The 72089-nt window shown below is 38.0% G+C and overlaps 3 protein-coding genes across 3 annotated transcripts in view; 1 reads left to right on the plus strand and 2 right to left on the minus strand.

Moving 5' to 3' along the window:
- Window positions 1–43404: 43404 nt before the first annotated feature.
- Window positions 43405–52417, minus strand: LOC124461185. Its single transcript, XM_047012739.1, has 2 exons — window positions 52198–52417; window positions 43405–44378 (listed from the first exon to the last, which is right to left on the minus strand). Exon 2 carries the CDS (start codon window positions 44342–44344, stop codon window positions 43478–43480), a length of 867 nt encoding a protein of 288 aa, XP_046868695.1. The 5' UTR covers window positions 44345–44378; window positions 52198–52417; the 3' UTR covers window positions 43405–43477.
- LOC124461186 lies at window positions 44488–49656 on the minus strand. The gene is made up of 3 exons (XM_047012741.1): window positions 49479–49656; window positions 46929–48536; window positions 44488–46448 (listed from the first exon to the last, which is right to left on the minus strand). The coding sequence occupies exons 1-3, from the start codon at window positions 49654–49656 to the stop codon at window positions 44488–44490; spliced, it is 3747 nt and encodes a 1248-aa protein (XP_046868697.1).
- An 11751-nt stretch (window positions 52418–64168) lies between the features above and the next one.
- LOC111519614 overlaps window positions 64169–72089 on the plus strand; it is a 19889-nt gene continuing 11968 nt past the window's right edge. The window contains exons 1-2 of the mRNA XM_047012742.1: window positions 64169–64344; window positions 64420–64671. Coding sequence (XP_046868698.1) covers window positions 64213–64344; window positions 64420–64671 — 384 coding nt within the window. The 5' untranslated portion in view covers window positions 64169–64212. The remainder of the gene's footprint in view (window positions 64345–64419; window positions 64672–72089) is intronic.

Here is a 72089-nt window from a genome sequence, read left to right on the forward strand (position 1 = left end):
TTGGAATTGTCGCAAAGCCGGTCACACCTGGCAAAACTGTCTAGAGGAACGCACAATTTTTTGTTACGGTTGCGGCACGGCCAATGTTTACAAGCCTCAATGTCAAGATTGTATAAAAAGGCTAGCGGAAAACCGACCGAAGGGTGCATCCAGACAACGTCAGATGCTCCCGCAATAGTTACATCAAACTCGGAAAACGTTCAACAAAGTATCAACATTGTGAATCACAAAGTAAACGTACGAAAGTCTCAAAAACTCCCACTAAGATTCTTGTCATATCCTGAGCGTTTACAACATTACCTTACTGTTAAAGACAGAATTTTCAGATCTGACCAACCCTTGTCTAAACGCACGTTAAGACTAAGGAAATATTATGATCACGCAAGACAAACCAAGAAACTTTTTGTTGCAACAATTTTTAGAAACGACAACGATAATAGGAGCTATGCAGAAGTCTCATTTCTTACGTTCACAGAATTAGGTTTATTAGATACCGGTGCCAGCATCAGTTGTATAGGCTCGGATTTAGCACAAACAGATTTTTCACATTTTCCCCAATTTGTAAAAACTAAAGGTCAAGTGCGCACAGCGGACGGAAACGGCCAAAATGTGATTGGTATGTTAGAAGTAATAGTACGGTACGGTAGATTGGAAAGAATGTTGAAATTATTTGTAATTCCTACGTTGAAGAAAAGATTAATATTAGGTCATAATTTTTGGATAATTTTCGAACTTGCCCCGTCTATAATTAACTCGATCGAGATTGGTTCTGAAAAAAAGTTAGAGACTGACCCTAGTTCTTATTCTCTCACGTATTCCCAAATTAGACAGCTTGAAGCCGTCAAGCAAATGTTTCCCAATGCAAGTCATCATCTCGGACGTACGTCTTTAATAAAACATCATATCGAGATTGGCGAAGCCAAACCGGTAAAACAACGTTTTTACGCTATTAGTCCCGCTGTTGAAAAATTAGTATACACAGAGATTGATCGTATGATTCAACTAGGAGTTATCGAACCAGCTGTTAGCGCCTGGAGCTCTCCTATTCGACCAGTGATAAAGCCCAATAAAGTGCGACTGTGCTTAGACGCTCGCAAGTTAAATGCAGTCACAATTAAGGATGCTTATCCTTTGCCCAGCATTGACAGTATTTTTTCAAGATTACCCAAGGCAAATATTATTTCCAAAATCGATTTAAAGGATGCCTATTGGCAAATAGAATTAACGGAAGCATCCAAACCTCTTACTGCATTTACAGTACCAGGAAGACCGTTATATCAATTCACAGTTATGCCTTTCGGCCTTTGTAATGCCACATCTACTATGAGTCGTCTAATGGATGAAGTAGTCCCTGCTGACCTTCGCCATTGTGTATTTTGCTATTTAGATGATCTGTGTATAATTTCAGAAGATTTCTCATCTCATCTTTCGGTGTTAGCAAGAATTGCGGAGCAATTTCGGAAAGCTAATCTGTCCATTAACATAGAGAAAAGTCAGTTTTGTGTCGCAAGCATTAGTTATTTAGGATATGTAATAGACAGTAAAGGTATCTGCACCGATCCGTCAAAGATTGAATGTATTAAAAATTGGCCAGCACCTAGGAATTTGAAACAAACTAGAGGATTTCTTGGAGTTTGCGGTTGGTATCGCCGTTTTATACCGAATTTTGCTGATCTCACTTATCCTATAACGGAACTGTTGTCAACAAAAAGAAATTTTGTTTGGACTCCGGAAGCTCAAGCTTCTATGAATAAGTTGAAGGATCTATTAACTTCTGCCCCTATTCTACAAAACCCGGACTTTAATAAGAAATTTTTCTTACATTGTGATGCCAGCGATTATGGTATTGGCGCTGTACTTGTCCAATTATCAGACGCAGAGGAAGAGAAGCCTATTGCTTTCATGTCTAAAAAGTTAAGTCGTGCCCAACGCAATTATAGTGTTACTGAACGCGAATGTTTAGCCGTTATACTGGCTATAGAAAAATTTAGGTGTTATTTGGAATTGCAAGAATTTGAAGTAGTTACTGATCACTCTAGTTTATTGTGGCTAATGCGTCAACAAAATGTTTCTGGGAGATTAGCTCGATGGATTTTTCGCTTACAACAATTTAAGCTTAATATGTCGCATAGAAAAGGAAAAGAACACTTGATTCCTGACGCGTTATCAAGATTGCCCAACCTTTCGATAGAGGCGATAGAAATGGGTCCGATTATAGATCTGGACTCTGAAGCATTTTTGGACGATAGTTATATGTATCTGAAGAAGAAAATCACTGAAAATCCAGACAAATTCCCAGATATCAAAATTGTAAATAAACATTTGTATATTCGAACCGATCATGCCAATGGAGATTCTTATCAAGAGAAGCTTTCTTGGAAACTATGGGTGCCGGATAAACTCAGAGTTGATGTTCTAAAACAAGCTCACGATAGCCACACCTCTTCACATCCAGGTATGCAGAAAACTGTTGACAAGATACGTAGAACTCTTTTTTGGCCTGGTATGGTAAAGGATGTGCGGGACCATATTCGTCAATGTGACACTTGTAAGGAGTCCAAAGCACCAAATTATTCGCTCAGACCACCTATGGGACAGCATATTCCAACTTGTAGACCTTTTCAACGTCTGTATATCGATTTACTTGGTCCTTACCCTCGTAGCAAAAATGGATTTGTCGGTTTATTAATTGTTCTTGACCATTTCAGTAAATATCATTGGTTACAACCTCTGAAAAAGTTTCGCACGGAGGATATACAAGAATTTTTGTTAAAACAGATATTTCATTGTTTTGGAGTACCGGAAATCATCGTTAGTGATAATGGTGTTCAATTTAAGGCAAATTCGTTCAATTCTTTTCTTACTGAACTAGGCATAAAACATCAGTATACCGCTTTATATTCTCCGCAAAGCAACGCAGCTGAGCGTGTTAATCGTTCTCTGTTAGCTGCGATCCGTGCGTATTTAAAAAATCAGGATCAAACGCTTTGGGATCACATTTAACGAGTATATCTTGCGCATTGCGATCCTCGTTGCATCAATCTTTAGGTTGCTCACCCTTTAAAGCTTTGTTCGGACTGGACATGGTTACTCATGGATCAGATTATAAACTTTTAAAGGAATTAAAGTTGTTACAAGAGCCCATAACACCGCTCAATCAGACTGACCAGTTAAACCTTTTGCGACAGGATATAAGACAAAACATTAAGAAAGCATATGATCGAAATGTAGCACAGTATAATCTTCGCAGTAAGTCTGTCTCTTTTAAAGAAGGCCAAGAAGTTTTTCGCAGAAATTTCGCGTTAAGCAAATTCTCTGAAAACTTCAATGCTAAATTAGCCCCTAAATTCATAAAATGTCGAATCAAAAAGAAGCTCGGAAACTGCTTTTATTTGTTAGAAAATATGCAAGGTAGAGAAGTAGGAACATTTCACGCCAAGGATATACGAAACTAATTCCCACTAATATGCTGCCTAACGTTGCATATTATCGGGTGGTGTAGCGTGCGCTAGTTTAAACTTTCAAATTTTTAAACTTAACGTCTTTACGCGCCACTTTGCCAATAGCGATAAATCAATAAATAAAAATATTGGTATCGCTCGATCGATAAACGCATAATATGGGGATAGCGATAAATGATCTATCGTTTTTCTTGAGGTGGCAAAGCGCTTCATTTTTTTTGCTAGGCTTCATTTTCATTTTTAATTCTGAGGAGAAAAGTGTGTAAAAAGGAAAAAACTGTAGTACAAATCTTTGGTTATAAATCATAGCAGGTATGTAGGTTAATTACAATTTTTACCCCGCCGCCATCTGCATCTTACTCTATATCCTAGATTGGAAACCTTACTTTTTCTGGCCAATATTCCTGATAGCTTTCGTTTGGGAAGATTATTTTCTGGAAAACCGGCGAGTTTTCAAATACCCATTTCTGGTGCCGGAGCACGTGCATCCGAATTTTCGGTTGTCGTTGCCTTCTGGAATTGGCATTCGGACTTTGAAAAGACACCGCCAACTAAACACCGGCAGTGCCACAACGTTTCTAAGTTAAGGCTTACGGTGCGGCCAAAGTGTCTCATTTCCCGAAAGGTGTCCTAACCTTCGGTGAACCGGATTTTTGTATGGCAAGGTTTTAAAGGCAGTGGCCTACCTAACCTTCTGACGTTGCTGACCCAGACAAAGTTTGTCTTTTAGCCAAATTCTGGATATTTCTTGCTGTTGCCCTATTTAGCGCATTCCGTGTGACCACCTCGAAAGCTCCTACAAATTTTTTTTGAAATTAACCTCGTTTTGAACGGAATCTTTAAGTCCCGATATCTTCATTTCTGATCTTATTTTTAAATTTTAATTCCTAATCAAGTTAAACAAAAAAAAAAAAAAAAGAAAGAGAATGTGAATAAGTCAAATATTGAATCAAAGTCTCGTTAAGGTTATATTAAATAATTCAAGTCGAGAGTAACGTAAAATAGAGCAAATGTAAAAGCAAAGTGAGTGAACGGAGTTTAATGGTGGTCATAAAGCGCGAAGGAGAAATCATCATATAACACCCTCCCACAGTGCATCGATGGAAGGCCTTTCAGCGAATAAACTATGGGGTAAGTGCCTAGTGTATTAAGTAGTATCAATTCGGCGACTTTCAACCAAGTTTTTGCGAACTATGGAGGATGGTAGTCAATTGATACTCTGACTTGTTGATGTAATTTCTGTTTCAGCGTTTTGTGATCAACCAGATAGTTAAATTAAAAAAAAAATTGATTTCCGTAAATAATGTTTGACTTGAAGAGCAATCAAAAGCAATGAGTGAATTTGTGCGACTTGAAAATTTAAAATAAATTTAAAGAATTTAAAAACAAAAAAAAAAGAAAAAAAAAAAAGTTAAAAGAGTAATTAATAATGTATAACTAGTAAGCTCTCTTTTATACTGCTAGTTTTAGTCCCTCTTATTCAATAGTTTAATTAACTTTGAGTTCCATTGTTTTGCAAGTCTGCAAGTTCAAAATCTCAAAATGTTGAGTCATACTAGATCAGTTGTTTAAAATTAGTCTGTAAATATTTCTTTAAAATTTATTGTGTACAACAAGAAATGCTTCTATCTGAAATTATAATGAATTTGAATATGATTGCTTAAGCTTTATAATTAATTTTCCTAGTGATATGGGTACATGAGTTGATATCTATCAGTATTTTTGGGAATCTTTACAAATGTCAATAAAGATTCATGGTTGGGAGGGTATAGAACTGATAAGGTCCATCTACATCTTGACCTCAGTAACCGCTAGCTTGTGAACAAAAGAATACACCTTCATTTCTTTCGCCTTTTTTTTATTAACATGAATTCCTTGCTGTTTTCGTAAGTATTTTCTGCCAGTCATTCTATTTTCATTTAAAGTTAGTTTCAGTAGAGATCCTAATAAAATTAAATTTTATAATTAAAGGTAGAGATTCAGCAAACAACCCCCCCACCCTACAAGAGCTACGGAACCAGAGGATCGCGATCTGCTGCAATTCACCTACCGCCTTCTTTTGGTTATCGATAGCTTTATCGTCGCTGTGATAGGAGAACCGATTATATAAAATTCATGGCGCGCAACGAGAAACCGAATAGGAAGGTTACAAGATGTATGTTTTGCCGGCTCGAGGTCAAAATGTTGGGTGAATACAACAAAATAATAATAGTTTGTTATTATATTCCTTTCCAAAATATATCGACCATATATAAGACTTAATTATAAGGTAGATACAGACAACTGCGCGCATTTATACAGGCATTTATTAGGGACAAGTCAGTGTGTAGCTCCACGTCACAATGTGCGGATGTGTAAAAAAAAGTAGATGTTTCATGTTGTTCAATTATGTTATGTTAAAGTTAATCACAATTAAATGTTTTTATAGTTACCCTGAAGACAACCACCGATGAGTGGTCGATATATTTTGGAAAGGAATATAATAACAAACTATTATTATTTTGTTTTATTCACCCAACAATTTATGTAATATCTTTCAGGCTGCCTGACAGTTTTGAAGTTTTGAGGCAAACAGATGTATTTGCGGTTAAAAATGTTTTGAGAACAAAACAGCAAAGCATTCTTGAAGTCCTGGAATTTTTTAATATTTCGAATATTGGAGAAATCGAAGCACAGTTTAAAGGAGTTAAGTTGTGTACTTGGGAGAACACCGAGAACACTTTAAAATTCTGGCTGGAAATTCTCGCGTATCGGGATTCCGGCGGAAACCAGCGGTTTCATCACCTGGCAAAAATTGAGCTACAGATCATGTCATTATCGTGGTCTAATGCGGAAGTGGAGCGGGTCTTCAGCAAAATGAACTTGGTTAAATCCAAATTAAGAAATGGCATGAATTTAAGCACGCTGAACTCAATTTTAACCATCAGGTAAAAAGGAAATAAAAAGTATTCATGTTCATTTTTTTACTTAATCCAAATGCCACGTCGACGGTACGTCGGAAGGTCTTCTTTGCGTGTCAGAGGACGTTCCAGCCACATTTGCTTTGAATGTCGACCGTTGATCGACGGATCTTCTTTGCATGCGCGTCAGAGGACGTTCCATCGACAATTGCGTTGAATGTCGATAGTGTTGTCCATACAAAAATAAAATACAAAATTTTCTTTTAATTAATTTATTCATTTTTTAAATTTTTATATTACAGCAATATTTGAAAAATGTAATATATTATATTATATTCATTTATTATTAATTTTTAACTAATTTTCACTTCTATTTTCAAAATTTATTTTTATAAAACTTTATTTGATTTATTTTGAAATGCATGCAAACTTACCTTTATATATTTTGAATAATTTGAATATTTTCACTGTAATTTTTCACAAGTTTCTAACTCCTCACTTTTGTGACAACTATCTTGTACGCAATTCTAAATCAAATGGAAAGAGAAACGAAAATAACAAAGCGACGCGTGCCGAAAACACAGAGTATGCTTGGCGATAACCGACGATGCATGTAAAATTATGTGAAATTTACATATGTTTCACATCAAAAGAACATGCTTATTTAATGATCAATTTATAAGTAACAAGTTATTGACAAATTATGTATATATAAAAATAATATGTATATGGTAATAATGTTCAAATTTTTTCCTCACCCATAAGTAACAAGGGTATGGAAAAGCCGTCATCAAAATAAATATTATTTGATGCTGTATTTTTCCTATTCTTGCCTTTTTTTTGCGTCAATTTTTTTCAAGAAATTGTGTTTGCTCAATGCTTTTCGAAGTGTTCCGACGACGACATTGGATAGTTCGGGCACCGTCGGCTGGTCTTTGCTTGTCGACGCCGGCAGAATTTAATTCGTTTAATTTGTTTGATTTAGCGTTTTTCCTTTTTCTTTCCTTTTTTTTGCGTCAATCTGGCTTTTCTTGCTCGCAAAATTATGGCAGCACTGGATATGAGTGCCGGGCTCTGATATAGAGTCTACAACAGACTGCAATATGAGCGCAAATAACGGCGACGAGTGAAACGAAAATGAGAAAAAAAGTTATAGAGCGCGAGCGCGGGAGCTAGAAATGACAGTAACAAAAACAGCGCAACAAAAACTCAAAGAAATTGCCATACAACAACAAATGAGCGTTGCTTGTGATTTTCAAGAAAGAAAAAAATGAGATTAAGGTGTTGGAGAGAGGAAGAGAAAAAAACACATAGGGCCGGGGCTAACTTAGACCGCGTCAAAGTTTGTATACCCTTGAAACTTTTTTGGTAACTCTTTCCTTACCCTTAGTCATCAACTGAAAAGGGTTTTATCTAAAAAGGCTAATATTTGCGAAAGAACGGCCTACAATCTTAGCATAGGAAATAACTAAGATATTGATCAAAGTCACTGTTTTCCACCGATCGTTCCTATGGGTGCAGTGCTGCCAATTTAGCCATTTTCCCACTAGATCTAGTGGGTTGCAACAAGGAAATGCGGGATAAATTGTGAAATAACGGCTAGCGGGAATTATAGCTAATTTTCAAAAAAAACTATCTTTACTTTATATTTTTGAAACATCTGGTATTTTTACTCTATGATGCCACATTTTCATACGAATAGTATTTTTTCATGTGAATGGCAAAAAACATCGATAGGCCAAACGAGCATTCAATCTTATCGATGTCTGTGAAGTCTACCGAATCGCGTTATATGCCATCACTAAGAGGGTATTTTACAAGTTTTAAAGCGCGAGCGGAAGTTAAAAATGCCAAAAACTTATAAGCAAAAACCGCGTGTTATATGGATGCAAGATCCTGCATTTAAAGATTGGTTGACTTAAGATGCAGGTGATGAGGGCAAATGTTATTGCAAATACTGCAAATCCAGCATTAATGCCAAGCTTTCAGACTTGCACGCACATGCCAAGACTGCGAAACACAAGTCAACTTCATCGGCTTTTGCACAGCCTAACAAACTACCATTTGTTTCTTCAATCTCATTGAAATCTTGCGATCAAGAAGCGGGACTGTGTTTGTATATTGCAACACATTGTTCGACCAAACCTGTGGACCATTTAGGATTGCTGTGCAAAGAGAAGTTTCAGGATGCCAATCTTTTAAAGCTCCATAGGACAAAGTGCACGAGCATAATCAAAAACGTTTTAGCTCCTCACTTCATAGAGCTACTGAGAGAAGACATCGGTGATGCGAAGTATAGTTTATTGATTGATGAGAGTACCGATATAAGTGTGTACAAGACTCTTGGTAAGTAATAATTCTAAATATTCTGAAAAACAATCTTAATCTTAACTACTTTCTGTATAGGTGTTGCCATAAACTATTTTAGTTCAAAACGGAGCGTCATGGTTTCCACATTTTTATCCTTAGTCCCGCTCGAGGCAGGCGACTCAAAAACGATCGTGAAAAGCCTCTGCGAGGAACTTAACAACTTTAAATTAAACCTTGCGAATTTAATCGGAATCGGCATGGACAACGCAAGTGTTATGGTTGGTTCCAATCAAAGTGTTTACACGGAGTTAAAACAAATGGTTCCGTCTTTAGTATTAATTAAATGTGTATGCCATTCACTGCAATTGGCTGTTAGTAATGCCTGCAAAACTGTTCCCGAGGTCTTAGAGTACATTGTTGCTCAAACGTATAATTGGTTTTCCTGCAGCACGAAAAGACAAACTGAGTACAAAAAAATATATCAAATTATAAATTCCGACCAGGTGAAAGAGACATCTTTTTGTATTTTTCGACATTAACAATTGTGTGCGTTTCATTCCATTTAACATGAGTGTATATGTAGTTTGTGTTTTGTACATGTTTGTTTATATATAAATATATGTATATATATTGAATAGGGATTCCCGGAGAGAAGGAAAATAACCCAATCTTCATTCGTTGAATTCAAAATATGAACTGATTTTATTTACTAAAGTACGGAGTTTATATAGGAAATCTTAGGCTCTAGTAGGTAACAATTGTTCTTAAGGAGATCTTATTCTAGTACAACTCACACCCACGCATTCGGGGGTTGAAAAATTATTATTATTTTGGGCACGGCGTCGGCCACTTGACATCCTGCCGTCGTGATCGTTTGGGTTAGTTTACAATTACAAGTGTTTTTCCCACAACGCGTGTGGCTGATTGTAATTCTAGTCATATGCTAGGTTAGTTGTTTGTGCCAAAGTACAGTTGTATTATATTTTCTTTAGTGCATCTGATTTGGTGAAGCCGCTTCAGATGAACACGATGTTTATTCTTAAACATATATTAAGAATATGAATAACATGTATTTCTTTAGGATCCTCTTAAAATACCTCGAGTTTGCGAGACAAGGTGGCTGTCCATTGAAAAAGCAGTTAGTCGAATTCTTGAGCAATGGATTGAACTGAAGCTTCACTTCACCATTGCTGCAACAAATGAAAAATGTTATATGGCGCAGACGTTGCAAAAACTTTATAGTGTTGACGTTATTCATTTGTATCTTCTGTTCTTGCAACCAGTGCTAGCCCAAATGCAGCACATCAACAAAATTTTTCAATCAAGCACTGGAGACTCAAGCAAACTATTAAGTGATCTCGTATATACGATAAATTCATTTAAAAGTAAAATTATTCCCCCTGATGTCGATATTGATATTTTAAAAGAAGACTTCAAACAATTTGTTAAGCATGACTGCTATTTGGGATATGCATTTGAAACAAAGCTAAAAGAGTATAAGGAAAAAATCTCGAATAAATTGGAGGCAGAAATTCGTCTACAATGTGCCAACTTTATAGTAGCATTAATCAACGAGCTAAAACAGAGGTATGTAATTATGAATTAGTTGTATTATTTTGTTTTATTATAATATAAATTGTTTCAGGTTGCCTGATAATTTTGAAATCCTTCAGCAGGTTAACTTGTTTTCTGTAGAAAAAATACTATGTGCACAAAAAGATGAAATTGTAAATATTCTCGTGCACTTCAAGGTGGAGTCCACCGAAATTGATGAAATTTTGATGCAATACTCGAGCATCCACTTAATTAAGTGGTGCAATACAAACGAGACAATACCTTTTTGGGCCGAAGTGATCAAATATCGAGATGGAGCAGGGACAAAACGGTTTTCGGCACTGGCATCATTTGCACTAAACCTTTTATCGCTACCTTGGTCGAACGCAGAGGTGGAAAGAGTTTTTAGTCAAATGAATATAGTTAAAACGAAGCTAAGAAATAATATGGCTAATAGAACTTTGAACGCCATTTTACATATAAGGTATTTTTTCTGTTAAGCGTATATTTTACAAAATTATTAATTACATTAAATTTTTTACTTGTAGATACGGACTACGCCTCCAAGAAAAATGCTGCCACGACTACAAATTACCAGCAGCATATTTAAAAAAGATAGGGACCAATGAAACCTACAAAAACCAAGATGATGTCCTTGATGAAATCTTATAAAATATTGAAATAAACAAAAAAAAATTTATATATATATTCTAACGTTTTTTTTAGCTACGAAGAAACATTTCTAGCTATTTCTAGCTTTTTTCAAAGGCTGATTTAGCGTTTTGATGCAACGAAATGTTGGCAGCACTGTATGGGAGCTATATGATATATTATCAAATTCGTCTGTATGATCTGTATCTAATTCGGCACATTCACTAACAGATATGTTAAACTGACAAATATTTAATTTGAAAGCAATCGCGTTAAAAGTAACGAAGTTATTTAGAAAAGTCACTGTTTTCGACCGATCGTTCCTATGGGAGATATATGATATAGTCACCCGATCTTAATCAAATTTGGTAGAGTTTACAGGTGTAATAAACACACCAATATTAAATTTCACTACAATAGCTCAGAAAACAATGAAGTTATTGATAAAAGTCACTGTTCGTGACTTTGCCATTTGTATGGGAGCTATATGATATGGTGGTCCGATCCGGCTGAATCCGAGATATACAACCTGTGCAGTATATACAAGCCTACATGCAAAATTTCAGCTCTGTAGCTCTTACTGTCAAGGAGGAGTTTGCGCTGATCCAGACGGACGGACATGGCTATTTGAACTTGTCTCGTCGTTCTGATCAAGAATATATATACTTTATATGGTCGGAGATGCTTCCTTTTATGCGTTGCACACTTCTGACCAAAATTAATATATTTTTTTTGTAAGGGTATAAAAACCCAAAAAGGTTATTAGAAAAGCAATAAACAGAAAGTAAAGTTGCTAAAAATTATTAACACAAACATACAAAAACGCAACGAGTGGTACGGTGCAAAGTTAGTTAGTAAGATTTAAAAATATAATTTAAATTTCGATCGCGATGCCGATAAAACAAAAGAAAAAGATATAAAACAGGTAAAAACGCGGGACCTTAAAAAAAATACGACCGTCTTCCTCGAAAGCGTTGATGATTTCCTTAAAAAATCCGTTTTTCCAGTGATGCAGTGCTAAAGGCGAGCAAAATAATAGTAGTATTTACTTTAATTAATTTCATTCTAGGCAAATTGCTTTAAAATAAAGACTAAGTTAATATTAGCCTATTAATATTTAATGGCATGTCCATTGTTCTCCAGTGCGGCTGCGCCTCAACGCGGCATGAAATCTACCAGTTTCTGGCACCTTTCTGGTGTTATGGCCTTTCATGTACGCTTGATAGGAGTCTAAATATGTACCTAATAGTGGTTGGCTTTGCAGCAGAACAAATTTTCCATCGGGTTCTGATCGGCCACTTTACTAAATCTACTCCTGCATTTTCACAACAAGCGTTTGCCACCTTACTTGTATTGTCTTGTTGAAAGACCCAACGAAGTGGCATCTCCTCTTCGGCATATGGTAGCATCACTTCGTTTAATAAGCTTGGTGATGTACTGCGGATTGTACTCCGTGTTTTTTGGTTCAGTGTTGACAAACGTTTTTTTTATTTGGCGCGTTTGCCTGAAATCTAACTTTATTTTTCACTTTTCAACACTGAAATCTCGGGTATCTTAAGTAAATATTTACCGATGGAAATTTAGAGTTAGAGCTTGATTTACCGAATTATAAAGAAATTAAAGTAATTGATAACCCAATGCCTGGCGAAGTAGATGATAATTGGGAAAATGCGGAGATATTGGCGAAAAGCACAATAATTAAAAATTTTGGCGATTCATTTTTAAACTCTGCGGGAGACGAAGCGGTGCTTTTCATTTACGTTCATACATACAACCTCAAACCATCGAGTGAAATGACACTTTCAAAACATTTTATTATTTTTGGTGGATGGTGGATAAGCTGTTGACAGTAGGCGCACTAATGGATGCGAGCAACAAGATCGCACGTTTGCCGCGGTTTCTTCCTTCAAACTATTATGGTGTATTCACTGCGATTGAAACTTTGTCAGACGACACTCTATCATTAGCGTTTGTAAAAATTAAACTGTTAAAAGATGAAGGTACGGCTACAAGTGGTGAAGCCATGAAGGCAGTCGTAAACAACTGAATAATAAGAATCAACAAAATAATCAAGCTCAAATTGCAACATCGGACGACGGTTTCGCAATTAAAAAATATCAAATAAGCTAACTTCGGCTATGCCGAAGTTTATATACTCTTGCAGTCATTGGCAATAATAATTTTGCATTTTGAAATTTCTTTCCCTGCAACTCAATTCATGAATACACAAACAAAACATTATTACTCTTTTTACTACAATTTTGTCTTATACATAAAGTTCATGTAGCGTTGAGTCTGTGTGTGTATGCACGTGCTCTGTTGATTTGACGATGACGTATGTAGTAGGCAGCAACGATTTATATTGACAGTTACTTGTGTTCTATTTATCCGCTCAGACTAAAACCACTAACCATAGAACACATAGATGGGACAAACTCATGATTTTTTGATTGCAAACGCTAGCCTAGTCATGGAACCCCAGAGAACTTCGGGAAAACCCGAACGCTCTCACTCTCAATGAGAGTGAGTAAAATGGGGAGAGGGCAAAGCAGCTACGAAAAAATTTCAGTCTAGCACAGACTACCGAACGACGAAGGCAGGCCTACGTCGCTTGTGATTTCGTTCTGTCTATGTATGTGTACACTCGTCGGTACATGCTCAGGCTTCGTAGTGTGTGTGTGACGTGAAGTTGTACAACATCGCATTTCAATAGCTCGCTCGACCAAAATTTTTCATTTTCGAGAAAACAGCGGCAATGCGAATAGGATATGCCCCTGTGGAAAGAATATCAAGAAATATTGGCATCAGACTCATATGTATCCCGGTGGCTGTGCTGATAGAGTGTTCGCTTGGAAATAGGAATGTCCATGGTTCGATTCCCATTTCGAAACCGACCATAAGCTTTTTTTATATTTTTTAATAAAACTAATTTTATATATTCTATAATAAAAAAGTAAATTAAGCAAAAAATAAAGAAACAAATATGTAAATCAACGAAAACAAAACAAAATTTTAAAATAGAGAAAAACCTTATTTAAGCCAACGATTTTGAGTTGGGAATCGAACCAGGGACATTCCTATTTCCAAGCGAACACTCTATCAGCACAGCCACCGGGATACATATGAGTCTGATGCCAATATTTCTTGATATTCTTTCCACAGTGGCATATCCTACACGCATTGTCGCTGTTTTGTCGAAAATGAAAAATTTTGGTCGAGCGAGCTATTGAAATGCGATGTTGTACAACTTCACGTCACACACACACTACGAAGCCTGAGCATGTACCGACGAGTGTACACATACATAGACAGAACGAAATCACAAGCGACGTAGGCCTGCCTTCGTCGTTCGGTAGTCTGTGCCATGATGAAATAACATAAGGTGGTCCCGTCGGCAAGAGACATACACTTAACGTATGCTTGCAATAAGTGCGAGTGAAAGGAATAGTATTCTGAGTATCTATTGAGGGTGAGCGAGACGGTGATGTGAGTGAGCAAACGTGCACTGAAGTTAAGTGTATACTTCGGTAAGCTTCGGCTTCCGACGAGACCACCTTATGTTATTTCATCATGTGCTAGACTGAAATTTTTTCGTAGCTGCTTTGCCCTCTCCCCATTTTACTCACTCTCATTGAGAGTGAGAGCGTTCGGGTTTTCCCGAAGTTCTCTGGGGTTCCATGACTAGGCTAGCGTTTGCAATCAAAAAATCATGAATTTGTCCCATCTATGTGTTCTATGGTTAGTGCTAAAACTTTGGGATCTGAGGTTTTATATCCAATACTATCATATTTCATGGGAATACTCCAATTTTTATGAAAATATTTCATTTAGAACGATATGATATAGTGTATATATACTTAGTGATATATACTTTATTTTACCCGGGTTATAAAAAGCCGCAAAAATTTCTTCCCGATAGCTCTTAAGATGCCTGAGTAAAACGCATACGCACCGACGGACAGGGCTATATCGACTCAGCTTCTCATGCTGATCAAGATTATATATACCTTATGGGGTCGGAAACGTCTCCTTCTGTGCGTTACAAACATCTGATAAATTTTATAATACCCTCTGCAAGGGTATAAAAATACAAAAACGATCGAATGCAACAACTGAAGTTACGCTGATAATAGTATTAACATTATGTAAATGGTCAAACAAATTTAAGAGAAATTTAAAAAGAGCATTCGAAGAATAATTTCGTCTCACATCCATACTTACGTACATACATATGTATATTAGGGGTGTTCTTAGTTGTATGGGGGAAAAAAATATACTAATATATTTTTAAGTGGCGGGCATTTTTTTTCCTTTTAGTCTAAAATAAATCTCAAAAAAAATTCGGGGCCGATCAGATAATGTTTAATGGGCGCGGAACTCACATAAAGTTTTCAGTGTGATGCTCCCATATAAGCATCATACAAATATCATAAGAGTAAGCGAGATGGCTTGCTAAGAAATAAATAGTTAAATTTTTATTATGACTGACAATACCACTGTTTTACAGTGGGGCATTTTTTTTTTATAAGCTTCAACAACTTGAAGCATTAACAATATAACTCTGTTGTATTCCTGCATATATTTGACTCCCCTTCGGCCATATCATTTACGACAAGAAGATCCCGGCAGTATGTCAAACCTTCCTTAAATTCAAATGTTTGCTTCGAATTCGATGGATCCACATCAAGAAATGTTTGTGGTAGATTAGCTACCAGAGCTATTAAATCTTCGGCAAGCTACCATAAATGATTGCTCATTTTTTTCAACTGTATAGCCGAGGTTCAATTTTTTATATGGTTCAGATCATGGAAAGGAGTTTCAATAGCGTTTTTACACTGAAGCCATGCTTTAATGTACATTTTGACTAAGAAAATGCAAACAAAACACAAACCATTTTCTTCCTTTTGTACATATAGTGGCGGAACGTTAGAATTATTGGACCGCATCCAGACTTTTTTTTCCAATAGAACCGCTGCTCCTGACTAATTGCCTGTATTTGCAGCCGTGTTGTCATAGGACAAGCCATTGACTTGATCAACTATATTCCATTCAACCAGCCTGTCAAAAACTGTCTCAGCAATATCTATGCCAGTTAAAGATTCCACTTTTGGTGCACCTAGGAACTTTGAACCATTGTAGCTAACTAGCACTCCGATGCGTTCAAACTACCACAAAAAGTGATTTAGTCAGTCATAATAATAAAAAATTTGAGTTAAACCCATTAATTAAGAAACATTTCATTCTATTCTTCTTTTCTTTTTATACCATACACCCATAGGGTGAAATGGTATATTAAAGTCGCCAAAATGTATGTAACAGGCAGAAGGAAGCTTTTCCGACCCCATAAAGTATATATATATTCTTGATCGGCATCTAAAGCCGAGTCGATCTAGCCATATCCGTCCGTTAGTCTGTCCGTATGAACACCTAGATCTCGGAGAGCGTAAAAGCTAGAGCCACCAAATTTGTAGTATGTAAAGTGATCAAGTTTATTTCAAATTTTTGCCACGCCCCTTTCTGCCCCCGCAATTTAAAAAAAGCGTTTATCTCAAAACCTATTCTAGCTAGAGACACCATATTTGGTATGTGTTGCGAAATAGCAAAAGCAACATTAAGAACAGAAGAGATGAAAGGTAACGGGACTAGCCGAATATCATCTTCGTGTATACACACCATACTTCATCTGCTTTATCTCACCCCAGTTTAGTTCACTTTAGGCGACAAGAGCGTACAGTTGAAAAGAATTAAATTAAAGAACAAATCATATATATGTATATTCAAACATAAAACCACCGTCTTATTATTTAATATATTATTAACTGCCTGCTACATAATCCAACAGGTTATGGGCCCAGGCATCGACAAATAATAAAGTGTATCGGTTTTATTAAGTGTGTTTATATGTACATATGTATATTAATATATGTACATACATAAGTGCAGGGAAAATATGTATTTATATACACACATGTGTTAAGTACCCTCCAGTACCAAATGTCCCCGGTCGACAATGTCGCCGCATCGTCGACTATACCGCCGTCGGCAGAATTAAATTCTGCCGGCGTCGACAAGCAAAGACCAGCCGACGGTGCCCGAACTATCCAATGTCGTCGTCGAAACACTTCGTCGTTTGAAAAGAATTGAGCAAACACAATTTCTTGAAAAAAATTGACAGAAAAAAAAAGGCAAGAATAGGAAAAATGCAGCATCAAATAATATTTATTTTCATGACGGCTTTTCCATACCCTTGTTACTTATGGATGAGGAAAAAATTTGAACATTATTACCATATATGTACATATTATTTTTATATATATGTACATAATTTGTCAATAACTTGTTACTTATAAATTGATCATTAAATAAGCATGTTCTTTTGATGTGAAACATATGTAAATTTTACATAATTTTACATGCATCGTCGGTTATCGCCAATCATACTCTGTGTTTTCGGCACGCGTCGCTTTGTAATTTTCGTTTCTCTTTGCATTTGATTTAGAATTGCGTACAAGACAGTTGTCAAAGATTACAGTGAGAAAGATTACAGTAAGAAAGATTACAGTGAAAATATTTAAATTATTAAAAATTTATAAAGGTAAGTTTGCATGCATTTCAAAATAAATCAAATGAAGTTTAATGAAAATAAATTGTAACAATAGAAGTGACAAATTTTAATTTTTTATGTTGCAGAGGGTATTATAAAATTGATCAGATGTTTGTAACGCACAGAAGGAGACGTTTTCGACCATATAAAGTATATACATACATATATTCTTGATCAGCATGACAAGACGAGTTGGAATCCGTCTGTCTGTCTGGATCAACAGCTTATTGTAAATAAATAAAATTAGTTAAAAATTAAGAATAAATATATAAATAAATATAAATAAAAAATATAATATAATAAATTGCTGTGAAATAAAAATTTAATAAAAGAATAAATTAAGCAAAAGAACATTTTGTATTTTGTTTTTTATTTTTGTATGGACAACACTATCGACATTCAACGCAATTGTCGATGGAACGTCCTCTGACGCGCATGCAAAGAAAATCCATCGATCAACGGTCGACATTCAAAGCAAATGTCGCTGGAACGTCCTCTGACACGAACGCAAAGTCGACTTTGTCGCTCAGTTGTCCCGATTGTCCTTATTGCTAGGTCATCTAATGTTAAATGTCGCCGCAACTTAAATAAGCGTGTCGCCGCTATGTCCCCCAAGACAGCGGACATGTCCCCGCAAATTCGACGGAGAGTCTCCGCAGACGCGTACTGCAGGGTAGCGATACGTTCATGGAATAGTACTTATGTATGTATATTAATTGATTGATGCATTTGTGAATATGAAGAAAAAAAAATTAGAAAGTTGAAATAAAATAATATTCTCATTATTCACAGAACGAACGAAAGCAGTAAGCAGAAAATAAGTCTCCGTACAGCAAATAACGGAACTTGTCGAATTTCACCATCGAACACCAAGCGTCGAAAACGAGCGAGGAGGAGCACAAAGCAAACAGCAAATTTTGAGTGAAACGAGGGCTTGAGTGTAAATTGGTATTGAGTGAAACTTAGTTGCGAATATGGAAAAAGTACAAAGGAATATAAAACCGTTCGACGGTGACAAATACTCAATTTGGAAGTTTCGGATTAGAGCGCTTCTTGAAGAAAAAGATCTTTTGAGTGTTTTGAATGTTGAAAAGGACAAAATGACAGAAGAGTTAAAAAAGGCTGATAGGCATGCTAAAAATATAATTATTGAATTTCTAAGTGACTCGTTTTTGGTTTTTGCTAACGCTGACAAGAGTGCAAAGGAAGTTTCTGAAAGCTTAGATTCAATATATGAGAGAAAAAGTTTGGCATCACAACTTTCATTGAGGAAACAGTTGTTAGCATTAAAATAAAAAGGAGATTCGTCACTTGTTAATCATTTCCATATATTTGATGATTTAATTACTGAGCTTATTGCATCAGGAGCTAAGATTGATGAAATGGATAAAATTTCTCATCTACTTTTGACTCTTCCGTCTAGCTTTGATGGAGTTATCACAGCCATTGAGACATTGTCAGAGAGTAATCTAACTATAGGTTTTGTTAAAACACGTCTCCTTGACCATGAAATTAAATTGAAATCCATAAGCAAAGATACAAGTATCAAAGTTTTGCAAGCTGTGAATTATAAAGAAAGCAAAGAAAACAAAAAGGTTTTTTCTAAACATAAAGTTAGTTTTAAAAATAAAATAAAGCAGAGACAGAAGTGCTTTCATTGTGGAAAGCCCGGTCATTTGAAAAAAGATTGCTTTATTTTGAAAAGATCAAATGTCGCCACTAATGTCAATGAAAATAAGCAAGCGCAGGTAGCAACAGCTCAAGCAGATCGTGGCTTTGCCTTTAGTTTCATTCATATTAGACTCAGGAGCTTCAGATGACATCATAAAAGATAAGGAATTGTTTGCTGACCATGTTATCTTGGAGAATCCTACAGAAATAGCCATTGCCAAATGCGGAGAATGCATCTATGCAACAGCTAAAGGAGTTGTTCAATTGAGAAGCCAGAGCACTAACATAACATTGGAGGACGTGCTGTTTTGCAAAAATGTGCCACATAATCTCTTGTCAGTTCGGAAAATGCAAAATGCTGGAATGACAGTGGAATTCAATTCTGAAGGTGTAAGGGTCACTAAAAATGGTCAAATGGTATTTGCTGGAGCATGTGAGTATAATATTCCATTTGTTAAATTTAAATTGAATAATATAGCTTATTCATGTAATTCGAATGTAACCAAAAATGCAGAGTATCGCTTGTGGCACGATTGCAGGAGATAAAAAGAAATAATTTGTTTGAAGACATTAATCTACTAAGTAAAGTAGATTTAAATAAAGAATTATGCGAAGCGTGCATTAATGGAAAAATGTCAAGATTGAGATTTGAAAAATTCAAAAATAAAGATCATATTAATAGGCCACTGTTTGTAGTACACTCAGATATTTGTGGTCCGATAACTCCCTGTACAATTGATAATAAAAACTATTATGTGGTTTTTATTGATCAATATACCCATTACTGTGTGACATATTTAATAACATACTAATCAGATTTGTTTTCAGTTTTTAAAGATTTTATTGCCAAAGCAGAAGTCCATTTTAATTTGAAAGTGGTAAATTTGTACATTGACAATGGGCGTGAATATTTGTCTAACGAAATGCGTGAATATTGTTCAGAAAACGGTATCAGCTATCATTTGACAGTGCCTCACACTCCACAATTAAACGGTGTTTCTGAACGAATGATCAGAACTATCACAGAAAAGGCTCGATCTATGGTTAATGGAGCTAAACTCCCGAAAAGTTTCTGGGGAGAAGCAGTTTTAACTGCAACTTATCTAATTAATAGATGTCCAACCAGAGCTTTAAAAGATTTTACGAAAACACCTTATGAAATTTGGCATAATAAAAAGCCTATTTTGAAATATCTGAAAATATTTGGATCAACAGTATACCTACATAACAAAATTAGAAAACGAAAGTTTGATGAAAAATCGACAAAAGATATACTTGTTGGATACGAACCGAATGGGTTTAAATGGTAAAATGTGGAGGCAAGAAAGTTTATGACAGCTAGAGATGTTGTGGTGGATGAAACAAATATGTTTCACTCAAGGTCTGTAGAAGATTGTGTTGTACAATCTGAAGACTCAGTGTTCCAAAATGAAATGAGGGAACAGTGTGATAACTCTTGTTTGGAAGATGGGAATGAAAAACAGGAAGTTGATTTTTAGAATGCAAATTCTGAAAGTATAGAGTCTTGCCTTCCATTGGATGAAATGGAAAATATGGAAACTGTTGATGACAATTCCAAAACTGTTGTACAGCCTTGTGAAAATTCCACAAATCTGGAGAATACCGATCCAGTGGTAATTACTGGTGAGAACAATGAACAATTGAAAAAGATAAACCTAAATGTTCATATAGATTAATGGAAAAATGTTTGATGAATTCCTATACATATTTTAGTAATATTCCACATTGCTTTGAAGAAATTAAGAGTAGAGATGACAAAATTAATTGGGAAAAAGCAGTACAGGATGAACTAGATTCGCATTTTGAAAACAATACATGGTCTTTGGTAAAAAGGCCCAGTAATAAAAATATAATTGATTGCAAATGGGTTTTTAGCATTAAACAGGATGAATTTGGAAACGAACAAAGAATATTGAAACAATGTCTAAGTTTAAATCTTATTTAATAATAAATTTAAAATGAGTGATTTAAAAATATAAGAGATTTTATTGGCATTAAAATAGACAGCAAAGGAGATCAATTACAACTCAATCAATCAGTATACATAAGTAATGTTTTAAGGATATTTAATATGGAAAATTGTAAATTGAAAAAAGTAAATTAAACTATGAAGCCTTAGAATCTAAAGAAACTTTTGATGCTCCATGTCGTAATTTGATCGGTTGTTTGATGTACATTATGTTATGTACTCGGCCAGATTTGAGTACGGCAGTAAGCATATTAAGTAGATATACCAACAACAACAATATAGAACTATGGCAGTGCCTAAAAAGGCTACTAAGGTATCTGAAAGGTACGGTTGAATTAAAATTAAGCTTTACAAAAAGCATTAGTTTTGAAAATGTTGTTGTTGGTTATGCAGATTCTGAGTGGGCAGGTAATGCAACAGATAGACGGAGTACTACTGGTTACTTATTTAAGTTATTTGATAATTGTTTAATTTGCTGGAGTACCATGAAACAAAAATCAGTTGCTGCCTCATCTACTAAAGCAGAATACATGGCTCTATTTGAAAGCGTTAGAGAAGCTTTATGGTTAAAATCCTTAATAAACGAAATAAGGATTGATTTAAATGAGCCAATTAGTATATTTGAAGACAACCAAGGTTGTATAAGTATAGCAAATAACCCAACATGCCACAAGAGAACTAAGCATATAGATATAAAATATCACTTCACTCGTGAGCAAATAGAAAAGAAAATAATTTCCATAAAGTATATTTCAACAGATGAACAGTTGGCTGATGTATGTACTTACGAAACCGCTACCAGCAGCAAGATTCCTGAATCTTCGAGATCAATTGGGACTCACTGAATGAAGTCATCAACAGTTTTTTTTTATTATTAAATATTAAATTAACTTCTGAATTTAAAAATGTTAATTTAAAGTAATCTTTACGTAATTACTAAATAATTGGAACTTGATTTGAATTTAATACGTAAATTGACAAATTCCATTTTGTATATTAACTGAATATTATAGTATTTTAATTTGAACGGTTTGATTAAGTTTTACTGGGTTTTCTTAATCCTTGCAGCGAATGCTGGACCGTGTTTTGTATATTTCCCCAGAGTACGCCTCTTGTCTGATAAGAAATTTTTGTAATTTTGATTTAGTTAATGTTACTTTTGAGGAGGAGTGTTGCGAAATAGCAAAAGCAACATTAAGAACAGAAGAGATGAAAGGTAACGGGACTAGCCGAATATCATCTTCGTGTATACACACCATACTTCATCTGCTTTATCTCACCCCAGTTCAGTTCACTTTAGGCGACAAGAGCGTACAGTTAAAAAGAATTAAATTAAAGAACAAATCATATATATATTCAAACATAAAACCACCGTCTTATTATTTAATATATTATTAACTGCCTACTACATAATCCAACAGTATGTATATTTGCTTAGTAAATGCGCTCATTTTCTTTGTGTAAAGATTCCGCCCCCGTAATTTGAAAAAACACGATTATCTCCCGTAGTTTTCTACCTTGTGCAATCAAATTTGGCACACATAAATTTGATACTAATATCCAGCAAAATACCAAATTTGATCAAAATCGGACAAAAACAGTGGAGTTATGCATATAAACGTTTTTCCATACGGCCGGAGTTGGCCGTTGGTTGGTCGGTGCGCTAGGGTGCTCGTATCCTGGAGTCAGCGAAATACTAACAATAAGATATGCTTGTAAAAAGCATGTGAAAATGCATTTGTTTAATAAATTTGAAATATTTGCTCTACTGGTGTATGGTATACCTAAGTTGGCGAGACGACTTACTTTATTATAATATAACATCAATAGTGTTAACAATGTATTAGCATATTATTTCATAGCATGCCATCTCGCTCAATCTTTGATATTTGTATGGTGCTATGTATGCTTATATGGGAGCATCACACTGAAAACTTTAGGTGAGTATCGCGCCCATTAAAAAGTTGATCAGTTGAGATTCATGGGTGCTAGAGGCGCCATTTTTAGTAAATGGGAATAAATATTAATTTTTAAAAAAATCTCAACTTTAAAACTAAATATTGGGCGATTTCAACAATCGAACAATCGGTTTTATCTAAAAAGTATGTTGTTTATTAATAGCATGTTTCATAAATTTTAATAATTGCTTAAATCGTTATTGAACTAGAAGCGTTTAAAAATACACTAAATATTGACGTTTTTTAACTTTGGTGGAATACAACTAACAAGGGTTAACTAGGATCAATGCCGGACTACATATACTAGGTAGGTGAAGTATTTACCTATCACATATATATGGTCTCAATCTGCGAAAATTTTTGACACCGATGCGTAAGCCATAAAACTGAAGAAAGAGGAAGAACGCATGTACATTTGCCTTTGGCTTGTTTGTAGTTATTTGATAACATTGCGTAATGCTGTTTTTAAAATACTACCTGATGATATATATACCTTTCCACAATGTTAAATTGCCAATTACCTGCTTTGGAAAAGGCAGATAAATGTCATTTAAGTTGAGAAAAAATTGGCTAGTTAATACAACCCAAGTGTAGAAGAACATTTACGGTTAAGTTTGATTTTTTCCTGACAATGATTGATGAAATTGCAGAATAAAGTGTATGGATTTTATTCGGAAGCTAGCGAACACACTTCCTCGGCCAGGAGAAACAACAACTGATAATACACCTCGTGGGGATATACACAGTAGAAAGGAGATTATACAAACTGAATTCTTTCGGAAGCTAGGACTGAAAGTTGACTGCCCAAAGCACGGATATAGAAATACGAATGATGAAAATACTTCAAGACTTTTGAAAATGATAAAATGACATCTTTAATAACAGGTGTGAATCAAGAGATCAAGGTTGGCTGTTATCTTGAAAGTTATAAATTGCAAGGAAATGGTAAATATTGAAAAACTCGCGGAACATACAGTGCTTATTATTTATATATACATATTTATAACCCACCCAGCAGCTTAAACTTTAAAACAATTTTAACAACATTTTGTAGGTTTTTCAAAAATTAATTTTACTGTACTTTATTGTCAGAAGCATGTTCAGTAGAATTTACCGCAATTTGTGTTCTATTTTAAGAAAACTAAAAAAGAACTGTTAACTTTTTCTGTGTGCTCGCATCTTTGCTTGAATTTTTGTGTATCAAAATTATAGACCACACTAGCAAATTTGACTTTATTGAGTGCAGAGCAGATATTTGGATTTACAGACATTGTAATTAAGTGAATTTAGATAATTTTTTAAGAAATGCCGCTTGGAAAAAGAATTTTCGGATTATGAAAAGGGCCGTATTTTTTCACTTTTCGAGTCAGGAGAGTCTATTTCGAGTATTGCACGAAATTTGAAAAGAAGTCGACGTGTAATTAAAAATTATTTGGACAATCCCGAAGAACATGGATCAAGGAAACGAACTGGGCGAAAACCGCTGCTAAGAGAGCGCGATAAACGCAAAATTATTAACAAAGCCAGCAACAGCTCAACCTCTTGTAGAGCTTTGGCCTCACATGTGGGTGGATCTGCATCAGCGATGACTGTTTGGCGAGTACTTAATAACTCAGGAATCATAAAGAGGTCCAAACTGACCAAAGCCCTCATGTTGCTAAGTCGAGGTTACCCGAAGGTTACCCGACTTGACTTTGCCGAAAGACATACTGCGACCGATTGGACAAACGTGCGTTTGAATCATCCTCTTATGGCTAACAGTATATTTTTAAATTTTACCCTAACAGGTCTATTTTCTGATGAGAAGAAGTTCAACCTGGATGGTCCTGATGGGTTTAATTCTTATTGGAATGATTTGAAAAAGGATCGTATGTTTTTTTCAAGGAGAAACTTTGGAGGTGGTTCCGTAATGATTTGGGGAGCATTTTGTTCTTTTGGTACCTTGAAATTGAAGTTTGGAACGAGCCGAATGAACAGTATCGAGTATATTCAAACTCTGGATAGTAGTCTTATTCCATTTTTAAAAGAATTTCGTGAGAAACCAATGGTTTTGAACAGGATAATGCCAGAATCCATGTGAGCAGACGTACAAAGGAGTATTTGGAGGAATGTCATGTTGATGTCCTTGATTGGTCAGATCTCAACCCAATAGAAAATGTCTGGGGTGTTCTTGCAAGACGGGTGTATGCCAATAATCGCCAATTTGAGACAGTTGGAGATCTTAAGAGGCAAATTCGAAATGAATGGCAAAGTCTCGTAAAGGACCTTTTATTAAATTTAGTGGCTTCAATGAGGAAGATAATTTTTGAGTTCACTAAGGCAAATGAAGACCGCACTAAATATTAACATTCGTTTTTCTATCATTCCGCAACGGTTTCGGAATTTTTTGACCAAAACATGAAATTGGGCTATAATTTTGATACAGCAAATGGGGCTTTTTTTTCTTTGTTGTTCCTTCTTTTTAAGAAATCGTTATTAAATCGTTAATTTTAAGTGAAAAAATTGATTTTTATTCAGAATTTAAATATTGAACTACTTATTTTTCAAGATTTTGAAGGTATATGTCATTTGGGAAAAATTTTCAGCCAACGTGTTTTTTTCGTTTAAAAGTGGGTTATAAATATGATAAGCACTGTGATTGTTTGTGATTAAAAAAAAATCGGATTTCATTCCATTTTTAAAGAAAAAACATGTTTGGAAATATTTTCTGACCATGACCTTGAATATTACAGCACCACAGACACCCATCTTGGCAAACATTCATTTTGAAGCTTGAGGAATTCATTATCACACGCTTTTAAAATTTTTTAGTCGCTATATCGGCTAAGAAGCTTTGATTTTTGCAATGTACGACGTGCGACGCCCGAACGAGCTAATGTCGTCGTCGAAACCCAATACGCTGCCGAAAAGAAACTTTGCTTGAATTTATATACAAAGAAAAAATTGGACTCAAATGAGATTGAATTGAGTGAGTGCGTGCCTACCATAAAGTGAATATGTGTGAGTGTGAGTTACTGCGTCTCATAACTCACAGCACCCAATGAAAAGTGTTGAAATGAATGAAGCGTAAAACGGAATGAAAACTTGGCGAAGGCGAAGGCACCCGAATCAACTTATAATACACACACATTTTAGGCATTCATTTCGTCGTATCGCTTAAGAATAATGAATAGTGAAATAAGTACTTATTTCACCATGGAATAATGAAAGTGAATATAAGAAAAGTAAATACCCAAGTAACTTTGTTAAAATTACGTAAAATGAAAAAGCTAAAAATGGTAAATTATAGGTGGATTTATTACCTCTTCATATGTAATGCTCTGTATGTTTGTACCAACATCAAGGCGTTTTGGCATATTTTTTATAATTTTTTCAGTATAATCTTAGCTTATTTTGTCCCATTCTTCCTGAAGTCTTCTTCGGTCTATCCGATTCATAATACGATAGATAAAGACCAGATTTCCAACTCCCTTTGCCTTCCCCCAAATCATCACGTGACCAGCACCGTGTTTTACTGTTGGCCGTAAATTATTTTTCTCCAGCTCTGTGTTGGGATTCCGCCAAACCATTGCCTTGCCGTCACTCCCAAAAAGATTAACCTTGCTTTCGTCTCAGAAAATGACATCGTCCCACCAGATTTGGGGCTTCTTAGCGTATTCCTGGGCAAATATTTTTCGTTTTTTCCTATTACACTCAAAGGCTTCTTGGGAGCAACTCGGCCGTTGTACCCTTCTTTTCTTATCGTACGGCGAATGGTTTCTGCGGAGACGGACTTTTCGTGTTTCTCAAAAAGTTGGGCCTTCAATTCCGGGGCACTGAGTCTAGGATTCCTCTCGTCTTGATAATTTTTTTGGTTGCCCTTTTTGCTTGATTGGCGCAATTCTCCCTTAATTTTTGAATCTCCGGACGAGAGCTATTAAATCTTCGGCAAGCTACCATAAATGACTGCTCATTTTTTTCAACTGTATAGCCGAGGTTCAATTTTTTATATGGTTCAGATCATGGAAAGGAGTTTCAATAGCGTTTTTACACTGAAGCCATGCTTTAATGTACATTTTGACTAAGAAAATGCAAACAAAACACAAACCATTTTCTTCCTTTTGTACATATAGTGGCGGAACGTTAGAATTATTGGACCGCATCCAGACTTTTTTTTCCAATAGAACCGCTGCTCCTGACTAATTGCCTGTATTTGCAGCCGTGTTGTCATAGGACAAGCCATTGACTTGATCAACTATATTCCATTCAACTAGCCTGTCAAAAACTGTCTCAGCAATATTTATGCCAGTTAAAGATTCCACTTTTGGTGCACCTAGGAACTTTGAACCATTGTAGCTAACTAGCACTCCGATGCGTTCAAACTACCACAAAAAGTGATTTAGTCAGTCATAATAATAAAAAATTTGAGTTAAACCCATTAATTAAGAAACATTTGATTCTATTCTTCTTTTCTTTTTATACCATACACCCATAGGGTGAAATGGTATATTAAAGTCGCCGAAATGTATGTAACAGGCAGAAGGAAGCTTTTCCGACCCCATAAAGTATATATATTCTTGATCGGCATCTAAAGCCGAGTCGATCTAGTCATATCCGTCCGTTAGTCTGTCCGTATGAATTATTTTAATTTATTTCTTATCTGATGATCCTGTTCGCAGTTGCTCGACTAGCCAAACTGCCTTTATATACTCGGTCGCAGGCATTTTTTATTTATTAAGCAATATTTTGCCACTTGCCACTTTTACCACTGGTGGGGGAAAACAAGAGTTTATTATTTTGCTACCTTTAGCTGATCTTATCATAAGAATTCAGACTTTAAGGAGCTGATTCATTCTTTGAGTCTCTTACCACTGGCGGGGGAAAACTACAGAGTTCCTTTTTATCGAAGGACCAAAATGAATAGGGATTCCGGGCGAAGGAAAAAATAACCCAATCTTCATTCGTTGAATTCAAAATATGAACTGATTTTATTTACAAAAGTGTTGTGTATATATGTAAATGAACTCTTAGACTCAAGGCGACAATTGTTCTTAATAATACTTATTTTAATTGCCCACGTTTTCGGGGGTTGTTTATATTTCATGCTTAGCGTTGGCCACTTGATACCGCGCCGCTGTTGTAATCTTAAGAGTTTTTACAGGGTGTGGATGCATGTTTTGTTTGGTTTTAAGCAATAATTGTCATATGAATGACTTATTTTTGTGTTATGTTTTTGTTTCGTTTTGTATATTTCTTGGTGCATCTGATTTGGTGAAGCCATTTCAGATGAACACGATGTTTAATCTTAAACATTCTGCAAAGGGCCACCAAATGCGACGATTTGGATTCTTCTATTTTCATTAAGTTGTCTTAAACAAATTATTATTATTAATATTACCATTAGTAAGATAACTATTGTTAGAGAAGCATAACCAGCTACATGTTGGACTGACTTCCTATTCTTTCCTATTCTGCCGTATGGTTTACTAAATAGGCTTCTACTGAATTTTATATTATATTTGGCAAATTACTAATATCGCCCAATGCTTAACAATTTCTGTTTCGGGATATCTACCCACTCCTGATGTGTATTACTGTGTTGACTTATAGCCTTTTTATATGGTGTAAACTTAAAAGTCCTACTACTCCTACTTTTCGGTATAAGCCAATGAGGCTTTTGCTCCACTGTTTTGATGTTTCGCTGATAGCTAAAATTTGAGCGGTTATTCTGTCTAAATGTTGTCCCTTTATGGGCATTTTGCAATACCTGCCCTTTCTGTAATACAGACTCGGACAATTTTTTAACGGAACCTTTGTTGACATTATTTTTTAAATTATCATTATTTAATTGCACCATTGCCATCTGAATATTCTTATTTTGTACTGGCTCTGGGATATTTACTTTTTCTTCCCCAGTTTTTAGTTTACCTCCAATGTAAGGTCCTGCCGGAGGCCATTAATTTATTTCTTGAGTTTTGTTGTTGAGTTTGTTTGGCATTGTATTTTTTTTATTTTGACATTTACCTTTCTTGTTCTCCCAACGTTGTTTAAAACCTGTGACATCTATTGTTGTTGCCACTACAGATTTATTCTGAAATGATTTGGTGCATCCCGAGACGATCCAACCAAATTGAGTATTTTGACCTAGCAGCCCATCAATTTTTGTAACTCCCCCTTTTAAGATTTGGGTATAAACGTTTGCCCCCATTATTATATCAACCTTTCCAGGTTCATTAAAAGAAGGATCAGCTAGCACGTAAGTTTGCCATTTTGACATATCCACGTTTGCTATTTTTAATGGAAGAGCTTCCATTAACTTTGGCAACACAATTGCCTCTACCTTAAGATGTCTTTTCCAGGGATTTCGCGTCTTTAAACCTATATTTACCTTATATTTTGATTTTTTGGCTTTTCTTGAGGACACGCCACTTATTTCCTGTATTTTGTTTAATTTTAGGTAATTTTAATATTTGAGCGGCCTCTTCGGACAAAATGGTGCTCTGTGAACCACAATCAATAAGGGCTCTTAGAGTCTTATATCCCCCATTTACATTTTTTACTTGTATTACAGCTGTGGCCAACAGTGTTGGTTGTGCCGTTACACAAGTATTAATACTCTCCTGTTTTTCTTCAAAATGGAGTAAGGTATGGTGTCCCTTACTGCACAATGAACAGACCATTTCATTAGTGCACACTTTATTGCTTGAATGGTTCAAGCATCTTGTACAAAGCTGTACTTTTTTGGCCATTTCAAACCTTTCAATAGGTGTTAAACCTAGAAACTTATAGCACCGATGTGCTTTATGCCCGGCAACTTTGCAAATCCGACATTTATCTTCGAATACCACTTTATTTGACCCACTTTGTAGCTGTTTTTTCTCTTCTTTGCTCATGGCACTTAGCGAACAATATCTTTGCTCCAAGTATTACATGACATCAGATAGCAGTTGGATCAGCCTTGTTTTTTTAATCTGACTCTCATACAATTGTAGAGTCTCTCTGTCAAATTTCCTTAGCAAGAGTTGTGCGAATATAACGTCAACTTCATCGGACAAATTTGCTTTTATTTTAATTAAGTGTATTGACTCATTAACTATGTCAATCACTCCCTTAACATTTTTTGCGGATTCATTGTTGATCATCGGTAAATCAACGATCCGCTTTAGTTGCTCGGAAAATACCCTCCGATTATTCTCGTACCGCTTGGTTAACAGTTCCCAAGCGGCACTATAATTGTCAGCTGAACCTGACAATAGATGAGCTACCATGCTCCTTGCTTCGCCCTTTAACGCGGATTTTAAATAATTGAAAGAGCCAGACTTAAATCCTCTCTTTTTTCAATTAATTCCGTGAATAATTCCACAAACAGATCCCATTCTCTAGGTTCTCCAGAATATGTGGGTACCTGTATTTTTGGCAACACCGGTAGTTCGCCTCTCACGGTAACATTCTCAACTTTTAAATTTTTCTGAACGTTCATTTTCATTTTTAACACTGATACTGAATTCTGGACATCGAATTCTAAATCGTTCATAGCATTTTTAAATTTTGCATCTTTTGTCAAACCACGGTACGTCTGTACTTTCTCCCATAAATAATTGATCTTTGTGAGGAACATTATAGGCAAGTATAATGTCCCACACAACAAACAAGCTACAACAAACAAGCCACAACAAACAAGCTACAATAAACGGTCAGATACAAACGCAGCCAAGACACAAACCAAAGATAGGATATAAGACCAAGCACAGAATTGGTTGTATAAAAATAAAATCGGCTATAGATGTACAAATAGAACAAGGCCGGTCAAACATGGCCGATCGAACCCCACGCAACCATTGGCATTGACATTGGCCTCATAAGATAAATCAAGAGCACAGAGAGGCAAATATAGAGATGCATGCATTAGCGTACTGGGCTTATGAGTATACGCTGAATAAGCATACACGCACGTCACACGTACACTATGCGTGAGTGACAGCTAGGGAGAATACCGGTGGCCAATAGGGTACTCTCTGCCTACGTCACGCTCATGAGAACGAAAGCAGTTAGATTGCGAGCAGCAAAAATCTTGTGAGCGAAAGAGAACAAAAGTGTGGGCTAAGCAAGCCCGTGAGACGGGTGCGGGGCATGCATGCATTATATGAAACGATAATGGTTTGTGGATTGGCTAGGGGAATATGCGAACCGAAGGGGGAGGGATTGAGCAATGGGGAAGCCCGCTATCTAATAGATACGTATGCGTATGAAAGTGCATTGCATGGGAAATTAAACGATGTTGTATATTAAATTAATCAGGCTAATTATTATTAAATTATAGACTAAGTTTAATGAATATATATATATGTATGCATAATATTAATATGGAAATAATATGAGCAAAGTATGGGTATGACAAGCGGATTGAGGAGAGCGACGGGCGACGGCAGCGCCGCCAGAAAAGGGAAAGCAGAGAGAGTCAACGGGATACGATGGGCGGCCAATAGAAAGGCGACGCCAATACGTGAAGGTGATGGAAGCACATAGATGCAAGGGAGCTAGACAAGGACAAGGAAATGAATGGGCGCTCAGCCACAAAGAAAGTGGACACATATGCGTCAGGAATACGGGATTTCACCACGCATAGCAACAAGTGAATGCGTGGGTGAAAGCAGAGGGCCGATGGAAATGTACCAGCTGTATAGCGGTACTACACCAATCCATTCCTGAGGCCGTGGGAGCTGCCTATATAAAGGCAACGCCCATCAAGCAAAAATCATCAAGTCTACAAGTCGTGATCAACCAAGGGAGTTTTTAAGGCCTTACGAGTAACCTTAAAAGCTCAGACTAGTGAAATAAAACAAGTGAAAGGATCAAGCAAAGTCAGAATAATTTGAGACGGCCTTACGAGTAACCTCTCAAATTATCCTGCAACCAGCAAGTCCTTGGAATAGGACTAAAACACCGTGCCCAGGCAAGAATCAAGAAAGGTCAAACTGCTCCAGGACGATTCCCAGCATATTGGAAGGTACAAGGATATATCCTGTTACCGAAATTCCAGGATCTATATATCGTGACGAACACCAATTGCTGCGAGAATTCCGCCCTACAACAAACGGCCACAGGATCTATCCTTGTGGCTACGAGCACGCAAAGACCATCTTAGAAACGCAGTCAGAGGCACTGAGGTGACAATAACATCCCAAAAAGATCAGAATACGCCAGTAGCGTGAAAGTAAAGCCAGAGGATATATCCTACGGCAAATTAACGAGCCGGTATTATTCTGAAAGGGGAGACATCAGACAGGATAATCACATTACAAGTCCGAAGCAGGAACCAGAGGAGACACAAGGAACGAGAGGCGGACCAGGATCGAGCGTCGAGGGACCCCAATCATAAGCGGCACTGCCCAAGTTCGGGACTCCTCTAAAGAAACTTGTCATATCCAACCAAGCCCATAAACAATCATAAATAAACATACCACCAAAACAAATCATTAAACAAACCTGTTCTAATTTCACCGGGGCACAAAATAAATTTTGTTGTGCCGAACCTAGCCCAAGAGATATTGTAAATATCCCGAAGGACGAAAAAAGGATCGTTACATCTTATTAACACATATTATGCATGTCTCTGTTGAATTATCTATAGTGCGTAAATCTTTGGTTACCCATTTAAATATTCCTGGAGCTGTCGGGCTCTATCCATAAATATCTCCTGGTTAACATTGGCGTTTTCATTACCGCGCGCCTCTACTTTGCTATTATCCAACTTTTCGAACATCGATACATCTGCTTCACTGTTTTTCGAATCACCAGTGCCCTGCCTGCTTGACTCTCCTTTGGCTATTATTCTGGCTGCCATATCTAAACCTTCCTCATACTTTCCATCTGTGAAATAGTAGTGTTCGGTTACTCCACTCTGTACCATTTGGCTATGGTAACTAATCCATAGCTTCTGTATCTCACTTACTTCGTTAAGAATCTTGCTAGTAAACTTACTAGCATCTAACTCTTCTAGCTTCTTTATCCTTTTATGCAACTCGTGTTGCTTCGCTAACAATTTTTCAGTTTTTGTGGGGAACATTTTTGTCTTATTCATATATTAGGATACCGGTATAAGTATATAAGTATAAGTATATATAATAATAAAAAAATACTTATAACTATTTTAATTTATATCTTATCTGATGATCCTGTCGTTGACATCGTTCGCCAAGTAGAGTTGTCTGCCGCAGTAGCGATAGTTTGCTTGCCTTTTTGTTTTATATTATGTCTCGCCTTAGGTCGCCTTCTTTGTCTTTCGCAACTATCTTGTTGCCTTACTGCTTCTTTTGCAACTGTGTCGTTGCTTGCTGATGCTTTTTGTGGCCTACTTGCAACTATATTTGTGTAAACATAAACACAAATTTGTATTTTTATATTGTTTTTTTTTTTTCACTTTCGATATCTGGGCTTCGAATACGCCACAAGCCAACTCCGAACTTAAATATTTTTTTTTTACCGCCCCCGAAATTATTGCAGTTGCTCGACTAGCCAAAACTGCCTTTATTTACTCGGTCGCACGCACTTTTTATTTATTAAGCAATATTTTGCTTTTATATTATACTCTGTCTCTTACCACTGGTGGGGGAAAACAAGAGTTTTTTTTTATTTTGCTACCTTTAACTGATCTTAGCATTTACACTTGCATAAGAATCCAGACTTGAAGGAGCTGATTCAATCTCTGAGTCTCTTACCACTGGTGAAGGAAAAAATAACCCAATCTTCATTTGTTGAATTCAAAATATGAACTGATTTTATTTACAAAAGTACGGAGTTTATATAGGAAATCTAAAGCTCTAGGAGGTAACAATTGTTCTTAAGGAGATCTAATTCTAGTACGACTCATACCCACGTATTCGGGGTTTGAAAGAGTGTTATTATTTTGGGCACGGCGTCGGCCACTTGACATCCTGCCCTTGTGATCGTTTGGGTTAGTTTACAATTACAAGTGTTTTTCCCACAACGCGTGTGGCTGATTGTAATTCTAGTCATATGCTAGTTTAGTTGTTTGTGCCAAAGTACAGTTGTATTATATTTTCTTTAGTGCATCTGATTTGGTGAAGCCGCTTCATATGAACACGATGTTTACTCTTAAACAACAACAATTACCCATTAAATATTATCCAGAAGAAGCATTGGCGCTTTATATTGATAGCGATTACACGAAAAACTCATAAAAGCTATTGCAAGCAGGCACAAAAGCGCGAAAAGCTAATATTTTTCCAACATATGATGTTTTGCGATCGGCGAAAAAAATGTGCTATCCGAATTGCATCAGAATGGAAGAAAGTTGGGCTGAAGTTCCTTTACAAGAAATGCTAGACCACACCATTACGAGAATTGTTGGTGCGCATCCCGAAGTTTTTAGCCTCGGATAATGGCGATAAATATAAGTCTTTGAGCCTCATTTCTAAATGGGGTTGCGATGGGACTTCGGGACACGCGACATATCGGCAGAGCTTCAGTAATTCGGAGCTTAAGATGGCAGATGAGCACATATTTTTCATATGCACAGTAAAAGCGTTACTGGCGAAAGGCGCTAAGTTCGCAATCCCAGTGGAGAAGAGAAAATTCGCTCTCTTTAAATATATAGCAGACGGAGAGGAGCTAGTGCAGACTCTTAAAGACAAAGAGAAACAAGAGGAAGCACGCACAAAATTCTCTTTATTAATAAAAGACCACAAAACATCTAAAAAAAGAAGAAGCAGTTGATCGTGCAATACTTGACACAGTGGAACAAACAAGGAAATTTCTTAGACAGAATGATGACATATTAATTTTAACTTCAGATAAAGGGAATAAGACGGTTGCAATGGATAAGACTGAGTATGAGAAAATGGATAGTATACTTAACGATTTAAATACATATAGAACTTTAAGGAAGGGCCCAACCACTAGACAACAGACCAATAACAACGAATTGGTGGAAAAATTATACAAACATGAACTTATTTCACGGACCGAACGAAATAAGCTTATAACAAACACATCAATTCCACCAAGAATATATGGATTACCTGAAATTCATAAAGAAGGTATGCCATTGAGAACAATGTGCTCATCAATTGGTTCTCCATCATACGGACTATGCAAATACATAGTCAACATATTAAAAAATATAACGGCAGACTCAACATACAACGTAGAGAACGCCTCAGAATTTAAGACAAGGATTAAAGGATGAAAGATTGATATCATTTGACGTAGTCTCACTTTTTCCCAGTATTCCAATAGAATTGGCACTTGACACTATTAGGAAAAAGTGGACAAAAATAAAATAGTATATAAAATACCGTGCAACGGGACCAATGAAGAAAACTGTGATAAAATGTATATAGGGACAACCAAATCGAGGCTAAAAACTAAACTATCACAACATAAATCTGACTATAAACTTCGTAAACACTCCAATGTACAAAAAACGGCACTCATGGCCCACTGTGCCCCAAATTTTGACGAAGTAAACATAATAGACCAAGAACAACATTACAACAAACGATACACTTTGGAGATGCTGCACATAATAAATACCCCGACAAATATAAGAGTTAATTATAAGGTATGTTACGAGTCACATTATCGCAGTAATCCAAACTACGCCCATGTAGGGCCCCTTTTCATTTTTACTTTTTATTTTGATACGCCCATGGAGGGCATATTAAATATTCCAACATCAAAACTAACTGTAGTTTTTTTTTTTCTAGCTACTGTCTTGATGTGGCTGCAGCGTCGACGCGTCGCGGGGAGAACAACCTCCCGACAGCGGACGCTGCACTGTATGCCGACACTGATGTCATTTCAGCTTTTTTCCAGCCAGATCTGGCTGTTTTGAAACTTAAATTGCGGGAATTCTAGCTTTTTTAGCAAATTCAAATATATATTTTTTAAATTTTACTTTTTCTCAATTTGGTGAGTTGTTTCTATCGCATTTGACGATGGTTTTGAGAAAGAAATCAAAGCATTGAACCTAAAATCCTTAGAAGAAAAAAATCTAAGAGAATGCTGCACGGGTTTTGTAGTTGAGCTGGTCAAACAGTTGAAGCAAAGGTAAATATTTAATTATTTTTATTTAATTGTTATAAATACAATTTTGTCAATTTTAGATTGCCGGATAACTTTAATATATTAAAACAGTTTGATGCTTTTTCTGTTGAAAACATCTTGAAAATCAAAAACAAAAGCATCACTCCGATCCTGGAGTATTTTAATACTCCCAATATTGACCAAATTGAACGTAAGTACTATGAAGTTAGGCAAGTACAATGGGAAAATGTCGACGACACGGTTAAGTTCTGGAATGAATGAAGTAAAATACCGGGATTCTGGCGGAAACTGCAGATTTCATGAAGTGGCTTTAGTTGCTCTTCAAATATTGTCACTGCCTTGGTCGAATGCCGAAGTGGAAAGGGTTTTTAGCCAAGTGAATTTGGTTAAATCCAAAATCCGAAACAGGATGAGCGTTGATACGTTAAAAAGCTTTTTTTCGATGTTTTTTGCCGGAGATTCAGCTTTTTTTAGCTGTTTTCTTGAGTCGATTTAGCTGTTTTGGCCTAACAAAAAATGACATCACTGCATGCCGACGCTAAAGAGACCATGAGAAAATCAAAAGTGAAAGAGAGAGACGGCGATCGTGACGCGTGCCAAAGCACAAAACGCTTTCGTATGTTTTCACCGTTAGGACATAAGTAGGCAGAGCAAGGGTGGGTTTGTACAGAGAGCTAGAATTAGGAGTAAATCACTTCGCCTTGACTACGAGAGTGTAAAGTTTAATAAGTGAAACCAACAGCAGGAGTAAAGAAACATAGTGCCATAAAAAAATCATCAAGTGGAATACAAGGAGTAGCAGGTGAGCCCATGTCCTAAGATCCTTTTTGCTTGATTGCGGTAGGGACCCAAAATTACAAAAGATGTTTAGAATTAGTTAGTTATCAATAAACTCTGTACTATCTGATCAGCGGATTTCGGCAGGATGAGTTATTCTCCTGCAGACGAAGTCAGTCGCTGATCTCCAGGCTCAGTAACTCAAGGTGAAGAGGCAACGGATCTTGGCCAAGCGGGCTTCGCTTGGCTGACAAGATCAGTCGTTGCAGTTCCTCTTCACCATCCCTTTCTAATAACCCCACTAACATTTCCTTTCACGCTTTCCTTTCCCAGCCCAAGAGGCAACGGATCTTGGCCAAGCGGGCTTCGCTTGGCAGACAAGATCAGTCGTTGCTGCTCCTCTTGGATTCTCCTCCTACCCCTTTCCCTTTCCTTTCCTCCCCTTCATGTGGTCTCAGTCTCATATCATAATACTCTTCAAGGTCTCCAGATCAAATAAATGTTCTGTAGACGGGACTCTGGAGACTGAGAACTGTACCCCAGCCAGAGCTTCCTTACAGGTAGATACAGACAACTGAGCGCATTTATACAGGCATTTATTAGGGACAAGTCAGTGTGTATCTTCACGTCATAGTGTGCGGACGTGTAAAAATAAGTAGATGTTGCATGTTGTTAAATTATGTTATGTTAAAGTAAATCACAATTAAATGTTTTTATAGTTGCCGTGAAGACGACCACCGATGAGTGGTCGAAATATATCGGAGAAGAAAATAAAAACAAACTGTTTTTTATTTTGTTTTATTCACCCAACAATTTTACCTCGAGCCGGCAAAATATACATCTAATAATAATAATGGTTAAAATAATAGTTTATAATAGTTAAAAGAATAGTTTATAATAGTTACAAATGCAGACAATAAAATTGTTAAAAACATGTAAAGAAAAAAAAAAAGCGTAACAAAAATTTTTAAGTTGCAAAAAGTTATTAAATATTGTGCCTTGAAGGGTCCAAATAATATAAAAATTACCATTATTGCAAAATTGTTTTTATTTTTTGAGTATTTAATTTCGTTACGCTAGATCAGCCAAGTCACCCACTGTGCATTGTCTGGGACTACCTGCACTTTGCCAATGTTGCTATAAGAACCCACCACTACATTGACGACACGTTGCATGCTATCTATGGCACCTCCTACAGAAATCCTACCTACATGGCTGCAGATGGGATGTTCTTGAACGACACGTTGCCATCAGAGATGCAACAGGCGTATGAATTGGAAGTGAGCAACATAATGAAGCTACTTGGGCTATTAAGTAGCTTTTATGAAAGAAACGGAATCAATCAGGACATATTATCTAAAGAATGCAACAGTAACATGCTTGAAATGATTGGTCATTTTGTCCGATTCGCGGGTGAACAATATTTAAATGTAATAAGGCCCAAAGCACTAACTATTAACCAAAGGAGACAGGGGCTTAAACAGTTGGCTTTTATTATATTTAAGAGCCACTCTGTTTTCAAATAGTGAAAAGCCAACCTATTTTTCTCTCTTACTTTTGTCCGTAAAAAAAAACTTTCTCATTTTCACTTTCTTTTTGCGTCCTGAATCGTTTTTACGCTCTTTCCAAACTTACAGCTATCGCGGCCACATCGTTGTTTCTCAAAAAATATTGAAATATTGTGTAAAATGGACCAAAATAATGTTAAATGGATGGTAAGTAAAATATATATTTATTATTATATTTTTAATAATAAAAATTAAAAAACGGTATTTGATTAATTTAATTAATCAAATGTTTTTTTACTTCCAAATTTACTTCAGTCAACACGTGGCATTTTAATGCGTGTGTGTGCATGTTGAGTGAAGTGAATTCTCTACTACAAATCTGCCGCAGCGCTGCCGTTTCACATACACCGTAAATCAGAGCCCGGCACTCATATCCCCCGGGGGACGAACTCGTTCGGCACCTCTTATAAGTGTAAGCCGAACGGCTGCCGAAGTCCTCACAGAAAAAAATCAAAAATATAAGGGTGGATTTAGACTAGGGATGGCAAAAAAAATAAATTAATCGATTATTGTATCATATGATTATTTTTTTCCTTGCGATTATTAATCCAAGCAGAAAACAGTAGCGCTGTGCAACTGTATGCAATTTTGGGTATACCGATCTCATTTCCTCCCAGGCGTCAATGACGTTGCGCTTTAGCTCCAAAACAGGAGAGTTGAGGAAAAAGCTCAGCTCGTCTTGGACATCGGTATACTCCGCTTCTTTTTTGCGGCGTTTATGTGCCAACGATTTATGGTGGGCCCATAAGTCGAACTCCACTTCACTACTAACTGAGCCATCACTAACACTGTCTTGGCTTTCATTTGCATGGCCTATAGTCGCCATTTCTCTCCGTATATTTTTCATTACTGAAGCCAAGGCAAGAGCATCTTGAAAATGGATTCTCTTGAAGCGGGGGTCCAGCAAAGTTGATGCAGCCAACAAAAACGACTGTTCCATTCCTCCAAAACGACGATCAAATTGAGCCAGTAAATTTGTTTTCAGTTTATTGCCAGTGGTTGTATTGCAGATCACCTTCATTATTTGTTGGCGTCCACAATGAGCAATCGGTATGACCAGGCTCAATGTAGCATATTTTTCACTACTTATTTGAGTGGTCATAGCCTCTACTGGCTTAAGCAATGAAATTATTTCAACTATTTCGTTTTTTCCTTGGTTGAAATCATTTCTGGAGATTCCGCTAAGTTTAATACTACTTGGCCAATGTAGTGTATTAATTTTAAAAAACGCTCCAGCATATAAAATGTTGAGTTCCATCTAGTTTTGACATCTTAAATTACTTTTAATGCTTTTCCTTCTGGGACGCCAGCAGATTGTTGTAGCTTTAGCAAATTCTCCTTCGATTTTGTACTGCGTTCGAACCAAACTACAATACTCCGGCACCTCCTCAATCACCTCCGTTGCTTGTGGAAACTCCAGTGCGTTCACACACACTAAGTTTAAAGTGTGCGCGAAGCAAGGGATGTGGCGCGATCTTCCAAAGCTGTCATGCATTGATTTAACAATATTTGCACCATTATCTGTTACCACTGCCGTAATTTGGTCTTTTCCAATGGAAAAGCTCTCCAACGAAGCCATGAACACGTTAGAGATGTGATCTGCGGTGTGGGCTTCTGGTAATTTAAAAACTCCAACTGTGGCACTGATTTGCTTATTTTCAAATAAGCCATGTAGAGTAATTCCAATTACGCTGGTCAAATTTTTATCAGTCCATATGTCTGTGGTTAATGACAATCCCGACATTTGACCCACCATTTTTTTAAACTTGGCAACTTCTACGTCATACATTTTAATTATTTCCGATTTAATAGAGGGGAAAAACCTTTTTCATCATTTTTAAAAATCCTGATCCTAAAATTAAATTTAGTATTACTGAATTTACAATATTAGTTATGATATTCAATTCATTATTACCTTCAACCATAGAAAATGGATAATTATCCGTGATAATAAATTCCATTATAATCTTAGTTATTTCGTCGTGCTTAGAGCCCCCTAATGCAAAGCTATTTACGTTTGCAAATGTTGTTTGGATTTTTGGTTGCGTTTGCACAGGCTTTGGATCTTGCGCTGTTGACGTAGACGCAACCACCTCCTCTTCATCTTCAGATATTTATCAAATATTTACGTTTATTATAAATAAAAGCTGAAATACTAACCTTGAGGTGCGCAAACTCTTTGGCGTGTTTCAGTTTTAAATGCTGCAACATATTTGTTGTATTTTGGCAGTATTTTAATTACTTCCCATACAAATTGCATTTCACTTCTTTGTTATTGACTTTGTTGTAGTAATTCCACACTTTACTTTGCGTCGGCGCCATTTTTTTCGCTTTTAATTCGTAATGAAATAGTTTGCTGTATGAGCTTGGCTTGTAAAATTCGCGCTGAAATTCACTCACCTAAGCGATTATTTGATCGAATAATCGATTATTGAATAGATTAATCAAATGTCATTAATCGATTATATTTGCTGCACTCGTTTTCTTGATTTGAGGCAGAATTTGATGAAGTTTCATTTTGCGCAGTGTAAAGCAACATACGCACACATCCAACTAAACTTTTTTAGCGCTCTCTTTGTGCCCAAACAAAATTTAGTCCACATGTCAAAAGTACCTACACTTAAAAAATATGTTTGTTGACAACTGAACAAAAATTTTTTTTCTCGATCGAAAATTTGTATTTGATGTGCAATGCGTTATTCGCTATCAAATTCCTTTAAAACTGGTTATAATCCATTAAATAATAATTTTACATTACCTTTATGACATAATTATAATGCATTTAAAAATTTCTCGAAATATTTTAATCTAATTATTTTAGCTAAACAGTTTTTTTAGTGTAAAACACAAACACAAATGCAAAGCCTCAATTTCGATTGTATGTATGCCTACCCCTGATTTAAACTAACAATAAGATGTATCGATACATATCGAGGTTTTTTCAAAAGACTCAAAGTATCGAGGTACGCAAACCAGCTCCAGCTCTACTGCTTGCGTCGAAATGTTGTGGAAAACTAAATCCATGGTGAAATAAGTACTTACTTAAAATAATAATAAGTACTTATTTCACCATGACTAAATCCACTCAAATCATATGAGTCATATGCTCTTGATTTTTTTGTGTGAGCACTTCGGCAGCCGTTCGGCTTACATGCATAAGAGACGCCGAACGTGTTCGTTCCCCGGGGAATAGGGGTGCCGGTCCCTGACCCAATCGTACTTCATCATGATCTGTATTATCTCTTCTACTTGGTGCATGTTCAAGATCGTAGTCTTGTTTTGTTAGTGAAATATTTTGCTCTCTTATCTAAAAATTTTAAGTCATTGATAAGCTGGAAGAATTTTACCAATCGAAAATGTAAAAAGCCAAATATTACACTTTTGCACTGCAAGTATTTTTAAACAAATATTTTTATGCATTTTTTAATATTTTAAAAACGGGGTACAGCTTTTTAAAGTTGTCTATGCGGTTTGGCATACTTTGCGTGTAGCGTCGCACATATTTCATGTATTTCACAACTCAATCATGCCATTTGGAGGCGCCGCATATTTTGCAAGCTCCATAGGTTATTTATGATATTCATTGCTATGGCCACTTCATGGTTTGAAAGTTTTGGTTTTGGTAACTGTCTGAAACTGTCTGCTGAAATATGCATTTTTCAGAAGCAAGACCTATTGATGCCAAAGACTCCTCCCAAATTTTCTTGCATAATTTTTAAGTATTGCTCCTTACGTATTATTCCATCAGCATGTACCGACGAGTGTACACATACATAGACAGAACGAAATCACAAGCGACATGGTCCTGCCTTCGTCGTTCTGTAGTCTGTGCTAGATCACATTATTTTCGTAACTGCTTGGCCCTCTCCCCAATTTACGCTCTCATTGAGAGTACGAACGTTCGGGGTTTTGCCGAAGTTCTCTGGGGTTCCATGACTAGGCTAGCGTTTGCAATCAAAAAATCATGCGTTTGTCCCATCTACATATGTGTTATATGGTTAGTGATTATACTTATGTACGTTTGTTCAAAATTGGGTAAATATTCTTTTGCGGAAATTCGAATTTATAGTTAAGTGTTTCTACTATACCCGCCCTGTTTCTATGAGGATAAATGAAAAAAAAAATACCTACTGTAGAAAAGTGCACATCGAAAATGGGGGATAAGGACCTTCCACCCACACGTTTTGTCGCAGTCAAGACAAAACAGTCTACCAAATATTTGACCCTTTTTCTAAACAAGTTTAAAACATTCAGGTAACTATCTACTTAGGTAACAATACTTTCGAATAATTGGTCAGTATTTATGCAAAAAATTACCCGATGCGCAAAAGTGCACGTGCATGATTAAAAATTTCGATACCCACAATAGGTAAAAGGTATAAAACTTATTACCCTGAAGACAATGCTATATTATCATTGCATATTTTATTTTGCGGTTTAGTCAATCTTAAAAAATAGAGCGTGCAACACCAAATAGTCTCTATCTAATGTGGATGAAATAGTGAACAAGGTACTTCTAATATAAAGTGAACAACAAATGTTGTCAATACAAAGCGAATAAAACGTATGTAATATAAAGTGAATGAAACTTATATGTAAAGTGAATAAAAAGCCTATGTAATATAAAGAGGATAAAAACTATATTTGATAAGAAGTGTATTCGTAGGGGGGTTGAATTTCCTAAGTAGGCAGCTAAATGAATTTTTTCCTTAAAATGTCTTCCTTCAAGAAATTGGGCACTGCAGCAATCTCACTTCAATGTTCTTTTTTATTCACTTGTAAGTTTGACACTAAAACTAGCTTAATTAAGAGCAGGGCACCAAGCCCCGCTTGGAGCGAAGTGTGGGGAGTTCTTTCGTGGGGAGAGCGATGGGCACCATCGGGAGAGCGGCGCGAGGTGAAAGCTTCCGCCTCCTTTAACCCTTGTGTTGCCCGGTTGGGCATAAACATGCTCCCCCCCTTGCAGGAGTGCAAGACCCAGGCAGTTTAATGGCACGCTCCGGACAGGGTCCAGCCAAAAACTGTGCGCATCGCAATCGGCCGCCCGCCAACCCCAGGTAGACTCCCTTCTAGCATGACCTCCGTGATCACATCCGCGCCCAGGACCAGAGACACTGACGACGGTCGGTAGAACGTCTCATCCGCCAGGACGATGCCCTCAAACTTTTTGGCGATCTGTGGGTCCACCGGAGCGCTTGGAGTGCGGCAGCACAAGCCATCGACCACCTTCAGGATCGCCTCCAATCGCCATCCTTCACTGATTGGGGACCGGATCACTGCTGCCACCGCTTTCTCTGCCCCTATATTGACGGCTGTCAACTTGAAGGCCGTGGCCAATGACGTCGCCATCGACGATACCGCAGAACAAGGGTCCACCAGGGCCTTCACGTCGAAGGTTTTTCCCTCCGTCTCAATGCGCACCATCGCCGTGGGCATCAGATGCGGATTGCGGTGCTGCAGCAGTGTGGTCAAGGTCAGTTTCGGATCGGAGGCTGGCGTTGGCGCGACCCTTCGTCTGGAGGACTCGGGGGTGACTCGGCGTACGACGGAGCTTGGAGTGCGTCGACGTGGCTGTTCATGGAAGTGAAGCAGCGTGTGGTGATCCTCCTCACAGATTCGGCACTTATCACCGCTTAAGCAGCTTCCTCCGGAATGTTGGTGGGCCAGGCAATTGGCGCAGTACTTATTCGCCAGCACTGCCCTCATCCTCTTCTCCACGTTCAGCCGCAGGAAGCGACGGCATCGCTTCAGAGGATGGATTCCGCGACAGACTCGGCAACGGAAGGACTCAGTTCCTCGCGAACATCTGCGCTCCTCTTTCGATGCCTGTACTGAACGCGGTCTCGGAGCCATGGAAACGGGATCTAGGTTGACGAATATCAGGAAGCTGCCGGGACAAATAATGAAGAAAGCGGATTAATGTAGGACGATAAAACACATATTACTACTGGCAGCTCGGCCCTTCTTCCTTGGGAGGAAGGACCAAGTGCTGGACGCTACTGTAGTTTTACGTAATGGGTTTGAATTCTTTCTTCTGGAGGAAGAAAGATCAACTTTGCGACGGGACGCTTCACAATACCGCGAGCGGTAAGCAGTTCGACGACGCGGACATTGCCGTCACTGCCAGGGTGTGTCTGGTGGATTCGCCCGAGACGCCATTCATTAAATGGAAGATTGTCGTCTTTGAGTACCACCAGATCGCCCACTTCAAGATTTTTAGAAGGGAATCGCCACTTATTGCGCTTATGTAGCTCCTTCAGATACTCGTCTTTCCATCGGGTGCAGAAATGCTGACTCACGGCCTTCAGACGCTGCCACCGGTTAATGATAGACGGTACCTGATCCTTGATTTCAGGTTCCGTCACGGATAGCAATGGACCGCCAACTAGGAAATGGCCTGGGGTCAAAGCTAAAGAGTCGGTGGGGTCTTCAGACATAGGAGAAATCGGCCGCGAGTTCAAACACGCCTCTACCTTAGCCAGCAGCGTAGAGAACTCTTCAAAAGTATACCTTTGGTTGGAAGTGGCCTTGTAGAACAGAGTTTTAAAACTCTTAACTCCAGCCTCCCACAACCCTCCCATGTGTGGTGCCCCGGGAGGGATGAAATGCCAGGACAGATTCTGATGGCTGTAGTGGGATAATATTTTCTGCTGGGTAGCATTTAGGAAATCTTTTTCAAGCACTCTGGATGCACCTACGAAGTTTTTCCCGTTGTCGGACTGCACTTGCTGGGGACACCCTCGCCTCGATACAAAGCGAGCGAATGCTGCCAGAAATGCTTCGGTACTCAAATCCGAAGTTGCCTCAAGGTGAATGGCTTTGGTGGAAAAGCAAACAAAGACACACACATATCCCTTTGATATGCGGCAAGCGCGGCCGGTGAAACTCTTGATGTCGAAAGGACCTGCAAAATCTATACCGGTGGTCGTGAAAGGACGTGCGAAAGTAGTTCGCTGGGCCGGAAGGGTGCCCATTAGCTGTGATTGCAGCCTTCTTTTATAAATCACACAGACTTTGCATGAATTGACCACCGATTTTACTAGATTCCGCAGTCTTGGAATCCAGTATCTCTGTCGGATGAGACGGACTACCAGTTGGCTGCCCCCATGGAGAGAGATCTGATGCGTGAAAAGCACCAACAGCCGGGACAACGGTCTTACTACTGGCAACAGAATGGGGTTACGCTCATCGTAACTAAGGGCCGCTGCTTGTTGCACGCGCCCACATGCTCGGATCACACCTGATGCGTCAATGAAAGGATTCAAATTGAGAATGGTGCTAGACGTGGGCAGAGATTTCTTCTGCTGTAGACACCGATGTTCCGTCGGAAAGTAATCACGCTGAGTGACTCGGATCAACGCCTGGAGTACTTGATTGATCTCGCTAGAGGTCACCTCCCCGGAGTAATCGTTTGGCAGTTTACGACACCTTCTGCCGAAACGGATCACATATGCTATCACTCGTAAGGCACGTGCCAGATTGGAAAAACGAGATAATATCTCGTTGGCTGGCTTAGCGATCGCGACGTGGACCTTCACTACCCGCTTCTCCAAGGCAGTGTCTAGTGGGAGTGGTGTCGCTCGCTGCCAGGACTCTTGTGGTTCCCGTAGCCATGGTGGGCCGTGCCACCACAAATCCTTGTGTACCAATTCCTGCGCACTCAGGCCGCGGCTAGGGAGATCTGCTGGGTTGTCCTCTGAACGAACGTGATTCCATGGGGCGTCATTTGTTGCCGTCACAATCTTTGCTACCCGATTTGCGACAAACGTTGTCCATGTGCAGGGTGGCTTATTTAACCACGACAGTACGACGGTGGAATCTGACCAATAAAAAGCCTCCGCATTATCAACTGGAAGTTGCGGAAGAACTGCAGCTGCCAGTTCCGCTAAAAGTGTAGCTCCGCATAATTCAAGGCGGGGCAATGAAACCGTTTTAACCGGGGCGACTCTAGATTTCGCTGCAAGAAGGCAGCATGATATGCCTTGGTCATTGCTAACGCGCACGTAAATTGCGGCACCATAAGCCCGCTGTGACGCATCGCAAAAACAATGGAATTGGATGTCGGAATTTGGGTCATGAAGAACCCATCGTGGAATTCGGATCTGGTCAAGGAAGGAGTAGCTCTTTGTAAAATCCTGCCACCTGTGATGGAGTTCACTGGGCAATTGATCATCCCACCCTAGCTCTTGTAACCAGAGCTCTTGCATAAACACCTTGGCTTGAATCACAAAGGGAGCCAGCCAGCCAGCGGGATCGAATAGCTTGGCGATCTGCCCGAGGACTTCTCGCTTAGTATAAGCTGACTTGACATCTTGGGGTGAGATGACAAAATAAAACTCATCCGTAGTCGCTTTCCATCGGATTCCCAGTGTTTTCGCTGTGCTGGCCTCTTCGATGTCGAGGAAATCAGCATTCAGTAAATGACTCTTTGGAATACAACTGAGCACGCTCTTCACATTCGATGTCCACTTGCGCAAGGGAAAGCCAGCTGAACCAAGAGCGTCTTGAAGTTCATTGACCATTGCGATTGCCGTTGTTTCATTATGAGCCCCTGCCAGGACATCATCGACATACATATAGGACTTGATAATATCGCTAGCCAAAGGAAATTTGGATTGTACATCACTTGCGAGTTGCTGAAGTACTCGGATGGCTAAGAACGGAGCACAGTTAATGCCAAACGTGACGGTATTCAGCTCGTAATCACCAAGTTGCCCCTCTTTATTTCGGAACAGGATCCTCTGAAATGGCGTGTGGATTTGATCGACCATAATTTGGCGGTACATTTTTGTGATGTCGGCATTGAAAACTACTCGGAAAAAACGCCACTTGAGAATCTGAGTAGTGAGATCGGACTGAAGTACCGGACCAGGGTAAAGTATGTCGTTGAGACTTACTCCGTTGGTGGACTTGCTAGAGGCGTTAAAAACTACCCGTACCTTTGTTGTGGTGCTGTCGGGCTTGAAAACCGCATGGTGTGGCAAATAAAAATTGTTATTAGTGCCGTCAAATGGAACCTGACGCATGTGGCCCAAGTCCAAATATTCTTGGATGACGGCGTCATACTCAGTTTTTGCCGGAATATTTTTAAGGAGTCGGCTTTCGTTTTTTAGGAACTGAGCCAATGCCCCTGGTCTGGAATGACCAAGGTTGATGTTGGTTGGATCTCGAAACGGAAGTGAGACCGTATATCTCCCCGCAACATCTCTTCTTGTGGTCTTCTGGAAATTGACCTCGCAAACAGAGTCAGAATCTTCTACCGGTTTGCCCGGTAGATCCTCCACCTCCCAAAACCTTGTGAGAAGAGTTTCAAGTCCCTCCTCTCTGCTAACTGCGACCCTCGTGGTGAACGCGGCACATGAACTGACGGGGACCCCTTGCAACGGGCCTGAAATGACCCAACCGAATCTCGTCTCTTGAGCCATTAAAGATCCGCACACTTCGGTCTGGATGCCGGAAAGAGTCACCGCTGGTATTACATCAATGCCAAGGAGTAGATCGATCTTTGCCTTTAATCTGAAGGAGGGGTCGGCTAGAGGAATATTGGGCATTCCTTCCAGTGTGGCTTGGGCTATCGTACATGACGGCAAATCATCAGCAACTTGGGACAAGACAAACGCTTCTATCTCGATCTGGACTGGAGGTCCATGCGATGACCGAATGCTTATGTGACAGACCTTCAAGGTTCTATTGACCTTTCCGTTAATGCCTGTCACTTCGGCCCTGACAGTTTGGAATGGTAACTTCATGAGTCGGAACATTCTTTCGGATATGAAATTGGCTTCAGAAGCCGGGTCTAATAGCGCCCGTGAAGCATAAGTAGTGCCCTTGTGCCAAAGGTCCACGATCGCTGTACCTAGCAACTTATCTCGTGAGGACCTTGCCTCAGAGGTAAAGTAAGTCCGGACAATATTGTGCGAACTGGGCTGAGCTGGGACCGACGTTGGATTATTCTCCGGTCGGGCGTCCTTGTGCAAGAGCGTATTGTGACGCCCCTTGCACGTGAAGCAATTGTGCTGACTCGGACAATCTTTTACTTGATGTCCTCTTGCGAAACAGTTCAGACAAAGGGACTTTTTCTTTATGTATGCCACCCTCTCTGGCACCGTCATCTGAAGGAAGCGGGGACATCGACGCACCGGGTGATTCTCCTTCATACAGAGATCACAGGATTTTGGTTTGGTGGTCACCTTGGCTTCAAATGTATTAGCCTTTCGGGTGGCTGGAATCGGATTTCGTGGAGGTTTCGATGTGGGAACCGAAATAGCCATTGCAGTTGTATTTTCCACCGCTTCGAGCGTACGGAACCGCTCAGTGAGGAAATCGTCCATCATTTGCCACTCTGGAATGGCAGTCTTGTCTCCCAGAGATTGCTCCCATAATGAAAGGGTATTCTTTGGCAATTTGATGGAACAGAAAAATACGAACATGCCTCCCCAAGTGGTTACTGGCAGGCCACAGTGCTCAAAAGCGCGAATGGATGCCTGCAGAGCATTCTGATGATCCTGTAATGCTTTTCCGGACTCATGGGAAATTTGAGGCAGGTCAAGAAGTGCTCGGAATTGGCTGTTCACGATAAGTCGCTTATTTTCGAAACGCTGTTTAAGTGCATTCCATGCCGTTTCAAAACCATCATTTGTAAGCGGGAATTTTGCTACAATGAGGTTGGCTTCACCCCTCGTTTTCGCTAGGAGATGGTACAGCTTTTCAACAGGGGAAATTCGCGAATCGCTTATGTAGATGGCTGTAAACAAGTCACGGAACGTGGGCCATTTTAAATAATCTCCCGTAAAGACTTCTGTGTCAATGGGTGGCAATCGACAGCCTCGTTCTGCTGGTGCAGAGGTAGGCGCATGACGGTTCGGAGGAGTCGGAGCAGACCTTTCATGGATAAGCTCGTTTAATCGAGCCGTGCATCGCTCGTAAACTTGATAGCATTTGTCATATTTAGCTTGGATGGCTAAATCTTCAGAGTTATCGTCTTTACCATCTATGAGTGCCTCGCATTTCTCATATTCCTGCTCGACCTTCTCCCACAACGCTTGAACTCGATCACGACGGACTTGGAGCGTAAATACGCTGACCTCGGACAGTGACGTGACGTGGTTGTCGACTTCAAACTGACTTAGTTTATCGCAAATGGAACCAAACTTCTTCAAAGCCATGGTGGAAGCAGCTAAAACCCTTTTGGTCTCGGACCGAGTGACTCTTGGGGCGGTTACCAAAATCTGTGGAAGTGGTACCAATGATTTGACCTCTTTTTGGCTTGCTCGTCGTGGCTCTGACGTGGCTTGCTGAAAGGTCGTGCTCGATGGTGCGGACTTGAGAGTTAGTGGACTAGAGAGGGTCTGAAATGCTCGGGAAGGAGGAGTAGTAGGGCTGGTACTCCTCTGGCGCTGACCTGGAGCAGCAATTGAGGATTTGCTCGGGGCTGCAGTGTTCTCAGCTGCTTTCTCGTCTTTTGACGGGCTCGTGCTCATAACCCCAGAGAGTGGCGGTTATAAAGTGGTGAGCTGGCTTGGCACGGCTTGAAAATTAGCCAAAAAGACGAACTGGAACGTTTGGGAAAAACTGGAACACTACCAAACCACTTGAAGAACGGCTTTGAAACGCCTTGAAATAGATTGAAAAAAAAACCAGAAAACGAGCTGGTACGTTTGGAATGACTTGGAACACTGCCAAAAAACCCTAGGAACGGCTTGGAACACCTTGGAATTCAAATATAACTACAAAGATGCGACTTGGAGCGGGTGGAAACACTTTGGAATTGAAATCGAACCAAAGATAAGACTTGAAACGCTTGGAAACACTTTGTAATTGGAATCTAACTCCAAAGATACGACTTGGAACGTGTGGGAATACTTTGGAATTGCAATATAACTCCAAAGATGCGACTTGGAACGTGTGGGAATACTTTGGAATTGCAATAGAACCAAAGATACGACTTGAAACGCTTGGAAACACTTTGGAATTGGAATCTAACTCCAAAGATACGACTTGGAACACGTGGGAATACTTTGGAATTGAAATATAACTCCAAAAAAATACGACTTGGAACACGTGGGAATATTTTGGACTTGAAATGTAACTCCAAAAATACGACTTGGAATACGTGGGAATACTTTGGAATTGAAATATAACTCCAAAAATACGACTTGGAACACGTGGGAATATTTTGGACTTGAAATGTAACTCCAAAAATACGACTTGGAATACGTGGGAATATTTTGGACTTGAAATGTAACTCCAAAAATACGACTTGGAGCACGTGGGAATATTTTGGAATTGAAATATAACTCCAAAAAATACGACTTGGAACGCGTGGGAATAGAATAAACAAAAACGCGGAACACAAATTTTTACCAATTAAATATTATTCGATTTTTTCCTCAACGTGACCCTTCAACCTATATACCCCACAAAGTGCCTGCCAACCTAGGGTATACAGCACAGCTACTTTTGGTCGTTTGCTTTGTGCCGGTCTTTGGCACATGAGCTTGCAGCTGTGCTGGTATACTGCAGTTAAGCGGTACTTATGTATGCTCGTATGTATGTATGTATATAGGCTGCAAGGGATAGCGGGATTTGTTCGCGGTGGTGGAAAAATATATTTGTGTGCGAAAAAATTAGAAATTTTGTGGAATGTATGTATGTATGGATATGTATATGGGAATCAATATGTAAAATTTTATGTATGGAAAAAATATGTATATGTATATGGATATGAATATATATATGTAAAATTTTATGTATGGAAAAATATGTATATATATGTATGTGTATGGATATGTATATATATATGTAAAATTTTATGTATGGAAAAATATGTATATATATGTATGTGTATGGATATGTAAAATGTTGGAGTATATATATATGTATTTAAAAATTTCTTTTTCTCTTTTTTCTTTTTTTTTAAATATGAAAATATGGAATGGCGATATGCAGAGGTGTGAATGGATCGGATTTCTTTATATAAATTAATGTTTTTTTTTTTTTTTTTTAATATGATTTCTTTTGCTGTGTCTAACCGATATGCCCCCAACTTTATAGGGTGTCTGGTCACCAGAAATGTCTAAGTGTGGCTTTTATATGTGAGAGGGTGGTTCACTTTCGTTTTTTTTTTTTTAAAAATCTTTATTATTTGTATTGAAAATTTTCTTCTCTTCGTTGAAAACCACCTTTCACTGCGCGCACACTTTTCCCAGGAGTGGACTGTATTTGCACAAAACCTTTATTTTTGGATTTAATGTAGCACTGGATATGTTTGTAATTTTTGTCACATTCACACACTCTGCTTGCATATACATATATATCTTATATGTAGGAGATCACTTTTTTCGTAGGTTTGATTCACTGCATACATACATATGTGTTAATATTTTTTTGAAATTGCGAAAAAATATATATTGGAAATAGGCAAATAAAATATGGCGCCTTATATACTTGGCCTATATATGCCAAAGTGCGAGGAAAAAACTTGAAGTGGGCGAACCAATATGGCGCCTTATGTACTGGACACATATATATGTATGAAAATTTGGGGACCAAAATTTTCTCTCCTTTGAGGAGGAAAAATTTGCGCGAAAGTAATTTTTACTTGGATTAGGAGAATCAATGGCAACAATTATATGTATGTGAGTATGGGTACGGATGCTGGAGGCATGTACATGTACTCATATACCTATAATTTGCAAAAAAATTACTTAGCTTGAAATATGGATGAAATTCCACCGATGCTAGTGGTTCGAGAGGATCTTAGTATCCGGCTCGAAGGACCAAATGTATTCGTAGGGGGGTTGAATTTCCTAAGTAGGCAGCTAAATGAATTTTTTCCTTAAAATGTCTTCCTTCAAGAAATTGGGCACTGCAGCAATCTCACTTCAATGTTCTTTTTTATTCACTTGTAAGTTTGACACTAAAACTAGCTTAATTAAGAGCAGGGCACCAAGCCCCGCTTGGAGCGAAGTGTGGGGAGTTCTTTCGTGGGGAGAGCGATGGGCACCATCGGGAGAGCGGCGCGAGGTGAAAGCTTCCGCCTCCTTTAACCCTTGTGTTGCCCGGTTGGGCATAAACAAGAAGTGAATACAAGTGTTTAATAAAAAGAAAAAAATATTGGTAACAAAATTTTAAAAAGTTAGTTAGTTCAAAGTTATATTAGTTAGTTCAAATTATATTCTATTATTATTATTGTTTTTAATCGTTGTTTAGCCTTTAATATGCGAAGCGGATCTTCCTCATTACAAGACACTCGGCGACGGGCACCGCGGAACCAAAGTCGTGCCCATTATCAGCCTAACACTCCTGAAATGTATAATCGCCATGCTCAATACATGGTTGCTGTCCGTCGAGCCAATGTAGAACAGCAGGCAATCGAACCGCATTTCGACGCTCAGAATCATTCTGAAAGGCGTCGCAGCCTGCGAGTGAGTCTTGCACAACGCCTTCGAAATACGGAATCGCGTCGCCAATCTTGTCTCGATCCGGAATATAGTCCTGCATAACAAAAAATCCAGACGGCTGGACATAGTCAAGCTCGCTTGGATCCGGAGTACAGCTTAGCCAAACAGGCTCGGAACACCGAAACGCATCGACAAGCTCGTCAGGATCCAGGCTACGCTGCCGAGGAACAAGAGCGAAGCACAGACGGACATCGCTAAGCGAGATCAACAAATTCGGGAATGGCAGAGGGGCGCCTAATTACATTCAGAGAAAATTCTCAAATTCGATTGGAGGCATCTGGGAGGCAATCACAAAGGAATATTGCACCAAGATCAGAACAATCGCAAGAAGAACGGTATGAAGCCAGAGCAAGAGAACGCCAGCAAAGAAGAGGATCCGCAATTACAGTACACAAAAGGAAAATCAAGCAAGGACCATCGGAATGCTGCATATGAGGGGGGTCATAGGTCCCACACAAGGTCCATGGTTTGCACAAATTATCTATATCACTTAAGTTTCCAAATTTAGATGTAGGCAACGCATTTTTTCTGTCAGCTAAAATCCCTTGTCCGTCCGAAAAATATTTATTTTGCTTAAAATGCCACAAAGCCGTTTCTTATGGCGAAATTCCCGCCATTTGTCTTGGTAATGGTTTTCAATTTTCCGATATTCCTGAATGCCTCCAAGATTTAAATGCGCTGAAGAGCGCTTTGTTTCGCCGAGAATTCCTTTCATGCGAATTATGTCCCTCTGCTATGAGAGTCAATGCGGCGTTGGAGGTGCTGTGGTAAATCGTCCCATATCCTGATATTGTTACAGCCCTTCCTCGCACATATGACAATACCCATACTATCCAAATCCACTTAAAACGCAAGCTCGAGTGTAACCACAATTTTATGACAGAAACCATCCGTCCTGCCAACATTTTAAATGCTGTACAGTTTTTAGTAAATACCGATCTTTGGAGAAAACATGGCATTACTGTGTCTGTAGATTGGCTTCCTCAATTTAACAATGCCGGGAAAAATATAGACGTAGTCGTTCCTTATGTTGCAGACGTAGCCGATAGGTCAGTTGTCGATCAACTTCTTTTTCCCTTTTAGATAATTTAAATGTTCCAATGTAGATGAAGAAGAAAATCTAAATCCGGGTTGACACGAGACTTTGTTGGACAACAATGCACTAGAGCAGAACGCAATTACTAGCCGTATGGCATTGGCTCCCGGTGAAGGCCGTTGTCGAGTGGACTTAACATTGGACGAACACGCAGAAGTATTGTCCTTTCCTAAAATTTCATGTGCCCAGATTTTCAAAGCCAAAACTACATATGTTTGTCCGAAAAGCTCGTTCCCAAATCCATTATTACGATCGCCGTTACGCTAGAGTCCCCAAAGTTCTTTATATGTACAAGCGATACGAGCTTGAGCGAATTGAGAATTCGATATCCATTTGTCTAAGAAAAAAAGCTGGTCCAAATGTAATAGCAGCAAATATGCGTGATGATTTATATGTGGATAGTTTAGTTCAGCATGACGATGGATATCAAATTCCTAAAAGTTTGCGCATGATTAGACACTTTGGATTGCCTATATTTTTATAACATTATCTGCTGCTGAAACCAAAAGGACTGAACTATTGGTAATGAAACTTTTGGATAACAATATTATTAATAAGGAGGAAGCGGCAAACATTTCAAGTTCTGAGTTCCCAGTTACATGTCCTAGATATTTTTATAAGAGACTGCGAGAATTGACATAACAATTTAAATCTGACAATTCGAAGAATTTAAAAGGTCGCACTATTATTGCAGAATAGAGTTCCAACACTGAGGGTCACGCCACTCCTATGGCATGTACTAGTTTACTAGACCACCAAAAATAAACAATGGCGTTTCCACTAATATTGAACAGATGGTGAATTTTATCGATAAATTTACCACCACAAATGAAGACGATCCTGAGCTACATGAAATGATTTGGTTCCAGCGCCACAGACACAGTGCATCATGTCTAAGGGAACTTGGGGGTCAAGAATTTTGTCGGTTTAATATGCCGTACCCACTAATGCCTCAAACTGAAATATTGTTTCCATTAGAAGATGAAGAGTCAATTATCGATCAATATAAAAACCTTTTCAAAAAATTTAGGAATACCGAATGCTCAGCACAGAGCAAGAAGCCATTAGATTTAATGATTTTGAGAAATTTTTGGCCGACCTTGATACCACATATCAGGAGTATAAGCTTGCTAAATGCTTATAAGAGAGATATTTTGGGGCTACACCGCGCAAACATGGATATTCAATTTATCCTAGACGCCTATGCCTGTTGTAGTTATATAATAAACTACGTAAACAAATCAAACAGCGGCATCTTTCAATTGCTTCATGAAGCCATGGCTGACATAAGTCACGGAAATATCTCTGTTAAAAGAAAGCTGCAACATCTCGGTAACAAATTCATAAATGGGACAGAAATATCAGCACAGGAAGCTGCGTACAATGGGGTTGCATATATCTGAGGCAGACAGTGCAGAAATTTTTATTAATTCATCCCAGCCAGATAAACGAGTTCGGGTGGTAAAATTTAGAAGAATGCTGGAGGAACTTCCCGATGACTCGACTGAAATCTATGTGCCCAGTTTGATTGACCGATATGCTTAGAGACACGTCTGCTTGACTCAAATATCCTTGACAGACTATGCAGCCTTTTACGATTTCAAAGAATCAACAAAACGGGCAGCAGAAAATGAAAATTACGAAGAAGTTAAAGAAGTCGGTGGCGATGAAGAAAGAACTGAAGCACGTCCAAATCAAGCTGCGCTTAAAGCCAAAAATCTGTCGATGGCGGCGCTTTAGCTTGAATACTTCACCAGCCGACTATTTCAGAGAGCACCTAATGCTTTTCTTGCCTTGGCGATGTGAGCAGACTGAACTCATTAGAAATGACAAAGAACATACATTCCGGGTTTACAACACCCTGATCAAGGAAAACAAATTAAAATATGATGTGTTCGATGTCCTAGACTTGAAAGCCGTTCTTGCGGAATTGCAACAAAATACCGAAGGAGAAAATAATTCTGAAAAAGTATCAGCTAGCCAATTTCTAGAATCTAAATGATGAGTTCAGGGCTCTAGCTGTACCCAATGTTGATAGAAATTTAAATCTGTTGCAGGATGAAAATATTGAAATCAAAGCAGAAGGAGAAAGCGGAATTAATATGTGTAATTAAGATACCTCCTTTAGAATCAAATAGTAATCTTTATTCTTTTGTACGCTCGCCTAACTTTAAGTAAAGTGAGTACTATGTTCATGTCATGCAGAAGGTGCCGACCAAGAAAATATTCTATGGGTATGTAGATGGCCGTGCTGGGGTTGGTAAAAGTCGATCGATTTCTACAATTTACCAATCAGTAACTTGGCGAGCGGCTAAATTACCTGGTGCCACCGACTCTGTAAAAGTTCTTCTATGCGCCCCTACTGGAAACGCTGATTTTGGTATTGGAGGATAAAACGCTTCATTCCCTATTCTTTTTACCTATCAACCAATCATATGGGTCCTTAAGACAACTGGGACACGATGCATTTAATACTATGGATTGCGAACTGATTGACCTCCAACTTATTATAATTGATGAAATTTCATTGGTCGAGCTAAAATGCTATCATACTTAGATCAAAGATTCCGCCAAGTATTAAAAAAGGAGACTTAAAACAGCTGTCACCAGTTGGAGACAGTTGGATCTTTTCTAAAAGGTCGTCCAATCCATACAGTGTTCTAGCTGGAACAAACCTGTGTGATAATTTCAAATTTTTCGAGCTTACAGAAATAATGCGGCAGCGCGGGGATCGCGATTTTGCTGTTGCATTAAATAATATGTCCGAAGCCAATATGACAGAATCAGACATTGAGCTCTTTAAACAAAGAGTTGTCTTCTCAAATGACGTTCCTTCCGATGCCATACACTTAATTTGCTTAAACGGTGAAGTCAGTAACTATAATACTAGGAAACTTGCCCAAATAAATACTGAGGAATTTTTTTCAACTGCAATTATTAAAGCGACAAATAACTAACGACACTAATAAGCAAAATAGATTAAGGCAAGCGCAAAGTATGAAGCAGTCTAAAACTCAAGGTCTTCCCTACTCCTTACATTTAAAAACACAGGCAAAGCGCATAGTTACTGTAAATGTCGATTCAAGTGACGGTCCTGTAAATGGTGCGACTGGGCAAATTATTCAGATTGATCAAAGCAATAGAAATATCTCGGGTTTTCCAAAGTGGACGATCATGCCTCAATCGATCGGAAGCAATTTCCAGTTGTCCCTGCTGAGGCTGGCTATAATAAAAGCCAGGCCGCCACATATAGCAAAGTCGCAGTGCATATACAAAGAAACATTAGACGAACGCTTTACGTGGCCTTTAGTAGAGCAACTAGCGCATCGGGCTAGATTTAAAGCAAATGTTAAAATGAGCTTGTAAAGCTTCGATGAGAAAAGGCTTTGCATACGCATTATGAATGCTTCATAAACCGTTCGGCATCTGTCACAATGTACTACCACAATGTTTAATCTCTTCGAGCACACTTCGAAAACATAGTCAATTATTTGCTCTGCAGACTTCTTATGCTTAGTCGAATCTTGGACTCTTCCAACTGAAGGGTATTCTCTTGAAGATTTCGGCGTCATACGAAGAATTGATGGCAATCGAGCTGATAGTATTTCAAAGAATGAAACAATTTTTTTGGCAAAACTTAGTATTTTGCGAAAAAATTTCGATTGCGGTCACGTACTATAACACGTAATTTATAATTGTAATTGTTTAAAGGAATTCACAACTCCCCATAACAAGGTTTCGTAATAAAATTATGAAGGATGTGGTTAAAGTTCGAGCTCTTCAGAAAATTTTAATGTGTTAGAATTAGGGGGGATTTCAATATTTGCCGATTTCATAGAGCAGATCAGTTGGAAGGCCGTCTTAATGATAGGGTTTTAGTTTCTATTTTGAATTTACCAAAAACCACGGCTGGTACGCCCAAAGTTAGCCCTGGCCCTCTGGGTATATCTAACATTGGTTACACAGGCCAACATTTTTGCGGCAATAAAAAAGTGTTTTAAATTTAATGGGTCTCTTATAGTAGTTTTTGGTCTCTGATCGCGGCCCTGTACTTATTAAGTACGATTTAAAAGCAATTTTTGCAATATCAAATAGGCGTTTTTTGTTATAACGCATTACCTTACACTTTGGATATGAATTGGACTTCTTTTGGGTAAGAATTTGCATATTTATAATTTTAAAAAATTATTGGAACCTTTTGCATCTAACAAATTGTTTATTAGTAATGTCTTCAACAGGATATTCGTAAATCTGTTAAAAATATAGTAAAACTATTTTCTATAGTATACTTTTGGGTGACTGACTTCCAGCCCCAGATTCCTTGATCTCACAAAATCTGGATGTGATGGGCAAAATCCGAGTATACAATTAGGATTAGCGAACCTAAATTAGTTTAGAACACCTCTCAAGTTAACGTCACCATAAGTCTAATACGAAATAAAAATTGTAACAAATGAGTCAAAGTTTCCAAATCGAAAAGTTCAATGAGCATAATAATGATGTATGGAGTATAAAGATGCGTATACTACTAATCCATCATGAACTGTGGAAATAGCTTGTATTATATTATAAGTAAATACTTCTCAACTGAACTACGTAAAAAATTGTAAGACCTCAAAAGAAGCATAGGATGTACTACGCAAGGTACACGTGCCTACCAGGCCAATCCAAAAAGTGTTGCTTTATAAGAAACTTTTGAACCTGAAATTAGAGGCAAGCAGTGTAATTCTACAATACATAAATTTAATTGTGAAACTAATAAGTAAGCTGACTGAAGTTGGTATGGTAAGTGATGAATTAAAAGTTATAATTTGGACGAAATAATAGATAAACAACTCGGGACCGGCATTAATTTAAACCATTTTTCGGCTGATACCAACTTTAATACATGTAATCAATCTAAAATATGCTCGCGGCCATATGCTCAAAGCTCCAATTGTGTATCACAATTGTTAGAATTAATACACACAGCCTATATGTCGAAACGTGTTTTCGTTCATTTTATGAAATTAAAGAATGAAGCATTAGAAAAATGTCAAATATTCAAAAACTTAGCCGAGTATCAGACAGAAAATAAGATAAAAGCCATACGTAGTGATAACGGCGGTGAATATGTTAACAAGATATTTTGATATTTGTCTCAAAGCTCACGGCATAAAACGACAACTAACCGTACCGTATACCCCCCACAAAACGGCGTGGCGGAAAGAGCGAATCGCACCCTTGCAAGGCCTTGTAGAAATGGCACGATCAATGATGGTTCAATCAAATGCTGCAGAATCTTTATAAGCGAAGGCAATAGCGACTGCCGCATGTTTATGCAACAGATCTACTTCGCAAGCGCTAAAAGGCACCACACCACTTGAAATTTGGAGTGGGCCTTCGGTGTCTCACCTTCGTATATTTGGGTCCAGTGCTTACGCGCTAGATAAAAAGCACCATCATAAATTTCGGCCTGGCGTAAAACTGTACGTCTTTGTTGGATATTTACTAACTGCAATGGCCTATCGACTTTGACAGAGATAAAGAGGAAGTCATCGAGCGGTGTGACGTAAAATTTGTTGAAGCTGAAGTTCCCAAAACTGAGTGTTATACAAATGAAACAAGTACTAACAATTTTACTTCATTTGTTATAGACAATCATAATAAAAACGATTTGACCCATGAAGATGATTTGTTCCCAAATGAAACACAAGTTTTGGCAACCGAGAAACAAATGAAGTAAGTATGTTGTATGTTGTCGACTTAGGTGTACCATACACCAGTAAAGCAAATATTTCAAATTTACTAAACAATCAAATTCAGATTTACTATCTCGCTCACTTATGCATACGAGCACCCTAGCGCTCGTGGTGGCCCTGGTGGCTTATAGTCTCCGAGATCTACGCGTTCATACGGACGAACGGACGGACAGACGGACATGGCTAGATCGACTCGGCTGTTGATCCTGATCAAGAATATACTTTATAGGGTCGGAAAAGCTTCCGTCTGTCTGTTACATACATTTCATTTTATTCCATTTCACCAGGCCCGACGAGAGGGGGGTGGTAAAGGTGGGATTCCCACCGGGCCCGAAGTTTTTAGCGGGGCCCGGTTTTTGATCGAAATTTTCAAATTTGGGAAAAGTTTAATATGTACCTTTACAACTTTATCTGAACCGTAAAAGAATGTCACTTGTGGCCCGATTTACTCAATGCCATTAGTGCGAAGAAATTGAACAGACTTTTCCCAAACGTTTGCATTGCTCTGCGTATATTTTGCACAATTCCAGTATCTGTTGCGAGTGGTGAGCGGTCGTTCAGTGTTTTGGCAAGAATAAAAAACTTTCATCGGTCCTGCTCGACCCAAACTAGAGTGTCAAGTCTAGCTACCGAGAATCGGACTTTGAAGAGCTCATCAACTCATTTGCATCAGTCAAAGCAAGGAAAGCCCACTTCTGAATATTTTTTTATATGGCATCGTTAAATTTTCAAAATAATATTACATTCTTCATATAAAAAGCCCGTAGCTTACTACCACCGGGCCCTGATATCTTCTCGACGGCCCTGCATTTCACCCTATATATAAAAACTTACCGCCAGAAGAACCAGCTCAAGATTCGTCTTAAGAAGAAGAAGTCAACATGGATGAGCAAATTTCTAACGAAAACGAGCAGTACATGATGTTCAACGACTCTGCAGCTTCCAACGCCGTGAACGCCGTGGACCTGGAATGCCAAGTCTTATTCGCATCGGGCAGCCAGGTAGTTCCACAAAAACAATACAACATGCTTCAAAATATGGTTGCCTATCATGATATCGAAACGCCCGTTCAAGCAAGTTTTACAAAGCAAACATTCGTTTGAGTGGGAGTAGTCTATGAAGCGGGAGTATGATGCGCTCATTGTTAACAAATCCAACCATTGGTCAACCTACCACCTGGAGAGAAAGCCATCGGTTTCATGTAGGTGTTTCGAGTTAAGAGATAATCAGGGCAACATAACTAATTTTAAGTCGAGCGACGTTTTCGCCAGTTGTACGATGCGGAAACATTAGACTTGTTTTAGCTGTTGCTGCAGAAAATGGGTTGTACTTACATCAGGTAGATGTTTTAAATGCCTATTAATACAATAATTTGACTGAAGCAGTGTATATGAGGCAGCCAGAACATTTTGGTAAAAATCATCCACAACGTTTTAATAAATTACAAAAAACCTTATATAGCTTTAAGCAGTCGCGTTGGGCTTGGAATAGCACACCTAATGAAATATTACAGAATTTAGGATTTGAGCCATGTTTATATAAAAAGATTGATAAAAGTTCGTACAGTTTAATAGCTGTTTATGTAGATGACCTATTGCCTGTTAAGAAAACAACGATATTGCTCATTTGATATTAAAGATTCGCCTAAGCTAAATAATTTCCTTAGTATAGAAATTCAGCCAAGGAGAAGTTGGTTCCATTTCCATTTGTCAGAAGCAATATATAAAGTCTTTGCTAGCAAAGTATAATATGATAACAGATATAACTGATATATTTACTAAAAACTTAACTTAACTTAAACTTATCTATAACCTTTCCACTCTTTTTCCTATGTACTTAATCTTAATAAAACATTTGTCGTGTAGACATTATTTGGTCGCGTGTTCTTACTTTACAATGTCACTGCGCAGTAATTTTTATTCCTAACAGGCACTAGTAAGTCGGTGTGCGTTGATGCAAAAGCGAATATGTCAGAGATGTTTCAAATAGCATCGGAGAATCGCGCGGAAATGGGACCTTCAGTAATAAGAACGCTAATGTTACCAAAGAGAAATATAAGGGGAATTTCCGTCAGCCCCAGGTATATTTGGATATGGTTACTAAAGATTTATTCACTATAGACAATATAACAGGCAATATGTAAATTGGCAAAGCAAAGCAACAAGGACAAGAAGTCAATGGGCGCAGATTTAAATTATTTAAAATCAGCGTTAAATGGAGAAGCCAGAAGCATGGTCACCTATTGTCAGCTGGCAATTATAATGCTGCTTGGGAATTGTTAACCAAGCGGTATTAGAATAATCGGAGGATATTTTCTTAACAATTAGGTCGGGTCGTAGATTCATCGATGATTAGCAATGAATCCGCAAATAGTGTGAAGGGCGTTATTGCCAGTGTTAATAAATCAATGCTCTTAATCAGAATTAAAGCAAATTTGTCCGATGAAATTGACGATATATTTGCCCAACTCATACTTAGGAAATTTGATGAGAGGCTCTGCAATTATATGAGAGGCAGATATAAAAACGAGGCAAATTCAAATCCAATCCCATGTCATGGAATACTTGGAACAAAGATATTGTTCGAAGACACTCGGCCGATTTGCAAAGTTACTCGGCACGAAGCACATCAGTACTAAAAGTTTAAAGGTTTGACACCTATGGAATGGTATGAAACGGCCAAAAAAGTACATATATAGAATAATATATATTCTATGCTAGATTAAAAACTGAGCTAGAAGGAAAAAAATTCGTAAGCGGTAAGGCAGAAGTAGCTTTAAGGGGGATTTGGCCAAATAAATTAAAACCACCTTACCTTTGCAATTTTTTTGTTATGCTTTTATATCTAAATCAGAGACCGGCACTCATATCCCCTGGGGGACGAACACGTTCGGCACCTCGTATGCGTGTAACCGAACGGCTGCCGAAGTCCTCACACAGAGCATGAGGATTGATTTAGTTGCCCTCAGCGTTTCGACGCGAGCACATCTATGTCGCTTTGCTCGATCGCTACACATGAAAAAATTAATGCCTTCATTCTTTTTATGTAACTGGCAACTTTTGCAAAAATATTATAATATAATCATATTATGCAAATATTTCACTAACATCATCGAATCTTCGAGCATTGTAGGTAAAAAGGGTGCAATTTCATAGCATTCTACTTGCAATTGCGGTTTCTTGCACTTGTCGTTGTTTAGAAATGCATACGATAAAAAAAGAAAATGGGAAGTGGGACAAAAAATCTATCTTTAGCAAAACTAGGTAAAAAGGGTTAACACGCTACCTAAAAGTCAAGATTTTCGCGAATCCGTGGTCCACTTTTTAGTCGTAATTGACCCTTCAATTTGTATGAAAGGGTTTGCTATCGCATTTATAATTTTTTTGCTTTCATCACATGCAATTTGCGCAGTGTATAGCAACTTTCGCACACAAGCAAGTGCACACATACTACTACATCTTTTCAGCGCTCTCTTTGTGCCGGGCCCTGATCTAAATATCAAAGAAGCTAACTTCGGATGTCCGTCAAGTTACCGACACTGTTAAACTCGAGTTAGCGACGGTCCTCTGTTAACCCTCTGTTAAGTTTTCTGCATTTTTATTTTTGAATTTTTCAGCTATTTTTCAACTTTTTTTTTAAACAAATAAATATTAAATTATTAAGAATAGATGAAATTTTTGTTTTAATTCAGTTTTGGGGGTTTTTGAGCATTCCATGTATTGACAATTTCTCCTCGAAAAAGTCCTTTTTTCGCTTTCGTGTATATCCTTTCCAAAAACATGGCTCAATGAAGATTGAATGCCAGATTATCCCCCAGTTATTCATCTATATACCCAACAAGTTTTATTATATGGTTTCATACAGTTTTCGGGAAAATTGCATTTTTATGAATCAACCATGATTTTCACCATACAAAATGTGCCAAAAAATAGATAGATTTCAACGGGCAAAAACTAGCTTCAAACAACACGGCTCAATAAAGATTGAATGCCAGAATCCTTGAAGGACTTTCTAGAGTAGGTTGGGAAAGCCTCAGTACCCAATAGCATAACGTTTTCGAGAAAAATTCATAAATGTAAGGATACCTCGGTAAAAACCTCCAAGATTGAATGCCAGAATCATGGGAGTTCTTTTTGCAATATGTTTGTCTTAGTCCCAATACCCAATAGCGGAACGTTTTCTAGAAAATTGTCAAAAGGTGAGGGTACCTTTTGCCGGCGAAATGGTTGCTGCGTGTAGTGTTGTGAAACGTTGTACATCCTATTATATGGCGCCATACAAAATTCAAATAAAATCTTGTCAATTTATTGGCCAAAAGCAAGAAATTATGGGACTGGTTCAATATCAAGATCATGGCGAAATATTTGGACAACTTTTAAAATTACTTTTAATTAAAAATTCCAATTCGACTCAAAGAGTTCGATGACCACTCAAAATATCGATAGCCAAAGTATCGATAATAAATGGCTTCCGATGAATTGCAAGCATGGAGTGTGGCAGCTCTTCACACATCCGAAGACAACCACGAAGATGAACTTTATTTTCAAAAGCTGCGTGAGTATTTTTGTTTTTTTTTTTGTGTTTTAAGTTCATTTTTTAATTTAAACATTGTTTTATTTTGTTTTTCAGGACGTGACCATCATCGGCCAGGGCCAGGGCCAGGGCCAGCCACAGAGGGAGCAACAACACGATCCTCGAAAGACGAAGAAGGTGCCAGGCCGCTCGATTCACAAGGTCGGGCCCGTTCGGCCGTCACGAGTCTTTTTCCCACGTTTGCCAAAAGCAGCGAAGAAGGAGGGACCGGCACCGGCATCACCGCCACCACCCGAACCATCAGAGCCACCATCGGAGCCACGATCGGAGGCACCAATGGCGCCAACTGTGGAGATAACAAAGAAAATAAAATCTACCAAGATATAAAAATTTATATATATCTATGTGTTTTTTACATTTTTTTTTAGGTGGTAGAAGAGGAGGGTAGAAGCTGGCGTCAGCTAGCTTTTACCGGGAAAAATAGGCGTCATTGCCTATGTATGTAGGCACATATGTATGTGCATATATATATGTACATACGTACAAGTGTGTACATGCATTTACTTACTTACATATGTATGTGTAGGTGACATATACATATATTTAAAAAAAAAAAAATTACTACGACATGGCTGTGATTTGAACCCATTTCTTTATTTTCCAAATTACTCAATTTTTTCAAAGCAGTTTTTTTCAAAATAAGAATACATATGTATGTATATGGATAAATAAATCAGAGCAACAATAAAACAGCTTCATATACATGATGCAATCTGCTCTGTACGACGGCGAAATTCAAATGGCCTACGCTTTATCGAACATCGCATCAAGAAGTCTCGGTTCCGCTGCATTTCGTGAATTCGCTCTCTCAAACTGTGCACAGCGTTTTCTCTCGCTTTGCTCGATGTCACGGCAGCTCAGTTTTGAGCAGCCTATTCGCTTGCCGTGCCCACTGGCGCCGCTGACCGAAGTATCATCACTCGGTCATCACTCTTCTGAGCGCAACCAATCATAGAAGAGATCTACTGACCAATCAGATTCTTTCTACGAACGAAAAAAATGTAATTTCAATGAAATTATGGCGGCGGACACAGTACTGTATAAGACTCAAAATAGATTTAGTTCCAGAGTTGTGCCATGGCATGGCATAATCATTACTTTTTTATTAACACTGAAATGGATTGATGCTAATGAAATTGTCATTTTGATAAAATACAAAAAGTAATAAAATTCGGAAAAGATAAATCTATATTTATATAAATGTTGTGTGAGTTCCTACAATCGCTATGCGTTCAGAAACTACAGAACTGATTGGGTTCAAATTTTGATACACTGTGTAATATAAGTATAATCATATGTTAAGTAGAAGTAATAAAACTTACCACCTGTTTTTAACTCTTTTCCACACCATCTTGAGGTAGAGTTCGTGGCGCGCATTCTTTTAAGTGGTTCCCCAGAAGGCCTAATCCACTATTCTATCTATTGAGCAAGCAATGAATTTATTATTATTTTAGGTATGCCATTTGCAAATAGAAAAGGCTAATATTCCCCCACCCAAATCAAAAAAGAATGACCCCCACCCATTGCTTTGTATGTTCATTGCTCACATAGCTTGCAAATTAAATCGGACAAAATACTAGGTATAGGTCTTTTAAGCACTTTGTGCAAAGAAACCTTTTGCATCTAATGCAACTATCATATTGGAATCCAGATGCCCAGATGCACTTGAGCAATGCAAGCAGGTATTTAGTACTGCATCACTGCAGTTGACTAACTTTTTAAAAACATCTTTTCTGAATTCACTTGGGGATGTTAAATTTGTAAATGCTGTGTCTTGTATATATCATATTGCATATTGCAAAATAAAGCCCCCACAATTAAAAGAATTCCTTTGGATATCATGAAAGACCGCAGCATGTCTATATTCCCCAAGTAAATGGAAATAATGTCTAATAAACCTTGCGGCTTGAGAAGTGTGACCAAAAGGATCCAAAAAGGTGAATTCCAATTTATTTTTGTTAATAAATAGGATGTAGAAATGGGCCTCATAGCAATGGGGAACAATTATTAGTTTCTGCGAGCTTTTTAATGCTTCTTTTATAAAAATGCTATTTTGAAATAGATTATTTCTGTTTTGGCATGGAATATTAATGATACTGCTATCGTTGTGATCGAAAATGATCGAAGTCAAAACAGCTTCAACAATGAAATTGGATAGCCAAGAGTTACCCAACAAGGTGACAATATCGTCCAATTCAATATTGTACAGGAAACCTTGAATAATAAAAAACTGCAAACCAAAATTCTTTTAGTTAAGTTGTACTGTAAAATGAAGTGAGCTGAAGTGAGTTGTAGATGCTCGAATAGAGTTTTGCATTGCAAAATGTAAAACTTTACACCTTTAGCAATGAAACTATTCAGATTTGAATGCCTTAAGATTATTGCCTTATATTCTTTTTGGATTCCAAACGGATTTTGCGAATGGGAATGCCGAAATTAAACTGTGAAACAGCAGAACGAATTATATTTTCTGTAGCTACTGAACCTTCACCATCATTTTCAATATGTGATTCCTTTTATTGGTACTATCACTAAAAATCCCCACCAAATTTGTCCAAAACGGAGCAAAGACAACATATTTCTTTAAATTGACTTGTGCCATATTGGAATTATGAAATATATTATTCATAATGTCTGTGAAACGTTTTCTCAACCTGCTGTTGCCAGCAACAGGCTTGAGGCTTTCCTCATATTTATTTTTTTCCAACAACTTTATTTTCATGGTCGGATAAATCAACATATAGCGCTCGTTCATTCATAAAATATTTGATGGAATTGCGAACCATCTCATTTGAATTGCGGAACAAAAGAATTGTTACCAAATGTTGGAACCGTTTCTCAAAGTCCCCAATTCGGGATGTACTATAACCCACCCCCAGGGCATTTCTTAAAAATTTCCTAAGTAGTACATTTTGCAAGCCAATGGTGCCATCTATATCAGCACACACTATTTTAGCATAATGGCTTGTGCAAAATTGTACTAATAACGCCGGAAATGTTTTGCTTTCGTTATATAAAAACTGATAGCACATTTCGTTGTACTCTGTGAAAGTACAACAGCAGTTTTCTTTAAGAACTGCTGAAATAATAGCAAAACATACATCCGTTATGATGCGTTTCCAGATTGGCGTGTGCAATTTCCTTAAGAGAGGTTTTTATTCACTCAACAAGGGGTCTATATAATAGGCTGAGTGATTTGAAAGAACGGCATGTGCCATTCCATACGTTACATACATGTCAGTAATGTGTGCTACGATAGAGTAAAGAAATATCCTCTTTTTGGCTACTACTAGGGGTCTTATAACACATCCCGTGGCGTCTATGTGTAACGTATGGAAATTGAAGTTTTCTTGGAAGAATCGTATATGTTCAACATTCCATAGAAATACTTCCAATTTTGCAGATAAATGTTTCGTGTAGGAATACCCATTTTTGAACATTATATATGCATCAATAAATGGATCTTTATCCAAATCATTCCTAGCATTACATTTGGACTTAAAGTTGCGGTAGTAAGCTAGATTTTTATTAATCATTTGCTTATTACCAACAAGGTTCCTATCATTGCTTGCAACTTTGAGCAAATTTTCCCTGTGCTCAAAATGCTGTGAGGTGTCTAAGTGCTTTCTGCTCAAGAAAGCGATTAATGCCCCTGCATTGGTGAGTCTTTTAAAAATTTATTGTGTGACAAATTTCTAAACTTTTGGAATACACATCAATATAACCCTCAAAATTACCATTAAATCTAAGCTTTACTCAAGACGTATCATTGCAGTAAGCATATACAAAGAACATGCTATTTGCCAAAAGGTTATTGAAGTCCTGCATTTTCATATTACAGATGTAATTGCGATAACCATTTTTACAGTCGCGTAAGAGAGATGGCTGTTCAACCATTTTTACATCTATATTTAAACTTGTATTTCCTATTCTACAATCTTTGCCGTAAGCACTTTAATTTGCTTTTGATTAGACTTTCGTCTGGGGGTTGTGAAGACAATTGTAACTCTGATGGGTCGAAACAAGGAATATTGGGTTGGGTTATGTTAAAACTACTATTCATTAACTTTTCAAAGTTTTCCTCAATTTTAACTTCAGAACATACTTCTGCTGAGTTTAGTATTTCGTAATTTTTGCTTAACAACATTCGATTTAAGCATTTTTTTACAAGTGAACGCCATTCACAACTTGAGCCTTTTACTTTAAAGACTCTTTGAGTTTCATTGAGCCTTTCATTTGGTAAATTAGCAATTTGTAAATATTGTTCATCCCCCAATTCGATGCTATAATCGATAAACCCATTAGAAATGGCTTTTTCTAGCACAATTCTAATGCCCCGAACTTGGTTTCTGAAAATGAATGGAAAGGGAGAAAAAAATAGTAAGTCGACTGTGGAAGTTAAATTAAAGGAAATAAAATAACTTAAACTAATGGAATAAAGTAAGTAAGTCGGCTCACCGACTTACAAATAGGGGTCCGATCCGTTTGAATCCGCGATATATAACAAATCGAAAAAGGGTGATAAATTATTGCCAAGGACTGCAAGGGTATTTAAACTTCGGCATAGCCAAAGTTAGCTTCTTTGATATTTTTATACCCTTGCAAAAAGGCTATATTGATTTTGGTCAGAAGTATATATATTCTTGAGCAGCATAACGAGACGAGTTCATATAGCCATGTCCGTCCGTATGGATCAACGCAAACTCCTCCTAGACCGTTAGAGTTACAGAGTTGAAATTTCGCATGTAGGCTTGTATATCTGCAGGGGTTGTATATATCGGATTCAGCCGGATCGGACCACTATATCATATAGCTCCCATACAAACGGCAAAGTCAGTGACTTTTCTAAATAACTTCGTTATTTTCTGAGCTATTATGGTGAAACTTAATATTAGAAAGTTTATTACGCCTATAAGCGACTGTGCCAAATTTAATCAAAATCGGGTGACGATATCATTCAGCTCCCATAGGAACAATCGGTCAAAAAGAGTGACTTTGATCAATATCTTAGTTATTTCCTATGCTAAGATTGTAGGCAGTTCTTTCAAAAACTTTAGCCTTTTTAGAAAAAACATTTTTCCACTTTGATGGGTAAGCAAAGAGTTACCAAAAAAGTTGCAAGGGTATTCAAACCTTGACGGGGTCGAAGTTAGCCCCGGCCAACTGGTTAATATTAATCTATATATATAAAAGAAAGCGTGTTAGTTACGCCACTTATAACTCGAGATCTGCTGAACCAATTTTTATGGTTTTTGATTTGTTGTATTTGTCTCCACCCCGAATAGGACAATACATTTTAAAAACAATAAATAATTGCCGGAAAACTCCTTAAAACAGCCAATGTCTTTTCCCCATACAAACGTTTTCTAACAGTCAATTTAAATAAAGTCAACTGTTGTTTTAATGTCATTGTAGTGCTCTGTAATATAGAATGTGAAATTCGAATATCGTGTTTTGTGCAGTGTTTAGTAACCCATATTATCAAACGGAGCCCATTAGCAATCTAATGATTATGCCACGTCCTAGAAGATTTAATCTTTCCCGGCGGAGCCATAATGCAATCAGGCAATTAGTTGTTTCCAAATGACATCATTTGGGGCAGACATTATGGAAGACGGAGGATTTAATGTGACATTTAAGGTATTTATTTTTGTACTTACATAGAATGTAGTTAAAGAATCACTTACTTTATCTATTGGTATGTATTATATTTGCTAATACTGAACTCTACTCTCCCACAGAAAAATTGTTTATAACCCAGTTAATACTGTCTGGTTTTTATTTTGTAGATACAAGAGGAGATTCACCATCGAATTGGATCATTACTACCTTTCGAAAATACACAGAATACATTTTTACAAATATATTTCATGGGCAACATGGAAGAACAACTTGATCGACGCCTAGGGATCAATCAGGAATGAAGCGAGCAATTATTCAAGACTTGCAGTGTCTGCTTCATAAACATCATGCGTTGGTCAGGTTGTTTAAGAGTGCTTTAGAGCGCATGCCAAATGATGACCATAAAGTTGTCAACAAAGCAGATAAACGACCATCTGGAACACACGAACGCACTTTTAATTGTTGATTAATGTGCTGATTGTTGGTGAACAATTGGAAAAACGCACAATGGCGCATAAACGTGCATTAGAAGCACTTAACAGAACATTAAAAGATTTACGCAATGACTCGAGATGTTTTGGAGGAGTAATGATTTTACTGTCTGGCGATTTCCGCCAAATACTGCCAGTAATTCCAAGATCTACGGCTGCCGATGAAGTAAACGCTTGCCTCAAATCGTCAAATCTATGGCGCTATGTGAAGAAACTGCAGTTGACAACAAACATGAGAGTTACATTGCTTAATGATACATCTTGTGACGAGTCACATTTTCAGTGCAGTTTAAACTACGCCCATGTGGGGCCTCTTTATTGTTACTTCTATTTTTCATACGCCCATGGAGAGCACATTAAATACCTCAACATGAAAACTAACTGTAGTTCTTTTTTTCTAATAGTCAATACTTACGATCGACGCCTCCCTCTCTAGCTACCGTTGCTGCAGCGTCGACGCGTTGCGGAGAGAACAACCTCCCGACAGCTGACGCTGCGCTGCATGCCGACGCCAAAGAGCCCATGAGAAAATTGAAAGTGGGAGAGAGAGACGGCGATCGTGACGCGTGCCAAAGCACAAGACGCATCGAATGTTTTCACCGTTAGGACATAAGTAGACAGAGCAAGGGTGGGTTTCGACAGCGAGTTAGAATTAGGAGAAAATCACTTCGACAGTAACCACGAGAGTGTTGTCCAGTGGAACAAACAAGAGAAGTCTCAGTGAGAAATCAACAAGTGTAACCAATTGTAACAGAAGACCAAAGACAGAGTACCCTAAAGAGATCCTCCAGGATTAGCAGGTGAGCCCATGACCAAAGTTCCCCTTTATTTTTGCTTGAGTGCGGTAGGGACCCAGATTTCAAAATATGTTTAGGATTAATTAATTATTAATAAACGTTATAATATGATCATTTAACCCACCCGGCATTTTTTTTTCGGCACTGAATCTATGTATACCCTTTCCCTTCCCTTCTCCTTGGCCACTTAACCATTTGAGTGGAGCCGAAGGACCAGCGGACTTCGGCAGGATGAGTTATTCTCCTGCAGACGAAGTCAGTCGCTGGTCTCTAGGCTCAGTCACTCAAGGTGAGGAGGCAACGGATCTTGGCCAAGCGGACTTCGCTTGGCAGACGAGATCAGTCGTTGCAGTTCCTCTTCACCATCCCTTTCCCATAACCACACTAACATTCCCGTTCCCTTCCAAGAGGCAACGGATCTTGGCCAAGCGGGCTTCGCTTGGCAGACGAGATCAGTCGTTGCTACTCCTCTTGGACTCTCCTCCTACTCCTTTTCCTTCCCTTTTCCCCCCTTCATGTGGTCTCAGTCCCCAATCCTAATACTCATCAAGGTCTCCAGATCAAATAAATGTTCTGTAGACGGGACTCTGGGACTGAGAATTGTACCCCAGCCAGAGCTTCCTTACAGATGGCGTCCGAGCAGGGACCTTGATGAGAATTATGAGGGAAATTATAAAATATATATATATATGTTTGTACATTAATATATATGTATATATATATATATATATAGATACATATATATATAGATACATATATATATAAATATATGAGTCCACACAAGAGTGAAAATTTT

Source organism: Drosophila willistoni, unplaced genomic scaffold (genome assembly GCF_018902025.1).
Source record: "Drosophila willistoni isolate 14030-0811.24 unplaced genomic scaffold, UCI_dwil_1.1 Seg251, whole genome shotgun sequence".
Lineage (NCBI taxonomy): Eukaryota > Metazoa > Arthropoda > Insecta > Diptera > Drosophilidae > Drosophila > Drosophila willistoni.

Coding starts and splice junctions, on each gene's coding strand:
- LOC124461185 (XM_047012739.1), bottom strand. CDS start 44,344: ATGGCTCCGAGACCGCGTTCAGTACAGGCATCGAAAGAGGAGCGCAGA.
- LOC124461186 (XM_047012741.1), bottom strand. CDS start 49,656: ATGGCTTTGAAGAAGTTTGGTTCCATTTGCGATAAACTAAGTCAGTTT. Junction 48,537..49,478: donor ATGCGAGGCACTCATAGATG/GTAAAGACGATA, acceptor GTTTCGCAAGAG/GACATCAAGTAAAAGATTGT. Junction 46,449..46,928: donor TGTGAAGAGCGTGCTCAGTT/GTATTCCAAAGA, acceptor GCCTTCTTGCAG/CGAAATCTAGAGTCGCCCCG.